The sequence below is a fragment of the Haplochromis burtoni genome, unplaced genomic scaffold (genome assembly GCF_018398535.1).
Source record: "Haplochromis burtoni strain Fernald_Lab_line unplaced genomic scaffold, NCSU_Asbu1 Contig_523, whole genome shotgun sequence".
Taxonomy (NCBI): Eukaryota; Metazoa; Chordata; class Actinopteri; order Cichliformes; family Cichlidae; genus Haplochromis; species Haplochromis burtoni.
The window spans coordinates 55823-127911 of record NW_024582884.1 but is presented as its reverse complement, the minus strand read 5'-3'; the positions used below and the strand labels follow the sequence as shown (position 1 = coordinate 127911).

Here is a 72089-nt window from a genome sequence, read left to right as displayed (position 1 = left end):
TTTATCACGCTGTGTGGCTACAAAGTCGGCCTCTCCCCAGTTTCCTCCTTACACCTTACACATATTATAGCTGAAATTATTTTCCTCTCTTTATTAATAAATCATGTTCTTTTAAAACACATTCTGCAGAGAAAAGCCAATGCTAATATTGGAAAGGCTGGCACAAGCAAGCATTCAGTATTCTTTCTGATAAATTACTTCTTCAGCAGAAGAAAAAAGATCATATCTCTACTAACCGCCCCCAGCAGATACATATGTGCAGATGTCATAAAATTTTTTCATTCACCATTTTTCGCACTCTTGTGTGGCAGCACTTAAAATTTGTGTCTTCAAGGGTGTAAAGAGTAGTACACCGCAGGAATCTTTGGTTTCTAAATGCATAAGATGTATTCTATTCATGTTTCAGCCCTCTTTGTCACAGTTTGTTGGATCTGCATTAAAGCTCTGATGCACTATATTCAAGGAAGGGCACAAATTGCCTCAAAAGTGAATCAATCTTTTTTTTTTTTTTCCTTCAGCTGAGCTATCACAATGTAAACACATTTTACTGCTGCTTAACTACAGGACAAACATGTTGTGCTCTCCACCGCATACAGGCACACTATTTGAAGATATGGGGTAAAAATGGAAGATGGGAAGTTATTCAAACTCCTCAGTGTTTAGCAGCTTCCAAATAACCTAATTTTCAAAAAGTTGGGCCACTGTTTAAATATAAATTGAGTGAAGTAAATGTGAAGGTACCAGTTATACAGAACAACTTTCCAACTTTTCTGGAAAATAACTGGAAAAGATGAGAAATGTCTAATTCAACACTGATAATAATGTTTTATGTAAAGCAATAAGTGGCTGCTGTTTTAAAGCTGGGCCCAAAAGTGCCTCCAACAGATAACACAGTGGAGAGCTGACTGGAAAGGTGGGGAAAGAGAGCGGGGGAAGACATGTAGCAAAGGGTCGAGGATTGAAATCAAGGTCAGGCCACTGCATTTGGTCTTTGTGGCCTATGGTCGCCGGCTCATGCTGTGAGCTAAACTGGCGCCCAGTCCTCACACACTTCTACCATAGACAGTACAAACGATGTAGTACCAAGTTCTGGGTTTGAAAACTGCCTTAAACCTGCATTTTTTCAGGCCAATAGAGGGTGACTCCTCTGCTTTCCAAAAACAGCCCCCAAAATAAAACTTCAAATTGTATAAAAATCAGAAAACATTCTTGAGCTCTTTTCCTCTTTAAATATTTTCCTGATGACTTTATGCACTCAGTTATTTCAGGTCAGACTGAATAAAACATGAAGTTCATTTAGTAAATTACAGTCATTAGAAGTGTCAGAAGCAGAAGCAGTAAAAGGCTCATTGCCCCGAGGTGCAGGACCGAGTGCTACAGGAGATCTCTTCAGCCTGTGGCTATTAAGACTACTTAACTCCTCCCCATCCTGTAGGGGGGACATTTATAAACAGTTTGAAACTCATCATGTGCTCAACAGTACTTTACACTGTTTAGACAGTTTCATCTGTTCTTTACTGGATAGGTGGATTACACAATTATCTCATTTTTTCTGCTTTTTGCCATCTCTTACCTCCATCTGCTGCTAACAGCATCAATATTATGAAAAGTCTGTCACTTTCTGCCCATTTACACCACTAGCCAAGCATTTATGATACGGCACATTTTTACATTTCCACTTTTTCTTTAATCTGCCTCTTGTTTTTAATCGTCCTTTCTATTTATATTTTACAGCTTTTATTTAAAAAGGCACAAAAATTGTCCTCAGGATGAGTAAAGTTCTTATCACATTTCTTCTTATTAGCAATGTAGGGTTATCCAGAGTAGCAACTTGTCACAAGTCATTAGCCAATAAGAGCGCATTTTCACATGCAGATGCATCCTTAGTTTTAAAAACTCGTCTCACAAACAAGATGGCGACAGTGAAAATGCTCAGCTTGAAGCGTCACATCGCAGTGGATACGGCCATCTTTCAATATTTAAATGCCAAACTTTATGAGGCAGAAATAGGTGGGTTTATAGCATGGTACAAAAATACATAAATAAAAATAACGGCCTTTATATGACAACAGTAAACTATACAGGGGTTAGCTTGAAATTAAAAGGCTTAAAGATTACAGTACTAGGAGGCCTGAAAGCTTTGCGGAGCAGGGAGGCTGCCCACAGTTGTATTCGTGGCATCTTTTGGAGCATTTTTAACCAACTATCAGACAGATAATGTTGCCTATTTTCTAGTCCAAAACGTCTGTGCTCTGTGTTTGTTGAGCAAAATTTCAATTAACAGGTGTCCGTGCCATTGCTGTGCACACATACGGTTTATGGATGCTCACGCTCAAGACGCATGGGCCAACAGACCGGTCAGCAACCATCTAGCAACTACTGGTCGAGAGGCAACAATCATTACTCCTTGAGTGGTTGGCAAGTGGTTGCAACAAAACGAATTGCTAGGCATAGAGACCAGTCAGTGATCCCCTGGCTTCGGTTGCTAGCAGGTCGCCATAGTCGCCAGTAGTTTACAGGCAAGACGCTGACTTGTCTGTAAACACTAATCATATACTTGCATCACTTAGCCGCAGTTAAACTTGGAGAAAGTGCCACGCAAACTGGAAACGGAAAACATTTGCCTGCAAAGTAAAGCTTGTGCCTTGGTTGACGATATGACACAACTCATAAGTTTCCAGTCCGCAGACAAGCTTCATCTTCATTACATGCAATTCACAAACTATTGGATGATATGTCACTGCTGCTACAACCATCCTTTATACAGACTCTATGAACAAAACAGAATGGCAGATTATGAAAACAGATTACTAGTGACTATGTTATTAAAACATAATCTCCATGTTCTATCAGTCCTGGGGAAAGGATAGCAGCTGTTAAGGAAGGTTTTCTGATGTCACTAGTACAGTTTTATGTGTTAGATGTTGCGAATACACATTAGGAAGATAAGCACTCTTAGGTAGAAGGTTGCAAAATACATTATTTTGACTAGCATCTGGTATCCCCTGAAAGCTGGGGATATATATTGCTGCCTGTTGTAGAATAACAATATGCAGATGAGTTCTAGATGTAATCGCTTAAGCCAACAGCAGCAATGTTTGCGCTTTCTGCTCATGGGCAAAAGGGTGAACGTAATGCATAGTAGAAAAAAAATCCCTCCAAAAGCAGCACTTTGGGGAAAACAAGCACTCAGACCTATAGATTCCTTGGGAAATGCATCACAGCCTGCTTGTTGAGACCAGTGTGAAGGATGACTCATCTGATCACAGGAGTTTTTTTGCCTCCTGCTCAGCAGAACAGTGTCTGTATTCTTTGCACTACTTCTCCTGCAAAGAGCCAACCCCCATGTTCCCCTGACCTTATGTTCCACTCTGCGCGTTTCTTGACACACTCCTCTTCATCTTGATTTAAGTGTAGGCTTACACCTGCAGTCAGCTGAATCTGAGCTGCCTATATTCCTGTGTTTTTCAATCTAACATCACCGATAAAGGGACACTTCTCCTCCTGTATAGTTTTGGTTTAGTACTCTGAGGGTGTGGGCTCGTCGTGGTACCGTCTCTCCTCTCCCACTGTCCATCTACCCGATCATGCCCTGAGACTGGTTTCATTTGGGTCCTCACTAAAACTCATCAAATGTGTCGTAGATCCTAATTATCCACTTTCTGGTAATTTGTCCCTCCAAGCTTGCTGCACCCTCACTACTGCACAGCCAAACCCTGGAGACAACAATAACTGAAACTACTATTTTGATAACAGGGCTTTAGGGTACCTCTTGCTGTGTGCTTTATGGATGCCCAGCGGTGATGGTGGGTCAAAGCAAGGTCAGCAGCTAGAATGCAAAGTCGAATCAAAAACAATGGCTGAAAACAAGGAAATCATCAGCTCTCCTTTTGGGGATTTTCTTGAATCTTCCTGTGGTGCAGTGTCTTTGAGTGCCACATGGTAATCTCTTTTCTTATTTGGATTAAAGACTTATTAGTGACAGCTCTTACGTTTCGTCCTCGATGTACTTGAGCAGAGTGAGGGCCTTCCTGTGGAGCAGCAGCAGAAACTGGGCCAGATAGGTGCTCCGCAGGGACAGGCCTGGCTTCAGCATGAACACCTGGGTACGAGACAGGATGTCAATTAGTAGTCGGATCCGCGGCTCTGCTGGAAGAAGAGCAGAATAATACACTCCTCCCTTCCTTTGTGCTAACCTTGAGAAACAATCATGCTGTTGCTACCGTCTTGGGGGGAGATTCCTAACAACAGCAACAGCTCTAAGATGGCTCTCAGGTGAACAAATGATGGGGTGTGACCACTCCGCTTTCAAATATTTGCCGTAAAGCCAGGCACACATCTGATCTGGATTTTCTCACCAGCTATGACAGTGACTCGACCACTTTTAACTTGACAATAATACACACAGCAGTAAAATTACAACTGTGCTCTGGTGGTTGCATGCAGCCATCTGTGAGTGAAGCTATGGCATAATTGCAAAAATATCTTCTAATTGGTGATTACACAACAACCCTCTAAAAACCAGCAACTCAGTGATTAGAAAACAAGTATTAATTAATAGCATACACCGTAAATCTGCTTCAGCATCGCTTTTGCTAATTATAAGTTTGAGTCAATGACTGTTCTGTTCTGTTTTCATGCTCATGAACTGAAATGCTTGAACATTTCTATGACTCAAATCTAATTAAAACTGAACCCAATTTTTTCTGTGTTAATTGTTTATTTAAAAAAACAAAAAAAAAACCCCCAAACAAACAAAAAAAACTGTGTGTAATGTTAAATACACTGATATTTTAAGTAGATGCCATGTACAAATCTCCTACATAACAGCTGGAGAGTGAAAGCTGAATTTTCATCTCTGAGTCAGAGCTGACTGTGAGTCAAAATCAGATGACACATACCTGCAAAAACATGTGATTTATTTAAGCAATTACAGGAAAGATTTTGCAGACTGGCTCATATAACAATCAGTCACAAATGAGTTCATCTTAGGAAAGATAAAGCACGGAGCAATGTATACGGTCACCGAAAATCATTTCATACCACAGGAGCCTTTTCTTATTTGATCATTATTTCTATTTTATTTTAAATGACAGCAAAGAGAGGACTGCTTTTCTGCATTTAATTATGACATTACTAATGGGGCTACTATATCAATATGTCACGAAGACAGACATCTTTAATATCTTCATCTTAAAGCAGTTTATATATAATGAGAGATGATTTTTTTGGTTAGATTCTTACCTCAATTATAAATGACTTGACCAAAGCGTCTTTATGCATGACGTCTTGAAATATATTCCTAAGAAAAAGAGCACAGAGGTTATCGCATTAGTGCTTTTCATTTTAGAGGTTTTTAAGTATAGTGTAAGGAAGCTTCAACTTAAATGTTACATGCTTGTTTTCACACAAGCCCTGAACATTTATAGTTGTCACCAAAAGGAGCATGTAAGAATGCAAATCTGTGACGCAATGGTAGTGGGAATTAAACTGTCTTTATATTACAGAGCTGGCAGGTTCAGGCTTATATGATGCCTAACTGAGTACGTCTGTAAAAACACAACATATATGAGTATCACTTACAGGTCAGGTGTAAAGGTTTCGTCAGTGTGAATGACTGTATCTGGAGGAATGTCATCCTCGCTATCCGTCTTCCAGAGCGCGCTTAGCTCAGAACGCATGTAGCGCCGCTGGTTGTATGTGTGTTCATGGCACGGCGGCATCTGTTTCACTGTGTTGATGTCCACGTCGATGTGTGTGGTCGGGTAGGGCGAGTAGAGTACCTGGCGGAAGGGCAGAACAAAGCTGCCGGTCGAGTCCTAAGAGCGGAAAAAAGGTGAAAGAGTTGCTCCTGTTTGCACCTGTGAGCACAAAAGCTAAACTCGGTGCTTGCAAAAAATTTTATATTAGAAATTCTGATGCACATAAAAGTAAAATGCAAAACATTGGTAAAGAACAATCATATCCATAGATACAACATGCAGATCAGCTTTAATACATAATTTAACTTTTAGAAACACAGAAGCTTTAGTCGTTTTTCTCTCGGTCAGCTTCAGTAATGTATAAGATGCAGATTTTGCATTTGCTCTACAATATACATTAGCAACCCTCCATGACTTTATGACTATGATGGTTTTTGTATTTTTTTAAACTTTCTGTACATTAAAAAATGAGCACAAAACGGCTTTAAAATGTGTCTGGACGCCTTTAACTTTAATCTTTTCCATGGACTATCATAAAAGCAGATCTATTATACTCATTTCCAAGTCCTTATTTTTATTTTTAGACTTGAATAAGCTCTGCACAATTCACATTTCAAAATAATCCTCATTAATCTTATGCTAAGACTTTCTGCAGTCCCTCAGTTCATCCTCTGTCAGAAACAAACCATCGTAGCGCTTCTTTAATCGTCTTCCTTCTTTTAAAGCCAGCTTTTTCTGATTGACACAAAACAACAAATTGAAACAGCAGGTAGGTGGTACACCTGATATACCTGAGATGACCATATTTGGAATGGTCACTGACGTATAGATCCAAGAGCAGAGAAAAAGTCTAAAAAAATGAATGTTTAGAGTCTAAAACTTTAATTTTATAGCTTACAGAGAAGCTGAACCATTTCAATTATAAATGAAATATTTAAGTAAAGGCTTCTTTTTGAATATGTTCTTTCATAACCTAAAATTGTGTCTGTCACAATTATGACCAAATATGTAGCTTCTCCATGTTTTGCTTTGCATGGTCACACTGGTTGTATGTTTCAAAGCAGATGAATCTCATGCAGTGTAAAGGGAAAGTCTTATTGAATTACGTCCCTGATATGAAAAAGAAATTAGGTCAGAGCAACAAACAAGGGCGACATCAAATCAGCAGACAAAACAAAACAATAGCCAGATCCTAATTCTAACCACAGTGTACTGTATAATGAGAAAGAGCTGGTGGCTACCTTGAGCAGACCCTGAACAAACAGGCCAGTGTCATACTTGAAGGAGTCGTCGGCCCTGCAGAGGCGAGAGCACTTCCTCTCAGCCGGAGTGAGAAAGAGGCAGAGAGTCCGCACAATCTGTAAAAGACGGTCAGATTTATCAACCCACAGTCTGACTTTCTAACTAATGAGGCCTGAAGATAACCGGGTCTGATTATTTACTGAAGAATTTATGCAACAAAAGCTTTATCTTTATTTAATTGGTGTTCAGTTTGGGCCTCGAGACAAGAAACCTACAAATTAATGCATTGTGTGCTTTTGATATTCACTGGGAAAAACTGGAGCTGCTATATTTGTGCACCACTAATCTTTCTTTAAATCACATACCTGGAGATTTAAAGTGGTTTTTCAAACACACTGTATGGAGAAAGTTTTCATACTTTAAGTTTTTCACACTTTGTTTCACTTTTGAATCAATTCACTTTAAAAAAGACTCTTCTTGCCAGAATTGTTCAAGCTCACCTAGGTTGGATGATGAGTGCACAGCCATTTTCAGCACTCCCAAGAGATGCTTTTATGCTGCAGGTCAGTTTTGAAATGTAAACCTCTGCTACAGCCTGAGGGGAACTCTGGATCAGGTTTCTCTGAATTTGTCTGCCTGTGTCTTTCCTCTATCCCAACTATTCTCAACGTCCATATTTATAGAGAAACCATCCACACAATAAGACGCTCCTACCACATTTGACAATAATAATGAGGTGACGCTCAGCATCTGCACAGTTTAGTCGTCATTTCATTAAACTAGATGATTTTGTTTCTTATGGTCTCAGAATCAAGTAGTAGCTGAGCGCTACCTTCATAATGGTTTTCATTTAGTAAAGCTCTCTCTTCTCAACAAAGCACAGCCAGATCTCAGTTACAGAGATCATTAGTTTCTCGGTTACCTTCTGTTCTTTATAGTCGAGTTTGGCTCAGTGGCCAGATTTGAGAAGACTGTCATGGTCACAAACCTCTACCAATGAATAACAAAAGAATGATAGAAGCGAAAGCGCACTCGGTTCCTTTTAATATTGCAGAAACAGCCTTGTACCCCCTGAAATCTCTAAGTTGATACAATGCTTTCTCACACATCATCTTGACCTCTCTAGATAACTGCGAGCCTCCCTACTTGACTCCAATTGAGCTGTAAAAGCATCTCAAGGACGACTGATAGATTTTAGGCGTCACACCGCAATAACAGTTTTTGAAGTGTTTTGCAGAGACTGACGAGGGGAAAAAATAAAACGCAGGCTCATTTTCAGATGAGTATGAAACACAGGAAGATGAGGAAAACTTGAAAGAGTCTGAAAAGAGCAGACTTGAAGCAGTAACCCGACTGAAAATCAAAATACTGATGCGAAACTAAAAGAAGTGCAAGAGGGGCTCATTAACAAACAAACATAACAACAAGCTTCAAAACATTTAAAATTATGTAGATGCTGCGACTGTGTGGAGCCACTAATCCAGCACATTTACCTTGTTTATTTTCTCCGGGTTGCTTCCAACCACGATTGAACAGCCACACGTCTGCAGATGAGAGCTGATGGCCCTGAAACAGAGAGACAACATCATGCAGATTAGCACCAATTAGCTTCATTAGAATTCTTCTGATTAGAAACGAAAAGTTTTTAGGAATAACAACTGAGACAAAGGAACGGCATCCCTCCCCGCTAAAAATATGAGGCCTTAAACCTTTTGACTCATCGACTTCGGCTCACATTCCAGCCTTTTTGAATTGACTTGTTTGATTGCTCATAAAAAAGGATTACTTCTAAACCTGAGATTATTTCAAGTAATACACAGTGAGTGTGTTCTTTCTTAAAGCCTGAGCTATAAATATCAGATCCCAGCAAATAAGTTCCACTTTCCAGATGCTCGTGTCGTCGTCACAGGATACTGAGCTAATCCTGTTCAACTCTGAGCAATTTGGCGCTTCATTGCTAGAATGGACTTTGTAGACTCTCGACACTAAAGAGCGATTAAGCTTTTCGTCCTTTCTCAGGAGATAACTTCAGCTAAGTGAAGAGCCATTACTCATCATTTGAAGGTTGATGGGTGTTAAATGGGCATTGTTCATCATCTGTCTCCATTTGCCTGTACCGGATTGCTTACTTGTGTAGGAAATCCTCGTGGCAGCTGTCCCCGATGTCATCATCATTTAGCACCGTGTCTTTTATCTGCTCAGCAGGAGCGAAACAAATGAGTCATTTTAAAAATTGGCCTACAACAAAGACAAAAGTGCTGACGGGCATATCTGCAAGGCATTGTAATGAAAGTGGAGGGTTAAAAAAAAAAAAGACAGTGAAAGATTCTGGGGAGCTTCTTTGTACTTTTGCATTTGCATATTAAAAGGGAGCAAATGTGTTGAATCACACTGGGTGGTAATCTAGGCAGGGAGAGAACCTTGTTTAGTTAAACCTCTTGGAAAAAGAAGTCATTTGAACAAGAAAAACCACAGAAAGACAAACACTTTCCTCATGTTTTGTCAATAAATTTCACTTGCTGGAATTCAAGCTCCTTTCAGTTACTGGCAACATGATATAGGATAAAATACTACTGGCTCTGCCTTGATTTTGTTATTTAAATGTAATTTAATGATGCCAACAATGCCAACCAGTTTTTCTAATGCAAAATGAATGACATCTTTCACTGTCTCTTAGTTACTGTGCAGTTGGTATTAATAGACTGAAAAATTGTTACTTACATCTATATCTTCTTGTACACTATGTGTCTTCATAGAGGTCAGCAGCTCCATGATTGGGACAATTTCTAAGCTCAGCACTGAGATGATATTGTAACCCTAAAATTAACAGAAAAAAAAGGAGAGAAATGAACAAGAAGTATCCAACCTACATAGAAAGACACACAAGGTTAAAAATCTGACCAGATTTTGACTGCTTTTAGCACTTTATCAGTGCATTCAGTATTCCAGGAAACCTCAAAGCTCTAAAAACAGCAAGTGCATCAGCCAAAAGAAAGGTCCAACCAACTGAATGTTTACTCCAGTGATGCATTTTAAAGCCGTTTTTTTTCCTCTCCCAGTTACTGGTGTGTTAAATCATTCTATCCAACGCTATTATTACTTGTTCACTAGCTTCCCCTGTAGGATCCCTCAGACCTAATTAACTAAGCAACCCCTCTGTGTTTGGAGGATACAATTTTATTATTCTGGCAATGTTACTGAAATCCCAAATGGGTACAACAAATGTGACAGATAAGTTAATACTCCTTTAAATGTAATAATTAAAGCTGAAAGGCAGGTTTTATGCGTATAAAGAATAATAATTTGCCTATTCTTCAGTGCACACTAAGGCCAAATGCCTGTAAGTCAAGGCTACCTTCTGCATCCAAATGCGTCCCTTGCGGATAACGTGCTTCAGCCTCTCCACACAGATGGTGTGCAGGGGGAGGTAGAAGGACAGCTCTGTTTGAGGCAGAATAATGGACAAGGCACATGTGTTCTTGTCCCCCTTGAGCTCGCCATCAAAGATGAGAGACACGATGATGACGCCCTTTTCTGCCAGCACAAAGAACTTCACGTCCACGGCACCGCACTCTGCGCTACGCAGAATCTCTCCATTGAGTGTGTGATTAGCCAAAAATGTTACTTCTCCATCGCTGAGGAACATCAACTGGTCACCCTTTGGTACCCAGATGTGGCGCACCCGTGGTCCCAGAATATTGTCCCAGTAGGCAAAGGTGGCAGCCAGGAGCGGGCATTCTCCCTCTACCGCTACTTCAGACTTTGCCACAGCAGGTGATTGAGGTGGACAGCCGGAAGACATTGGGACAGGTCTTCAAGGATCACTTATAATTAACCTGAAACATAGAAACCCCTTTGTTTATGTTACAAGTACAGGACAAAAAAAAAGTGTGAGTGGAAATGAAACTGATTTGTTTGCACTTCACAGACCAGCCCCAAAGCAACTTCTGCTTCTCTGACCAATGTCGAAAGTAAAAAGATGTTTTCTACAGGCATTCATGAAAACAGTAAAAAGAAGGGGTCATTTCATATTCAGATTTCTGGCAGACTACACACACGTTACAAGCTCACTCAAAAAAAGCCTCTGAGACTTCCTGGTCTTCTGTGAAGTTCGGATTGTACAGCTTGCACTTGGATTTAATTTCAGAGAAAACATTCGTTCTCATCATTTCCATCCCCCACTGATTACAGGTCAGGTGAAATATAGCCAACTTATCCCACCAAATAAAGAATTATATTGATTACAGGCACGCCGAATTTACAAGAAATGTCAGCTTATTCGAGGCTTGAGGTTATTACTTTGCCAGATAGTTGTACATTTCAACAGCATAAAAGCTTTTAAAACAGAGTTTGGCGTCTAATAGTTACAGCAATTTAAAAAGAACGTAAACAACCTTATACTTCAGACGCACATATTGTAATCTCCACGTAAATTTTGACTGGAAGTTAATATGTGTAACTTTAAGAATAAGAGCGTAAGAAACGAAATGCAGGTAGTGTTTATTCGATTATAGGCTAACTAAAGCTAACCCGCTAACTAGCGTGAGCCAACGACATCAATACAACTTACTTTTTCGGTGTTTTGGATGTTGAAAACGCCACACCACAGCGGTTCCAGAAGATAGAGGTTCAGTGTTAATGAAAAGTCATTGCATTTTTGCCTGTTGGTGCCATAGCTTACATTAACTACGATTAGCCAGTTGCAGCTTGGCTGCAATTTTGTTATGATCGTTAGCACACTTCCTACTACGTCAGGCTTACGTCATTGGTAGGGGTAAACGACGACCTCTAGCGACCGGTACATGGCAGTGTACAGCGAGTCAATGATGTCATTTTTATTCCAGGCTGCTACCTTCAGAAAATGAGTTATTTTAATTCATTTACATGGAGCCTGGTCATACAAATGGATGTAGCTGCGGGCCCCACACATTGTGTTTGCCTTTTAATTTCATCCTCCAAGGCTAATGCTGACTATAAATAATGGTTACTGACTCCTTCTTTTCTCCCTTTCATTATACATGTGTGAACTGCACAATATCTTCTAGCTGCAGAACCCCACAAGCTGAACTGGCGATGTTAACATTGCTGTATTATTTATTTTAAACATCCTCATTCTTTGTTTGCTTTCAGAGCAGGCTAAAAAATCTGAGGTTCTCTTCTTCAAACAACCAGAGACCAGTTTTCCAGTTAACCCCTCCCTATCACAGGAATCTGTTTGAATGCTGTACAACCAAGATACCTTCACACTTAATCCTTGTCTGTAAGCACACAAATTTACAATATTATTCCAAATGGTCTTTGCACGACTCTAATGGGACAACTGATGCTGGCTCTAAATGGCTCTTAGGATACTGAATTGCTCCTGAAAACAGTCAGCACTAATTACAATTCCAACTAAGGATTAAAATGCTATGGCCGTATCACCATCTAACCATATGCATTCCTCTATCTTACTTGGGCTAGTAATAGTTTTCATACTCTGTGTCCACCTCAGTCAGACTATTTTCAGTTGCTTGTGTGGCCTCTTGTTTTCTGTTGCAATTCAGGAGTGCAAATCTCAGAGGGTACACTAGTAATAGGCAAACTACAAATAGTAAGCAGCTGTCTTCATCCAAGCCTAATCCTATAATAAACCTCCCTTACATTATACTGTAGTGTCCCAATGCACAGTGAAAACCCGAAAGTAAACAGTCTGATAAATTTTAAGTCACAACAGATCGATAGAGGAGTGGATCACAAGTGTTTTACCTCATAACCATTGGCCTCTCTAATTGCTCTAGTTTGTCTATCGAGCTTTTCTGCACTGGCTTGCACCTTTCAAAGTCAAGCTGTTCCCTGTCCTGAAGGGAATAGCTTGACAGGGAATAGTTTAGTCATTATAGTCCAATAATTGTGAGGTTACAGTGAAAAGAAGAAGAGTTTAGGTTGTAACATCAAACATGAAAATCCTTGCTGCAATCCAAACACCCCTCTCTAAACATCTGAACAGTGTTAAGCTCAATTAACACTGTTCATTTTTTAAACGTCTTAGAAGTCAGTGGAACTACACAGATCAATTGTCTTCAAGCTGTCATTTTCCTTGTTCTTTCTGACTAAAACGAATACCTTGTGGTCACAAAACAAGGCTATTACAGCAGCATTTGGAGAAAGCAGCTACAGTTTTTGGCCATTTTGGTGTCCTATTATTTTCCACTACATAGAATTTTAATAAACATTAGGTAAAACTAAAAACACACTTTATTTTATTGCTGATGAAAGTCAACAGAATTGTTTGCAGCCATGTTTCTGTTACAATTTATCTGATTTTGCCAGAGTTAAGACCCACCGTCGTGACTGTATTACCCTCTAGCTGGAATAAATTTGTATAGCATATACGCAAACTGGCCCTAATAATATTGAATATTATTTCAGTGAAGTCAGTTTCTTTCTGTTGTGGCCCGCCACAGCATTTCTCTCTGTGTGCAGTAAGCCTATCGCTGAGAGTCCCTTTTTCTATGGAGCTCAACAACAGCGGACTTGGACAATGTGTGGACAGTCAGCCAAGCAGTCAGCTTAAAAAAAAAGAAGAAAAAAGTTGGCTCCAGCTGAAGTTTTCAAGGTCACTGACCATCAACAGCCTTTCCAAATTGTGTCCCCCCTGGCTGCTCTACTGATGAGATTTCAGTCTGTGAAAAGCATTGCAGCAACAGCTCCTGTCTAAGTCTGAGCAACAGTCCCCTCTTTTCATTTTTCACAGACAAAATTCTCAATGATTATTAGCTGTACATGTGTAGTTTTCATTTTAATATTGATACAAAATCTTTTTTTGTCCATAAATGAAACTAGTGTTATCAGAACATCTTCTATTGTGATGATGAACCTGTGAGGTTAAGAGCCGCCTTCATTTTTGACCCTAATTATGCCTAATTAAAAGGATGCTAATGCACTGTACTTCAGCACCGTGCTTTACATAGAAGAGCCTCAGGATCTTCTCCCTTCATGTTATAATTCTTTTAATCTTCAAACTATGTGAAGGTTCTTGGGGAAATGTTTGGCTTTTTATGTCTCCCACAAAAGCCTTTCTTATTACCACTTGCCAGCCACCTTCTGTGATGATGGTACATATTAGATTTAGCTTTTTATGTGTTTTCTGATTGTAGCCCTTGCAGTGATGCAAACAGGCACTCTAACTACCCAAAAATATTACTTTGCTACTTGCAGGTTTTCTTACACCAGGATCAAGGTTTGGAAAATTGTGTTTGTCGCCCACATTGCTCCTCTAGGAGGTGTTACATCCCAGCTGCTTCAGATTCAGCATTGATTTCACATTTGATCCTCATTACACTAAGTGTGCAGATGTAAGACAATAACTCTCTGCCTACGATATTTTGTAAAGAAACTAGATTACCATTAATGTTAAAATTTGTCCTTCTGTCTAAGCATTGATCTGGTTATATGTCAGCTGAGTTTTAAAGGAAAACCTTCAATAGAGTTAGAAAATTAATTGGTTTCCTGAGCAGAATTAGCTGAGAAGATTTAATACCAATCTATTACACTTGTAACAGACATTAGCATAGCATTGGATCGCTGAAATATGCCGAACCTGCCCAATAGTTTAAAAAAACATGTTACTTTTGGTGTTAACTTTGTAAAAAGAGAAAGAGATGTAAAAATTACACATTTAATTATTATCTGATCAGATGACTGATGTTTTCCAGAGAAATTAAAACATTCAGTTATTTATGTGAAGGCTAATGCTAACAAAAATGAGACTAAAGCTGATTTTTGGCAAAATTTTTTATATATCCATAAAATAAAAAGCATATAGCCTGCACTTCTAATAGTGTATTATTACTATAATTAAATAAGGTTAGGATACTTTGTATCAATATTTTGAGTATAAATTCAGAAGAATCACATGGTAATGGTTGGGAAATCGCAGGCTGTATACCGTGCTGCCTTACATCAATTTTTTTCCACATATCCAGGAGATATAAATATTATCCTGCAGTTAATACTGTATCCACAGCACTCTATTGTTTCCAGTTGTATACCTACTGAACAGCCACTTGGTTAGGTCTCATGCAAGGGCTTAACCAATCTTATATGTCTATGAAAACAGCATTTTACCATCTTCCTCAGTTTTCCTGCTTTTGCAAGAACTAGCGCTTTGTCAGTGTAGACTGTGTTGTCTTTTGACAGTAGAAAGGCTTTATTTGAAGTTTTACACGCCTCCTCTTTCATCTTAGCTCATCACTCAACTTGGCGAGCAGACTTTTTAGGCAGTAGCGCTGTCGTCTTCAGCTGTCATTTGATCCGTATGTGCCCTAATGAGTAAGAGGCAAATGCGTCTGTGATGCCTTTCCCCTCCATCACACCTCAGTTTAACGAGTGTGAAAAAAAAAAATCACCAGTCAATTATCTAAATGTGTCATAATAAACTCACAACATGGACCACTCTATTTCACAGTTTCACACATTATTAGCAGCAAAGTTGTTTATCCAACCGTTCAAAATGCTCTGACCCTTGTGCTGATGATAGTGTGAGCATCCCACATTTGACCGGGCATTTATTTAAAGATAAAGCGCCACTACATTAATCATTATGAACATAAAGGCAGGTGAAAAAAATGAAGGCAAAACAAACAAGTAAGGTCACTGAAAACCAGTTGAGAGCTACACACCATTTTTCAAATCATATTCCCTCCGTTTGTGTTTCAGCGATGGTGGTGGAAAGCAAAGTCTCTCTAAAATGCTGGCCCAAAATCTCCAATTCAACTCAGTTAAAATGTGATCACTGTAAAGGCTGTAGGATGTGAATCACATTGTTTTTGTACTATAGAACTACTCACTGGCACCTCGCACGCTGTGAATGGGGGCATTGTCATCCTGGACGAGATCACTCCCATCAGGAAAGAAATCTGATAAATGTGATAATGTGATTTGCACTGATGCTTCCCGCCAGGTTCAGACTGCACATTGTCCTGATCTCAAAGACATAGGGCACTGGCTTTGGATTGGGACCAAAAATGGATGTCATGCACAACAGTCGGTCATTTGATATCATAAAGAGTGTAATGGATGAAAATCACTTCATTCTGACAGCAAGACTAGCGTTTTAGATTTTTTCCCCAAGTTTTTGCAGTGGTTGGATCCCTTTTGTGAGGTGACCCAGTAACTGTGTACAACTGTAGACATGACTATGTATGAATTTAAAATGAGGGACAGTAGACAGACAGTATATATGTGATAGAGACCTCTTCAGTTGCCAGAGTACTCTAGAACCAAGTCTCATCTTAGTAGCCCTCTTGAAATGCCTCCTAGTACGTTTTAAAGGAGTTACATTTTATTTTGCATTTGCATCAATATAAAACAGACACTTTTTTAAGGTACATGTGTTCAAATATCACATCAGTCAATTTATGTGGCAGCAATTTAATGCATGTAGATATGGTCAAAGTATCCTGTTGAAGTTCGAAATGGTGAAAAAAGGTGATTTAAGTGACTTTAAATGTGGCATGGTTATTGGTGCAAAATAGGCTATGGCTGGTCTGAGTATCTGAGAAACTGTTGATCTACTGGGATTTGCAACCTCTGGGGTTTACTGAGAATGAAATATCCATTGAGCAGCCGTTGTCTCGAGGGGAAAGCCTTGTTGATGGCAGAGGTCTGAGGAGAATGGCCAGTGTTTTTTGAACTGATAGAAGTGCAACAGTCACTCAAATAACCACCTTACAACCAAGGTTTCCCAAAGAGCATCTTGGAACACACAGCACATCAAGCCTTGAAGCAGATGAGCTACTGCAGCAGAAGACCACAGCGGGAGCCACTGCTGTCAGCTAAGAACAGGAAACCGAAGCTACAGTTCACACACGCTTACTAAAATTTGACGGCAAAAGATTGTAAAAATGTTGCCAGCTGTTATGAGTCATGATTTCTGGTGCATCATTCAGATGATATGGTCAGAAATTGTGCAAACAAAATAAAAGCTCTGATCCATCCTGCTTTGTGTCAATAGTTGAGGCTATCCCCGCCCATCCCTTTATGAACACAGTGTGCCCATGTTCTCACGGTCGCTTTCAGCAGGATAATGAATCATATTAAAAAAATCATTAAAAACCAGACCAGTTTCTTGAGCATGACAGAAAGTTCAGATGGTGTCCACAATCACCAGATCTCAAACAGAACACCACTGAGATGTCTTTTTAACTGCAGCCTCCTTTAAAAAGGTCTTGTGAAAACACTAAATAGAGCATTATATTTTCACTCTCATTTTAAATGTAAACAAATGACATCTACTTACTGTCAAGTGAGCCTTAAGGTAAAAGTGTTCATTTTCTAGCCTTGATGGAGGTAATCTAGTCTCTTAATGGCGTCTCAGTAAGTCACTGTTAGGCACAATAAATACCTCATTAATTGAGGACTTACCATAACTGAGGAATGATCAGTTCTAAAGCTCTGAGGTTATGGGGGTCTGTGGTTGTGTCTGTGTATCTGTGGTTCACTTCATTAGTGTCACTGTTTTTGCTCAGGGAGACGTGATTGAGAGTAGTGACAGCACAGCATCTCTTTTCATTTGACATTAGACAGACAGATGGGCTCCTGTTGCTGTCCGGGCTGGCAGCCTGATGCCGACCGCCAGCATCCATCAGGATCGGTTTAACATCAGCCCTTTCCTCGCTAACCTATATGGCCATGAGAAATGGGCCAAAACTGCCCTCAGAGCAGCCTCTGGGGCCTCCATGAATCCCAGCTTTCCTAATTCTGAAACCCAGCTCTTCTATCTTTCCCTGAGATGTACTGGGTTAAAAAAAAATATGGAAAAAAAATATGTACATATTTAGTGAATTTAGTGTTGTGCACAGTGACATATATCTGATCAGATAACATGAAACACTGACACGAACAGACATTGCAACTATGGGCAGAAGAAGAAAAATAACAGGGATGAATCACACGGGTTTGACCACGAGGATCTGTTATATTTATTAAAGGGTGACCCTGTCAATTCATATTACTTTTCAATTTTTTAAAAAAAAGAGCAAAGTATGGACAGGCTGCTGGGCTATAATAAGCACAATCTCTTTGTATGGTTTCAATGCAGGCTCCAGGTTTGAAACAAGACAACAACAACGATCTGTGTTGCGATTCAAAAGAGGGAACTTCAAAGAGACTCATTTTCTCTTGCCCAGCTGCACTGTGGCTCGCTGCCACAGGCCAATCGTTATAATGAGTCTGAAAAAAAAGAAGCATTCTGGAATAGACAGCTAGGCAGACTCGCACTGCAAGCTACTGTACAGTGTCTCAAACTGATCATCAGATGCTATGATTAACAAAACACAGGGGCTTTAAATACTGCCAGTAATAACCACATTAATAATAGGCTGCAAAATGTCACGTGAACATCAAATTTTTAACAGCTAAAGAAAATGAGCTTGTTTAGACAATGTTTGCAAGTAAAATCTTTTCTGTTCTTTCTTGGTATAACAAGATGTTTGATTTATGAGAAATTAACATAGTGTGAAGATAAGAAAAAGCTCCAATGGTGTCTCTTTGGGAAGATTCGCAGCCGTTTATGAGAAACAAAATGACGATGATGTGTTGTAGCTGGAGAGGAAAGGGTGTAGCAATAAATGTGGAATATTATCAAGGAAAATCATTTCAAGAGTCTGGGAAGCTTCACGGGACTGGACTAAGGCTAGAGTCAGTGCATCAAGAGCCACCATGCAAAGACGTCTACACAAAAGATGCTACAGCTGTTACATTCCTAATATTGAGGCACTGCTGAGCCAGAGAGAACATCGCAAGTCCAAAGTTCTTTTCCAGATTAAAAGCAAATTTTGCATTTTATTAGGAACTCAAGGTCCTGGAGTGTGGAGAGGCACAGAGTCCAAGGTGTTTGAAGTACAGGGTGAAGATTCTGCAGTCTGCAGTGATTTGGGATGCCGTGTCATCTGCTGGTGTTACTGGTGCATCAGTGTTTTATCACGTACATCACAGCGTCTACCAGGAGATTTTAGAGCACTTTATGCTCCCATCTGCTGAAAGCTTGCCAACAATACTACCAAATAGTTTGACCAACTAATAATGTTACTAGGCTTGATTGGCCAGCCAACCCGCTTGATCTGGACCCCGCAGGGAATTAGGTATTCTCAAGAGGAAGATCAGAACCTCCCAACCCCAAAATACAGATGAGATGAAGGCCACTATCAAATCAATAACCCCCCAGCACTGCTGCAAGATGCCTCCATGGCTGATGCGGTAACTCATGATGAGGGAACCTCAACCAAGCACCGACTGTATAAATAAACATACTTTTCAGAGGTTACAGATTTCTGTGTAATCCCTTTTTTGGTAATAATTTGAGACTCTTAATTTGTACTTTCATCAATTATAAGTTATTAGAATCAAAATTAAACAAAAAAGCTTGAGTTATTTGACTAATGTGTAATGCACATACATTTTAAAAAAATTTACTATTTGGATTAAATAACCAACATAACTTTTTTTTTTTTTAAATGCAGTCGTAAACAGAGGCAGATCTACTGGTGGTATGGGGTTGCACATGCCACCCTAAATTAATCTCTTGCCTCCCCCATCATGACACACAGCTCTCCCCTACTTTTTTTCCTTCTTTTTCTGCCTGTCCCGTTTGGATCTTTAGCCATCAGAACTGTTGTCTGAAGGCTAAGAAAGATGCCTAGTGGATTTACTTTACCAAGTGGATCATCATGGAGTTGCCATATCGGCCCATTTATCGACCTTTATTATAATTATGTATTTCTTTTCTTTTCTGTTGTTACAGACGGGACAGACATGACTGGGGAATAGGACAGGGAGAAAGAAAGAATGAAAGAAAGAGAGGGAGAGAAAGAAAAATAGAGGGGAGAAGAGACGGTGAGAAAGGGTGGAAGAGGAAAAAAAAAACCCAAAACAAAACCCTGGATCACCTGTATGGAGATAAGAAAACAAAACAGAAGAGAAAACAAACAAAAAAGAGCAACAATAAATACAACACCATCACAATAAACTAGCTCCCCAAACATACTCTATATTCCAGGTCCAAGTACCCTCGTCCCCAGAGGGGCAAACCGATGTAACCCTTCTCTCCGGGGTGAAGGCAAGCAGACTGTCCCCTTATCTGCAGTAGCGCTCCCCTACTTTTAACTTTTATAGGTTAAAAGCATCAGCAGTACTGTCTCTGTATTTACTTGGTATTGGCTCACTACCAACATTTACAGTATTGCACCCACTACAAGGGAAGGCAAGAAACAAAAGCAGGAAGTAAAATCTCAATAAGGCTCATTGGAAAACTAACTTTCAGAGTAAAACAGGAAGTCACCAAATGACAAATTAAGATGGTCCAGACAATGAACACAGAAAGCTCATGTATTATAGTATGAAAATAGAGAATAGAGAGACAGCTGAAATCTTTAAATAGACAAATATTGAAAGCAGCTGAACTGCCAGTTAAAAATTAAGTGTAAAAAACAAGAACACTGCTTCTACTAATAATAAAGTAAATGTTAGTATGAATCAAGTATTGGTATTACTGGAAAAACGGAAAAAACGCTGAAGTGATCATGTTATGCTAAATTCAAACAAAAATGAAAAGCACTAGCATATTTACCTAAAATTCAAATGATGAAAGACGATAAAATGTCGACAAAGTCTGGATAATAAATCTGAGCTCAAGGCTTCTGTTAATGTGAAAGCCTTTAAAGAAAATTTGTTCCACTTCAGGTGAATAAAAGTGAATTTCACCAAAAGTTTGCTGAAGTGTAAACATTGAAAGTTGTTGGAAGTGCAATTTATATAAAAAGTTATGGAGAGGTTTGACAGGCATTCATTTCTGACATCATCTTGCTATGATAAGCTTGATTTCACTCGTGATATTCTGCCAGAACTTCCAAAACATTGAATGAGATCAATACAAAGGCCAGCACCAGAAAAGTATTTAGAAGAACCAAATCAATAAGTGTTTCTCTAAATGGCAACTTCTGAGATGAATTACACTTTAAGACGTGTCGGGCAAATTCAGGGGGTTAAAATTAAAAGCCTTGAACAGCTTGTGTACCTCTTTGATTTTAAATGCATCACTTCAGGTTTGATTGATTTGCTTCAAAATGTATTCACAGATATTTACTGCGGGGGGAAAGATTTTTATGAATCTTATCTTTGCTGCACTTTTGTCTGGCATAAAGGCAGCTCCCTCTTCTCCATGTTTGTGCTGGGATTTCATGCCTCGCATGTGCTCATTAAGCTTTATTTGTCATGCCGCGAGCTGTGAGCCCTTTAAACACCTGCCCCTTGCTCTACCATTTTGCTGTGATCACACAATTTGTGATTGGGCAGGCTCAGTTACAAACATGCATTTGCGTAGGAGTTGACCGACTGCTGCTTACATGCTTATTCTGTCTCACTGGGTGGTGGGATGATGCATGATGTGAAGGGCATGTATGTGCCTCTTAAAGCAGATTTTGAAGCTCTCTTCTCTGACCGTTAATCTCCAACCCAGCAGCAGCAATAGGAAACTGGAAATGAACCTTCTTCCTGTGGCTAGTTCCTTTAGGGTTTGCCACAGTGGATCATCTGCCTCCATCTCAAATCAAATCAAATCAAATCACTTTTATTGTCACATCACATGTGCAGGTACATTGGTACAGCACATGTGAGTGAAATTCTTGTGTGCGAGCTTCACAAGCAACAGAGTTGTGCAAAATACAAGAATGTAAACAAGCAAAATACAAGAATGGCTACATCTGAAACTAATAAATATATTAAATATTAATAGTATATGCATTTCTGGATGTGTATACTAAATATTTTTCTACGGTGTGTGTGTGTGTGTGTGTGTGTGTGTGTGTGTGTGTGTGTACACATATTTTACAAATTAAATAGAGTAAACAATAAATAAAATATATAAAAATATACAGAGTTGAGACATGTGCAAAACAGTGGCATTACTGTACAGTATGGAGTGCATAATGTTAAAGTTCCAGTAGTGAAGCTGAGGTGTCTATGACGTGTTCAGCAGTCTGATGGCCTGGTGGAAAAAGCTGTCTCTCAGTCTGCTGGTACGGGACCGGATGCTGCAGAACCTCCTTCCTGATGGAAGTAGTCTGAACAGTTTATGGCTGGGGTGACTGGAGTCCTTGATGATCCTCCCCGCTTTCCTCAGGCACGCTTCCTGTAGATGTCTTGGAGGGAGGGAAGCTCACCTCCAATTATCCGTTCAGAGCACCGCACTACTCGCTGGAGAGCTTTGCAGTTGTAGGCGGTGCTGTTGCCATACCAGGTGGTGATGCATCCAGTGAGGATGCTCTCAATGGCACAGTGATAGAAGGTCCTGAGGATGCGGGGGCTCATGCCGAATCTTTTCAGTCTCCTGAGAAAGAAGAGGCGCTGCTGCGCCTTCTTCACTGTTTTGTTTGTGTGTACTGACCACGTAAGATCCTCAGCCAGATGTACACCAAGGAACCGGAAGCTGCTCACTCTCTCCACAGCAGCGCCGTTGATGGTGATGGGGGTGTGTACTTCTCTGCACCTCCGGAAGTCCACTATCAACTCCTTTGTCTTTGCGACGTTGAGGGTGAGATGGTTGTCTTGACACCATCTCATCCTGTTCTTCTGCATGTCCTCCTTGATTACATCCATGAACCTCCTCTGTGGTCTTCCTCTTTTCCTTCAGTTGGCAGCCATTGAGCACTCTGTCTCCAAACGGATAAACCTGAGCTGTCCATCTGAAATATTCCTTTCTAATCTTATTAAAACTGGCCATGAATGATTGCAAATTTATAGTACCAAAAATTTAATGGGAAATATTTTGTGTTCTTCAGTACTTTAACCAACTTTCTCTCTTTCATGTTGCTTTTAATATAGCTTCCTGTGACACCCAGAGCTCAGTAACAAAGCACTGTTTCCCAGTTCAACACGTCTATACTTGAAAATCTATCTTAGCTGCACCCTTCCTGAATATACTGCTTCTCCTTGCACCCTTTCAAGGGTGTTTGTCCCATGCAGATTTTCTGGGGTCAAGACCAAAGTTTCCCCAATGGCTTTGAACTTGTTCCCAATTCCCTCTAAGTGGCAGTGGCACTTGGAGTTGCTTTTCTCAGAAAGAATACCTCAGCAGTAGAGCATAAACAGAACTGACAACAATAGCAGCATTCGACTGTTGTGTATAATGCACTAGGTAGACACAGAATTGCGTATCTTTTGGATAATTATACATCCCCTACTTCACTTTCAATTTGTGTCCAATCCCAACACAAAAAGAGTTGCTTCCTTTTTATATGTTTGTTTGCCATTTTCTTTAAAGTTTAGCTTTCAGGTAGAACAGACAAAGTTTTTGGTTCGATCCCCAGGTGCTCCAGACGAAGTCTCCCTGTGCAAGATAAGAAGTGCCCTTGATGTGTCACCAGTGTGTGATCATAAATGTGCTGTGGCAACAAAAATGCCCTTCACCACTTCATCATCAGTTATTTGTTATTAAATCTGTAATCTAAGGCATTCATCAACTTCTTTTTTAGAGCCAGGAGCCACCCATATTTGGATGAGGGTGGAGTATGAAGCCAGCCCCCGTGATTAGTAAAGTCCCTTCCCCGACTGCTTGGGTCACACTGACACTTGGTAAAGTAGCACACAAGGCAGATTGTTTGGACATCTGAGTGCATGACAAGCCGCATTATTTGTTAGATCATTGCATTAAACATACTTTACCACCACAAACGCAGTTGAGAGCTTCACTTCTGTGGCCTGGATTAGCAAAGGTGAAGCTTAGCAATAGCAAATCAGCTATTGAGGCATTTCTGCTGTCAAGTTGGGGTGAATGAGGATAGAACCTACATCAGATTCTGGTCACAAAAGGCTAGGAGAGTGGTTAATAACTACCAAGAACTGGGGGAAAAATAGTAGCCTTGGTAAAAATGGGTCACAAAAAGTGTGCAACACCAAAAATCTTGCAGTTGTTTTGGTCATGATAGCAGATAGCCAGAGGCACCTGTGGTTTGCATGCAATCACAGCAATCTACTAGCAAGAAAGGAATCGCAAAAATGGTTTTAGTGCAGCACCCTGTGCCAAGCTTGCTTGGTCACACAGGTGCGTGAAAAGCAGGGTGGAGACCTCAAACATGCTCCGCCTCTCAAAAATAAAAACACACCCACCCACCAAGACACACACATACATATTTGGAGATGACACCACAGTGGTGGGGCTCATTTCCAAGGGAGACGAGTCTATGTACAGAGACGAGGTGGAGCAGCTGACGTCATGGTGTAAGGCCAATAACCTCCTCCTCAACACTTCAAAAACCAAAGAACTCATAATAGACTTCAGAAGGAAAAAGGCAGAGATCCAACCACTATTCATAAATGGGGACTGTGTAGAAAGGGTGGCAAGCTTCCGCTTCCTGGGAGTCAATATAGAGGAGAACCTTTTCTGGAGTGTGAACACCTCCGAGCTGCTGAAAAAGGCCCAACAGAGACTGTACTTCCTGAGAATTCTCAGGAGGAATAACATCACACAGAAACTGCTGGTGTCCTTCTACAGAGCCACCATTGAGAGTGTTCTAACTTACTGCATATGTATTTGGTACACTAGCTGCACAGGGGCTCAGAGGAAAGCACTCCAAGGGATCATTAACACCGCCCAAAAGATCACTGGCTGCCCTCTCCCCACACTGGAAGTTCTACACAATGCCCACTGTTTTAAAAAGGCCCAAAACATCATAAAAGACACCTCACATCCTGGCCACTCCCTGTTCGAACTGTTGCCCTCAGGCAGACGGTACAGGGCAATCAGAGCAAGGACTAATAGACTCAAACACAGCTGTTATCCAACTGCAATAACACATCTGAATACTACAAAAAAATGTCCATCACGCCACTCTTGTGTTAATCTATGCACGGCCTGAAGCATGTGTGTGGGAATGTATGTGAATGTTTTACTGTTACATCTTATTAGTATTTTAAGTATTCTATCTATTTTATTTATTGAATTTTATTGTTTTATTTATATTTTGATATTGCTAGGGATGATGCAATGATCGGGGACCATTCTTCATTTCGTTGTTTTCGTGACAATGACAATAAAGTTTCTGATTCTGATTCTGATTCTGATACACAAACCAATACAGAGGGGAGGAAAGAAAGAGACTCTGAGCAGCCGAACAACTACCAACTGGTTAGGAAATACAGATTTTTCCTCAAACCAATTCAATTCAATTCAGTTTAAACTGCCAGGTAAAGTAAACCCTACAGTAATAAAGCCAAAACGCCAATGGTCACATGACCTCATATGAGCAAGCACTTGGCTACAGTGGGAAGAAAAAATCCCTTCTAAAAGGAAGAATCCTCCGGCAGAATATCTCTGTCTCTATCTATACAGATTTATTCAGTTTATTTCATTACGCAATAAATCTCAGACTAATTTGAATCACAACCTCTTTAATCCTACTTGTGTTTATACAAGTGCTTTAGCTCTCAAACCGATTCGTGCGTTATGTGTTTTTAATTTTTATTTTGTTATTTTTTAGGGTTTTGTTCATCCCCTGTTGCTTCTATCACCATTGTGCCTGCAGACACTAGTGTCAGCTCTGCTCTTCTTCAGATTTAAATTCCTCCAGACATCCTTCCTATACACTGCTCAGACATTAAGGGACTCCCAGTAGATTCCAAACAACTGCGTTTTTTTGGAAGCAAGCCAAGCGGAGACAGCCGTCTGGGTTTCCTGTGCGTCTTTTATCCCGGATCAAACAATCAGACATGAAACATGCGGGAGCGGTATCTCTTCTGGTTATTGCTCCCTTTCTGGGAAAAAGCTGAACACACTATAATGATTATTCAGACTGTTTCTGCAGACATGCTTGAAGTGACAGTCCGACTCATCTTGCAGCACCTGCTGAGGCAGAGTTGTATATATTTAGGAGCAGGTGATCCTTGTTACCCCGATGCACTGCAGCTTTTTGGCTTATCATTTCATTTAGCAAGCGGGCAATTTTCAAATAGTTACTGCAGCTGTCATATTGTCCATAAATTCCCTGACAGAAAGGAAGCATATTGGACTAACTATCATTGGAGCGTGTGCAGTGTGGTAATGAGCCAAGAGCTGTTTGTGCTGCAAGCTTCCTGTTTTCTCAACTCTGCGGACAAAGAAGTACATATATTTGAGTTTAACTTCAGGTGGGTGAGGGTTTATAACATGTTAGCATTTATAAGCAGAAATCTCTGTCGTCCAATCTATTGATAATTGCATTTACCCCCTCAGGTCCCCTGTCATTCATTCAGTCTAATTAGCTCTCCTGAACCTCTAAGCATGGCTGTGACCTCTTCATCCTGAAGAGGCTGACTTCTGCCTCATCATTTTGACTGCTGGCTGACAACTAGCGCCGACCAGTGTGGATCCTTCCTGGGCAAATACGTGCCCCCGATGTTTGTTGCAGTTTAAAGAGATATATCTCAGAAAAATTTATGACTTATCAGATCTATTGTTAGTATACCAGGAAAAGTCCAGTAACCTGCATGTAGTCCAGATATTTGTGCTCAAACAGACCTGCAATACAAGTGAGTGATGTAAAACTAGCTGCCACTGGCCAGCCCTCCAGAATGCACCCAATTAATTGGTGACTCATTGACAAGCACGCTGCTATGGAAAGACAATTGTGTCTAGTGATTTCAGTTGAACAATGGGCCTATTTAAAGCTGACTGGAAGGCTTGTTGTAAAGGAGAATTAATGTTTGAATTAATCAGCACCTAGCTTTGCTTTTCTTCCTCTGTGATTTAGTGTCAGCGGGAAGAAGCAGGGCACAGAGTCATAACTCACAAATTAATCATTTATAATCATTCGTTTCACTTTCTGGCAAACTGCAGTTAAAAAAAAAAAAGTGAACATGCGCTGACAAGATTTGTAAATGGCATGTTTTTGGACCATCCTTTATCTTTTAAAGTAAAGTTATGGCTTAGGCTTTACTGCAATACTGCAGTATAAGCCAGCTCGAGCACTCACAGTAGTTGTAACCTGCAGTGTTCACACAGGTTACAAGTGAAGCCCAGAGGACATCTCTAATGTGACTGTAATCCTCCATGGTCTCAGCGCAAATCTCACTGTATGCCTACAGGCACCCAGTGGTGACTTTTATATACACATGTAACATCCTGCAGGGCAGGTGTCCCATTCATAAGCGCCCCTGCCTACTTTTAAACAACTCAGGGGAGAAAGTCTTTTAAATGACGTCACACTGAACATTTCCTACCCCCCAGAGCTTTGGGCGACGTATCAATTTAGTCCACTCCCTGGAGGGTTGACTACTGACGCAATGTGATGTGCTTCTCTTCTGTTATTGCTCTCATCTTTCACAGTGCACCTCTCGCTGACACTTGCCACAAGCTGTGTTTTAATGGGGCAATTCCACCGAGATGAGATGAGTGGTGCTCGACTCTGACCAGAGCGGGGTTAAACGAGAGTAGGCCGGTGCTAAGCGTGATTTCACCATCACTGCAGTTTGAGCGAAAATGCCCTCATCTCAAGCATGAAGCATAATTACATTTTCACAAAAAACGGTGGCACTTGTATCACACACTTGTTTTTAATTTGAGTTTTGAAAAAAATCTAATCATGGAATAAAAAAAAGAATGCAATAATTATTGTGGCTGAGGTTAAAAAGATTGATCATTTTAAGGAAATGTGAGAAAGTGCGCTGGAAACAGACTCGTTAAATAAATCACAATGTGCATGTTCTCGTCACAAATTACAGGAAACAACGTAAAAACCACGTCCATCGCGTATTCTGTTCTTCACGATTTAACTTGATGTCATTTCCTCTAGAATATTTTAACATGTTTATCTCCATGAACAGAAATAATTTAAATGACATTTACTTTTCATGACTTTTTTTGATAAGCGGTGTAAAACGGCAAATTAGTTTGTGCTCTGACATCATGTTAGCAACTGAGAAACTCCAAGCAATAGACGTGTAAAAACATCGGTATTATGGGGATTTACTGGGATAGTTTTTAATAGCTAGCAACTGGCCAGTTGCGATGTTGATCCAGGCCCAACATGATCCAATTACAATGATATAGGAACAACACCACACTGAGACCTCAGCGGAGAGATATATGTGCTCCAGCAGATCCTGGGTCTTTCCGAGTTCTACCTGCCTCCTCCTGGTAGAAAATTCCTGCCTCACATCACACCGGAGGATCCAGGAGGTATCATACTCAGATGCCTGAACCACCTCAAGAGCCTGCTTTTGATGGTGAGGAGCAGTGACTCTACTCTGAACCCCTCTCGAATGCCTAGTCTCACTAGGGTAAGGATGATGTTATACGCCCATTGCAAGCTTGAAGTAGTCTTTAGGTTTTAGCTATTTTGTAACCAACAAGTTGCAACCGTGAGAGTGTGCAGTAAACCAGATTTCTTAATCAGATCCACCACTCACTTGTAAAGTCAGATTTCAAAATACCAGCATGGTATTTGTCAAAATCATCAAGACAGAGCTTTAAAACATGACTTCATGTACCAGTGCGTGTTGCCATGGCAGCCACATCCATTTTTATATACAGTCTTTGTGTGTAATGTGGTCTAGGACTACAACCTTTGACGAAATAGTATCTGCAAAACAGAAATTCATTAAGATAAACTAAAATTATGGTGAATTACAGGTCATACACAATCAAGCAGCTGCAGTAGTAAACTCTGAGGCGTATTAAGGTAAGCAAATCTTATGAAATTAAGATTAGTTTGTTAGAATATGAATGTGTTATTTGTTCTTTAAAAGGTCACAGAAACAGCATGTGAATGTTTTCATCCTCTTATCAGATAATATTCACTTCCTTCTGCTATCCTCCTCCTCAGAGATACATGGACACCTCAAATTAAAACGTAGCCAACTCATTCAAAGATGCCAAGCTACAGCTTTAGGAGCTTGTAAACACAATTATAAATCTAGGGCTCCATCTGTTTTACGTAGCTAAGTTTTACTCAGTTAAATGAACAATTTCTTCTGGTCTGAACATCCTGAAAAGTATCAGTTTTCCAACTGTTTCCAACTCTTTTTTCTTTGCTGTGTTAGTTGGATTCTTTCAGCTACAGGGCTTAGCTTCTATTACATGAGTTCAACGCTAGTCCCATCAAAACTATAACGTTATACTTTTACATTTTGTCTCAGAGGGTCTTCTGGGGTCCGACGTGGCACGAACTTGCCATCTCTGCGGACCGACTCGATTAGCGACTGACCTTTCATTATCGTCTGTACATCATCAGCGAGCTTCGAGGCACTGGGGAGAGCTGGTGCACCAAACTCCAGATTTCTTATTGATCTGCGTTACTGTGAAGCATGCATCAAAACGGCACAGGAGGAACTGACTGGAGGAACCAGACAGTGAAAGGTAGCAGGGATAATGATTGGTTACGCAACCGAGGCAGGGACAATTTAAAAAATAAATAAGTAAAAAAAAAGAAAATCTGTATCCTGTCAAGTTTGGTTACAAGTTAAAACTGAATGAAAACAAAATATACTTTTTCAGAGTGTGGAAGCAATTCTCCCCAGAGTTATGGCTCATTAAGTCAGCCCAAGCCATTCACAGCTACATAAGCAACAAAGATAAAGTTTGGAAAGTTTAAATTAAACATTTTTCAAGTGCCTGACAATCTGCTTCCATATCTGCTTCTCAACTACTAAAATACAAAACAAAAAAAGCTATGAGTGAGGGACAAATAGTTTTATTTCAAGTACTGGCTAACAGGTCAGAGATTGTACAATAATTTGGATCGTCCACTCTTGAAAACCTCTATTTCATTCATTCTTTTGGTACAGCTGCAGGTGGTGACACACTCTTTATAAAGAGCCTTTATGATGTGCGAAGTAATTCATTTAAGAGTGCATGGCTCTGCGTGTGAAAACCTCTACTTGAGTGGCACCAAACACTCTGTAAGTGTTTTAATCCACTTAAAATGCTGGCATCGTACATTTACTGCAGAAAATGATGGCCCTGGTTTTAATCAGAGGTGTAAAACGGAGCTAATAACACTGTGTTTCTTTGACTGATCACTAAGCAAGAGAATCTTTTACAATATAAATTACACCGTTAACAGCTCGTAATGAGCTCAGATCATTAAAGAACTGATTTGGAAATCCTCTACTGAGCAGAAGAAAAGAGGGAAGGAGTAACAGATTTATTGCATTTTCGTGGCATTGTTTACAGCAATCGTTCAGTGAAAGGAAAACTCCAATGGAAACAATGAAAGCCTGTTGGAGCGACTTTGATCCTGCCTTCATAAGGACTCAGCGCAGCCTGAATATTCTGTGTGAGCTTTCACACACAGAGCTTTCTATTGGAGCAGCATAACTGGCATTACTTTGTACATTTTGCCCATTTGTCAGTGTGAGGATGTGTACATGTCAGCTGTTGTTATCAACAAAGCAGCGATATGACCTTATGTATGTTATTGCCTTACCTTAGAGTCAGGTCATGTAATGTGGCGTGTTCCCAGAATTTACAGGCTTTTTTAGGATACATACACGCTACAGCTCAAAGTGTCCCAGTTCTGATGTTTTTCTTTCATGTGGCCCAGTTTTAATGTTTTCTGATCAGTGTAAGCAGCAAAATAACTGCATGGAGTCGCAGTTTTCCAGCTCCAGTCTGGACCACACAGAGGTGTGCTGCACAACCAGATCAGCTTGAATATGAAAACATGGTCATGTGTAGGGGTTTCTTCAGATTCACTCTGCAGCAGAACACGTCCAAGGTGAACTATGTGAGAAAGAAATTTAATAGCAGAGTTGAATTTTCTTTTCTTTTTTTGGAAGCCTTTTATTTAGTATATTTGTTTAAAATATTTTGGGGTCACAGAAATATTACTTTGTTAGCACTGTAGCTAGCTGGTGATTGATGATAAGGACTAGTGATTTACATTTAGTCAACAACCAGCAATCTGAGAAAGATTGCTACAGTAAATTGCCCTATAGCAGGACTTCAGACCTCCTCTTAATTCAGTAAAATCTCTCTTTTAAAATCACTGAGACGACATTTTTAGTAGAGAAATTTATAACAAACAATCCAACATCAACTAGTGTTGAAGGTAAATACAAGGCTTCCAGCTGGTAAAGCAGAAAGGCTAGCTGGATCTCACCATGCAGAAAACAGCAGGGACAGATGCAACAAAAACTGCATGGGATATAAAACACCAAATACCTATCAGAGCATGTTCTACTTGTAACAGGACACTAAATATTTTCTATCTGAACTGATCTAAAAGTCAGAAATTTGAGTTTAACAACCTGTGAACATTCATAGATATGGGCATAAATATATATTATTTACATGTAAGTGTTAACAGTTTATTTTTTATTTTTTTTTAAAAGGAGCACAAATGATATCCCCAATGGCAGCAGCCCAAAAAACTCAAGCTGTGAATTAAAGTGTGAGAACTTCTTAAAGTGTGATTTGAAGATACATCCTCACCCTTTGACAGGGATCTCCAGGTTAAAGAGATTAATTAGATAAGTAATGCACTTAATGTAAATGGGCTGTATTTATATTTCTTAGTTTGACATCATGCTGTAATGTTTACTGAGGGTACGGTATGGTCAGGTATGGTACAGAGCCTCAGCTAAAAGCTATGAATTCTGGGATAGGTTGGGCCACGAAGGATACACCTGACCTATCCTTCAAATCCACGGTAATCGATTTGGAGCAGCCTTCGAATTGGGACGCTTGGCTGTGACATAATCGTCCTCCGAAGGATGTGGCCTATGAATTGGGACATACTTATCACCTCAAATAAATATTAGCATCATCATGTGACTGTTAGCATACAGATTTTCATAGTTAACATTTTCATCACGTCTTGGTTTTGCTAGATTTCGTCATTAACCAAAGATCTTAACCCTCTCAGGCTCAAATTAAACTTTTTGTTGCTAATGCACAACCAAGTCCTGCAGTGGTACTTCTGAGTAAAAAAAACTCATAAAATATGTACAGGGAGTGCAGAATTATTAGGCAAATGAGTATTTTGTCCACATCATCCTCTTCATGCATGTTGTCTTACTCCAAGCTGTATAGGCTCGAAAGCCTACTACCAATTAAGCATATTAGGTGATGTGCATCTCTGTAATGAGAAGGGGTGTGGTCTAATGACATCAACACCCTATATCAGGTGTGCATAATTATTAGGCAACGTCCTTTCCTTTGGCAAAATGGGTCAAAAGAAGGACTTGACAGGCTCAGAAAAGTCAAAAATAGTGAGATATCTTGCAGAGGGATGCAGCAGTCTCAAAATTGCAAAGCTTCTGAAGCGTGATCATCGAACAATCAAGCGTTTCATTCAAAATAGTCAACAGGGTCGCAAGAAGCGTGTGGAAAAACCAAGGCGCAAAATAACTGCCCATGAACTGAGAAAAGTCAAGCGTGCAGCTGCCAAGATGCCACTTGCCACCAGTTTGGCCATATTTCAGAGCTGCAACATCACTGGAGTGCCCAAAAGCACAAGGTGTGCAATACTCAGAGACATGGCCAAGGTAAGAAAGGCTGAAAGACGACCACCACTGAACAAGACACACAAGCTGAAACGTCAAGACTGGGCCAAGAAATATCTCAAGACTGGTTTTTCTAAGGTTTTATGGACTGATGAAATGAGAGTGAGTCTTGATGGGCCAGATGGATGGGCCCGTGGCTGGATTGGTAAAGGGCAGAGAGCTCCAGTCCGACTCAGACGCCAGCAAGGTGGAGGTGGAGTACTGGTTTGGGCTGGTATCATCAAAGATGAGCTTGTGGGGCCTTTTCGGGTTGAGGATGGAGTCAAGCTCAACTCCCAGTCCTACTGCCAGTTTCTGGAAGACACCTTCTTCAAGCAGTGGTACAGGAAGAAGTCTGCATCCTTCAAGAAAAACATGATTTTCATGCAGGACAATGCTCCATCACACGCGTCCAAGTACTCCACAGCGTGGCTGGCAAGAAAGGGTATAAAAGAAGAAAAACTAATGACATGGCCTCCTTGTTCACCTGATCTGAACCCCATTGAGAACCTGTGGTCCATCATCAAATGTGAGATTTACAAGGAGGGAAAACAGTACACCTCTCTGAACAGTGTCTGGGAGGCTGTGGTTGCTGCTGCACGCAATGTTGATGGTGAACAGATCAAAACACTGACAGAATCCATGGATGGCAGGCTTTTGAGTGTCCTTGCAAAGAAAGGTGGCTATATTGGTCGCTGATTTGTTTTTGTTTTGTTTTTGAATGTCAGAAATGTATATTTGTGAATGTGGAGATGTTATATTGGTTTCACTGGTAAAAATAAATAATTGAAATGGGTATATATTTGTTTTTTGTTAAGTTGCCTAATAATTATGCACAGTAATAGTCACCTGCACACACAGATATCCCCCTAAAATAGCTAAAACTAAAAACAAACTAAAAACTACTTCCAAAAACATTCAGCTTTGATATTAATGAGTTTTTTGGGTTCATTGAGAACATGGTTGTTGTTCAATAATAAAATTATTCCTCAAAAATACAACTTGCCTAATAATTCTGCACTCCCTGTATGTGGGGTAATCAGGTTGTTAGTTTTTAACTGTTGCAAATTGGCAACGCCTGCCTTGAGAGGGTTAAAAGTTAAAATGTTAGGGAATTTAATGTGATTGTCAAAAAAGGAACATAAACACCAAACTTCATGACAATCCATCCAACTGTTTCATTTTAATTTTATTGTCAATGATTTGGTGTTTGAGGATCTGCAAAACCATAGGGATCCCTGGGGCTATGGATACTTAACTATCAAAACCCAAGTGGTTTACCAACTGCAGCTAGCTTGACTACAGATGTGAAAAATAGCACTGAACCATAGCATATTAAAGCGGCATGTTTTAACTTTGAAAAACCGCCACCATGCTGAGCACTGTGCGGTATTCCTGATGTTAGAGTGCAATTAATTGAGCCAAAATAGCTCATAAATGTGCATGTTTGACACCATGACATATCAGCCACACTGTTCCTATAATATTAAACTAATAAAATAAGTAAAAATCACATTAATTAAGTCATATAAAACCATGCCTACTTATGAAGAAGTGATATTATAGACAGCAACTCCAGATTTAGGGGTATGATTAAGATTTATTTCCTTTTGAAAATATACCCATAAATTTGTCATATGAAAACAATTATACAACCTTGAACATTTTATCACAACAGGATCACACAAGTTAACACCCACATCCCTGCATTACAAAGAATTGCCCTTAATTGAGTCACTTTTTTTTTGTTTTCTCGAAACATTTAGAACAATTTCAACAACAACGGAAACCCCCCCTTAAACAGTACAAGATCCACTACAACTTTAAAATTTCCATCTATTAAATACCCAGGACCTTTTGGTAGCCCCTGGGAAGCATCCCGACACGCTAGCTTGAAGTGATGCGCTCAAAGAAAAATGCGAGAGGAAGGGGAATTCAACCCATAAATGTGCGAAGCTCAACTGTGTCTTGTCCCAAAGAGGGCACTGGCCAGTAAATCTTTGCCATTGTGTCTAGCTTTTATATCATATCAGGGGATTTGTCTGGCAGAAAAATCTCCAATGATTTATTATGTTATAAAATGGGTTTAACATGCCATTTCTATGGCTAGAAGCCTTTCCAGAGCAATAACAGAATTGTCCACTGCTGTTTGTCAGGAAAAGCGTCTTGTTTTGCTGGGAAGTGAGCTCCAAGGGAAAGACAAAGCTCTGGCCTCACATTATAACTACATTTCTGTAAGTTTAGAAAAAACTATCCAGTGTTGAAGTCATTCCAAGGAGGACAATGACCCCTTTTCATAATGTAGCTATGCAGCATCTCTTTTGAATATATTAATTGTCATTTTGCATACAAACATATATAATCCTCTGTTTTACTCAACGTTGGTGTCGTTACAATGACCGAACGAGAAGAAAAAGGCCTGGAAAAATGCTTTGGACCCCATCATTCGCTTTAATTGTTCCACCCAACAAGAAAGGCAATGCGTGCACATGCACAAAGAAACACACGAATGCAACATGCGCACACAGATGCACGCGCACATACAAGCACGCACGCACACATGAACACAACGCACACCTTTCACACTGCAGCTAAGATGGGTATTAGACAATTTAGTCCTGACATGTTGCAGCGATGATAGCTCTACTGCCACGCAAAGACGTCCCCTGTCAGTCCCGGCGGCTCCCTCCTTCACCTTGATGTCACGGTGAGTCGACAACATCATTACTCATCACATCACCACTGAATCACATGCCTAGTGCGACACTATATCACTCCCATATTGATATGTTGGTTATAGTATTATATTCAGTGTACTGTATGAGAACATTATTTCATATAAACACGTCCACGGTTTCATATATCACTTTTATGGTCACATGTCCACTTTGTCACAACGTCACCGTCATATCGACACCCACTATAAATGTACATGACTTTCATTTGTCACAAATCCACTGTGTCATAGAAAAAACTTTTTTTTCCCCTAACTGATATGTGTGCACTGTGCCGTTAACACCGTTATGGTGTGTGCCAGTCTGCGTTGTTTTCAGATCATTTTCATGTTGACCCTTCGTGGGCCACTTGTTTCCGTCGCCTCTGCTGAAGCCCCGTTGGATTTGCGAGGGACATACTCCATATCAAAGTTGCTCTTATGGCGTCCTTTCCCTCTGCTCCAGGCAAACAGAAACAGGAAGCAGAAGATGACCACACCTAGGAAGGACAGGCAGCCCATGGCTGTAGATATAATGATAGTCTTAATGTCTAATGTGTCTGTCATGTTGTACAGTGCAGTCCCATTCCCCGATGTGCTGTTGGAGTCTGTCAGATTATTTGTGCTCCTGTTGCTATATTGAGATCTATCCCCAATGCTCAGACTCTTCACAGCTAAAGAGGCCGAAAGGCTAGCATTGCCAGCTGGGTTACTGGCGATACACCTATACACCCCGTGGTCATGCAGCTCTGCTGTCTTGATCTCAAGGGTACCATCTGGTCGGACCTCCACCCTACCACGGCTTTTGGCTGTGATATAGCGTCTGTGAGGTGTAATCCAGACCACAGACGGCTGTGGCGCTCCCTCTGCCATGCAGCTCAGACGGGCCGGCTGGCCTTCGTCAGCCATCAGCAGCTGTGTGGTGTTGGGTCCAATCCGTGGCTTGGTGCAGGTCATGTACTTGGACACCAGAGGCTCCTTGAGGTCCTGGAGAGTTTGCCCAATGAGGTTCTGAGGTGCGCTGCACTTAGGCTGGACATCCAAAATCTGCAGAGAAGGGGGCTTGTGGCTGTTGAGCAGCCAAAGCAATCTGCAGTCGCACACTAACGGGTTTCCACCCAAACAAAGCCTCTTCAAGCTGTCTAGAGAGGCGAACACTCCCTTCTCCAGAGAGTCCAGTCGGTTCTCTGACACATCCAGTAGTTGTAAAGATTTGAGGCCCGCAAAAGCAAAGGGCTCTATAGAAACCAGCTGAGCCCCTTGGAGGCGGAGCTCCAGCAAGTGTGAGAGTTGGCCCAGATCTCCCTGGTGGATGTGCTGGATGCGGCAGTAGGACAGGTTGAGATGCGTGAGGTAGGGTAGGTTGTGCAGTGCTGTGCCTGGGAAGGCAGTCAGGTTAGTGTTGGTTATGAACAATGTTGTGAGGTTGAGGCCATGCAGCGAGAGGGGAGGCAGTGTGTCCAGCCAGGGCCAGAAATCAATTTCTAAATGGCGGAGACGAGATAACCTCTTAAAAGAGAAAGGCTTAAGAAAACTAATGCTCAGGTAGCGCATGCGCAGCTCGACCAGGCTGTGTAGATGTGCCAGAGCGTCACTAGGTACGACCGTCAAATTGGAACGTTCCAGTGTCAGGCTTTGAAGTCCGAGTAATCCAGTAAAGGCCCGCTGAGAGATGAAAACCAGCTCGTTATCGCCCACCTCCAGTGATGTCAACCTACGCAGATCTTGAAAGGCATGATCCAGAAGAACCACCAGTCTGTTGTGGCTGAGATCAAGGCGGGTGAGGTTGGTCAGGCCCGACAGAACACCGACAGGAACCAGTTGGAGAAGGTTACTGCGGAAGTTGAGCGAGCGGAGAGCAAGCTGAGAACGAAATGAACCAGGCTCGACTGCACTGATGAGGTTGTCGCTGAGATCCAGGTCTTCTAGTTGCTGGAATGAAGAGAAGTTGTCCGGCGTGATGATGCGCAGCTTGTTCTTACTGAGGTCTAGGACACGTGTCTCAATGGGGATGCCTTCAGGGATGGTGAGGAGGCGCTTGCGGTGGCAACTGACCGATTTGCTTGGAGCAGAGCAATCACATCGGGCGGGGCAGCTCAGAACCGAGCTGGCCAGGAGAAGCAGCAAGGCCCCGCCCAGAAAGAGGTGGCAGTGGTGCGATGCTGGGTGTCGCATGTCTCTTTTACCCACGATGCCCTCTTTCATGGCACAGCTTCTTGTGCATACAGAGCACCATCACGAACAAGCTCTGCAAGACATGAACAAGAAATGTGTTAAATTACACTTACACTCAGGCTGCACCCCCTCCTCCGCCTTCGTGCATTTTTCAACCTTTTACAACCTTTTACACTTTATGTCTACTTAAGCTGCCAACTCTGTTCTCCTTTAATGAACTGTCCCTTTTCCTGGCGAGGTGGATATGAGGGAATTAAACTCCCAGCAGGGCGAGACACAGCAAGAAATAGAAATATCAGCCCCAGAAAAATGTGAACGTTCATCACTGTGTTAGCACAAAAGGTTGCAGGCTAACTGGAGATGTTTTACGAGGATGGAAGATGTTTCAGCCCAATGGCGAGAAATGTCCCTCGTTAGAGTCCACTGAGGCTGAATGCCCATGTGGATTTGTTGTTGCTGCATGTGTGTGAGTTGGTTTTGCAGCGTGCGTGTCTGAGGGTTAGGAAGGGGAACATGTGGCAGGTGCTCAAACTAAAATCCAGACTAAACAGAAAATGAAATGACAGCGTGTGCTTGCTGCTATAATTAAATCTACAGAGTTTTGCCAGCACATGTAACCCCAACACAATGAATGGAAGTATATATTATATATAACTCTTTATTTAGCGATCGACATATTGAGTCAACTCACTTATTGTTAAATATTGCACTGAACACAGTGTGTTTCTATAATTTTCACTAAGATGTTGTGACAAATGGCAGTTTCACATGCTTTCTCTTCTTTCTTTTCTGTGCTTATTATTTTTTCGTTATGATGTATGCATTTGTATTGCACTTTGTACTGCATAAATAACCCAGCAATACTTATTGTATTTCGAAAAATACATTTTTATTTTTGCAGCACAGTAGACTAACACCTCTGCAGCCACTGTGCATGTTTCGCCGTGCACGTGATTTATTCTCAGCTCGCGATTATACAAAAGGTGTTTACCGTGGCCACATTTGCTGCTTTGCATAACAGTGCATGCAACTGTTTCCAGTTAAATCATTTTGAGTTAATTCAAACCAAATTCTTTCAATTATGTTTAAGGAGACAAATGCAAACGTGGCCACTTGCACAAGTTTTTTTCCCACACGGGTGAGGTGATTACACACTAATAATTTTCAGAGGCTGCTTTAGTGAATTTAAATACGCATTTTTATTCATTTGCCCTGCGAAATGTGGCTCTTAATTTCCATTCCTGCAAAGGCAGGGTTGGAAAGGAAGCATAGATAACAGCAGGGTAATGAGGAGACGGATGCAGAGTTCAACAGTAAAATGTTATCTCTAAGAGCCGAATCTCTCCATGGCTCGGAAAGACACAGACTTTGACAGAAAAAACCACCAGTGAGCAGCCACAGGTTGTTGAATTGACAGATGGCTATGTAGACAGAGAGGCTGACCATAATTGCCTCATTACCAGTAGTATTTGCATTCTGCTCATGGCTATCTTTGCCAATTAGGTGTGCAAAACGTAAGGCACATCTGTGAGTGGTGGAAATTTGAATGCTCTGTGATAAAGGCAAGGAAAAATGGGAGAAATATGAAAGGCGCCTTTAGAAAAGCTTTTCCACTGCTTGCAGAGCTCGCAAAGCAAAATCCTGCCAAGGTAAGCAGATGATGAGCACACAGACAGACACGTACCTTACTTTGATAGTGAAGTGAGTGACGTTCAGAAAATAGCTGAGATGAGGCAGAAGGAGCCATGCACACTCACTCATCCGCTTTCTTACAGCACTCACCCCACCGCTCAGCTCATCAGCCGCACCGCTCGCATCTCCATATCTCTGCCTTTCTTTCCCCTTTTCTTTCTATTGCTGTTTTATCTCCGTATCCTCCTGTTCACACATCTTCCACCTAACTCCTTTTCTCTCCGCGGTCCTGCCTGGCAAAAGCCCCAGTCCGTTCATCAGTCCCTGCAGGCTGGGTTTTTATCGATCGCGGCGCAGACACATCAGATGCCAGGAATGTAGCCTTTAACAAAGAGCAGGCCGTTGCCACAGCAACTACAAAACCTTACTCCCATCCGCTCTGTGTTGTCTGCCAATCAAATTAATGAAAAAAGGAAGGAATAGAGTAAGGGCGGGGGGTGATGTTTTTCCATATTCATTTAGTTTTCATATTGAGACAACAAACTATTTGAATGTATGGGTAGAAATTCAGGTCCGCTGGTGGAGCCAAGCTCACTTTAAGGTGTTTCCAAGCTGTCATTCCGAGCGCCTCGCTATTTGTCGGCCTGTCTTGTTGCCCATCCATCTGGTGCTCTGGTAACTATCTATGTCTCTCTACCTTATTATCCTTCCACATGCCTGCTTCTTTCTTTGTGTATTTATCAGTCTGCCCTTACCCGCCAGCTTCTCTTCCTCCCTGCTTCTCTGTTTAATAATTACAGTCCACTTGTCTTTTGCTGCAGTGGGGAACTGGCCTGGTGATGTGCTGATGAGTCGTGTGTCAGGCGGTCCTGCCACGGCTCTGCTCTGAGAGTTAGCCTACAAACGGAAACGGCACCATCTCGTCAGTTATTAAAGCTTGTATCAGGAGTAAACTAGCTGTTGTTTTACGCTTTCATTTCTCCACAGTTAGAAAAGGTTTTAAAAAATGAAGCAGAGGAAAATTTTATGCATTTTAAAGCAGAGATTGTGGAAAAAAAACTGTACAGTTGCTATATTGCTTCATGAATCAAAATCTGTCCAGGTTCCCATGCGGGCACTGGTGCAATAAAGGTGATTCCCACAAGACTCCAAATCATGTCCTTGGATTAAAATACTATTTCAACATTTGTGCAAGCGCATAACCTTGAAAACTGATGTAGCTTTGATTCTTCTAAAGACCAGCAGTCTGTTTGATGTCCCCACACACACCCAACACCACTCTGCCGCTCACCGTTCTAGTTTATCTCCACAGAATAGCTGAATGGATAACTGATAAGAATGATCACACTTTCTAATAACCATCATCGCAAAAGGGTAAATAGTAGTAAACAAAAGTTAAATTAAACTTTCATCATTTTTAACTTTTAACTTGGTTAAAAGTTGTTTTTTAAACCAACCATAAACTTTGTTTGGCTATTGAAAAAGTTGTGACTGATGTTTAAAAGTATGTGTGAGTAGATGGGGGTAGTGATGGTTCCTCTCTTAGCTCAGGGCACTCTCACAAAAGAGTTTCACATCCTGGTAAACAAAGGTTTAAAAAAAAAATCACAGGACTGTGGTCATTATCAGTCTCACTCATTATTCATTGTTTGGTTATGTCTGGCAAAGTGTGTGAATCTCTGAAGTGCCTGCAGATGGATGAGGATGTACTTAGTGATCAGAAAATACTTTGATAAAATGTGGAAGTCTTTAAATACAAAATCCATTTAGTGATCTGACTATTGACCATTGCATTAAAAATTCATACTCTGAACTCTGAAACATTGCCATTCCACACACACCGACTTCTGCGTTACATATAGCATATATTCAGCTGCTTGTGAATGCAATTATCCAATCAGTCAACTGCATGGCAGCAAGAAAGCAACAGTAACTCAAATAACCATGTTACAACCAAGATTTGCAGAAGAGCATCTGTGAACACACAACATGTCCAACCTTGACGCAGATGGGCCACTGTAGCGGAAGACCACACTGGAAGCTGGAAACTCAGACCGCAATTTATATGAGGTTATTAAAACAGGACAACACAAAACTTAAAAAGACTGGTCTGCCGAGTTTGGATTTTTACTGCAACATTTGAATGGGAGGGTCAGAATTTGGCATAAATGGCATGAAAATGTGTATCCAGCTGCCCTGTATCGAAGGTTCAAGCTGGGATTTTTTCTTGGCACATTTTCGGCCGCTTAGTACCAAATAAGTCTCATTTAACAGCAGAGCCTCCCTGAATAATTTTGCTAACTATGTGCATCCCACAAACCTCAGTGTACCAGTCCTTTCAGCAGGATAATGCGGCTAACAGATCTGCAGCAACTGTGCGGTACTACTACGTCAATAGGGACCAAAATCTGTAATGTTTCCAGCACCTTGTTCATGAAACTGTGTCGCAAAGAATTAAGGAAGCTCTAATGACTGTATGGGGTCCAAACTGCTCCTAGCAAGCTGTAACTAATGAAGTGGTCTGTGAGCATATAGTCCCTACTGCGTACACAAACACAAGAAAACAAATTACCAGTGGATTTGTTTCTTATCACCTTTGACACTGTAACTGTTTTTAAGTGAAACTGCAAGAGAGCATTCACTGGTTAATTGCATTATCCACCTCCAGATCACATTCGAAGCCCTCTATGTCACAGAAGCTTCTTCTATCAGAGTAACTCCACAGCCACTCAGATCACCACACCAATTTCTAGTGGGACTTCAACTGTGATATAGCACTGCTTCTGCAGACTCCTTTAACCATTAAAAACATCGATGGTTTTTTAGACATATTGTAAAATGCTAAATTAAGTTTGCTTACTTACTTACCCAAGACACACAGATAAAGTTCTTAGAAAAATACAGCAAATCCTGTAACTGTACCCCACATCTTTTTAACATTGTGGCATAATTAATCAAAATAAGCGAGGCCTTTGCTGAAACAATGGTGTTTTCTGCCGCAACAACTTTGTTCTATACTGAGTAGCACCTGGTGCGAATTAACCAGAGATTAACTAGCTTGTTGTGATGAAGGCTCTGTGTTCCCAGCAAAAAGCTTTTCAGACTTCCAGGCGATGACAGGTGGTGGAGGGCGTGAAAAGCAGATGGGAAAGAAAACCCATTTCCAACATGTTAAAGAGTCAGAGGAATAAAAGAAGAAACGAAAAAATACAAACAAGACTGAAAGGAACACATTTGTACTCGGTTGCCAGTTATTAAACATCTAACAGCACATTTAAAAACGTGAGCTCATGACCTTTTAAAACAGCACCAATATCTTTATATTAACAGTGAAGAATATTTATGTATAATATAAAACAGGTCTTTAGTAGAGCCCACAGATGATTATTACTTCTTCCCATTGCCCTAAGCCAGTGTCTCAGGGAGGAGGGAACGAAAGATATTGATACTGATGCAAAAGATGATCATGTTTAGAATTTGCAGGTGTTGGAGTGTTGAAATTTCTGTCTGGAGGCATCATTCAAAAGAGCAGTAGCCTGCTAACAACAGTGTAAACTGGACACGCTGGTTGTTTAACTACGCAGGTGGATTTATACGGTCGATACTGCTGAATAAAAGTTCAGTGTTTCATTATCTTTGTTAAAGCTTTTTCAAGCAATTATAAAAAACACCCAGCTTGTGTGAAAAGTTTTTCTTGTTCCTTTATGGGCTTAATAAACACACACACACACACACACACACACACACACACACACACATGGAAGAATTTAGCCAGGTTACTGAAGAGTCAGATATATATATCAACCTGGATTTGTGCAGACCAATACATAGAATGAACTGTTGGTATTTAATTTTTATCGGCTGGATAAATATGTTAGTGGATTTGTTGCATTGACTCTAAACTCTGCATTTTCCCAAATACAGCCAGTTACAACTTGGTCCCGATAGATAAGAAACACTATGGAGAAAAACTGGAGAGGTTGGGTCTCTTGGCTGACTTGGGTGAGCTTGAGGAGGAGGTGCTCGAGGAGAGGGCGGTCTGGGTGTGTCTGCGTTCACTGCTGTGTCTGTGATCTGAACTCAGATAATGGTTAGATGGATGGATGGAGGTGCAAAGTGAACTCTAAGCTCGCCACAGTGAAGAGTGCAGGATGTGATAGACAAATGTAACACCGAGCCTGCGTTTTTTCAGAAGGAAAAGAGAAAAAGGAGTATTTTCCAACTCATAACTTTTAAGCTACACGAACTTAATACTATGGACGAATTGAACGGAAAGCACGTTCGCTTTAAAGTACACGCAGATGTTAATCTGAATATTTAAACTGTGAAAACATTTAATGAAAATTCAGCAACTCAAAAAATTCTACCATTACCAAATTTTGAAATCCAATAATCCTGATGGAAAACGACAGCAACAAATTCCTAATTATACATTTGAGAGTAAAAAATAGTGTTATAACAATGAGTCACTAAACATGATGACACAGAACTTATTCTACGGATGCTCAGCTGTAACTGTGCTAAATGTGATTTATTTCAAAGAGAAAAAATAAACAATGGAACGCTCATTGGACTCACAGCTGTACCTGACCGCCTCCTCACTGAATGGGCTACTGAGACAGCCACATCACGGTGCAGAAGCCTCCAGCATGTAAAGGGTTAAAGGGATGATTATTATCCTCTGTTATAATCATAATGAGACCAGAACTATAATATGAAAGCATTTACTGCGTCGAAGTAATCTGCACATCACTGACATATGACTCAACACTGCGAGTGGCCTATTTAAATCTGTGGCTCTGACAAGCCTGACCCAGGCTGACATACAGTGGCACACATACAGTACCATAGATGCAGCTTCTCACTTTGAGCTTTACAATATTTTTAGAAAGAGTTGGAGCCAACTCTGTCACGTTCAAGATGCAAAATATACAAAAGCCCATAGAATTCTGGGTAAATTGTAATAGTAAGGCGGGTCATTGAGAAGGGCAGCCTACAGGGTTGAACGTTTTGGGATTTGGTTCTGAATTGGATTAGAGTCACAGTGAAACTGTAGAAAATCTGACAGCCGAAAAGGAGCTGTAGGGTGATGCATGAGTCACTGTGAGATGGAGAGAGAAAGAAAGAAGAGGGTAAAAAAGAGAGAGATGGGAGAGAAGAACATAAAGCAGAAATGCATGAAGAAGTGAAGGAAAGCCACGCTTACAAGATTAGATAAAAACCCTTGTTTTCCTGAGCTGACCGTGACTTCTAACGTACTTTTTACTGCGTGAAGCTGGGGAAACTGATTGCAGCTCTTCCACGAGATCTCAGTAATACTCAGGCAATGTTCAGCACACATGTTGATTTTAATCTGTGGGCTCATCTGTCAAGATGAGCACCATTAAATCCCTGTTCATTATCGCACCACTTACCAAATCTGCGGCCTTTGACAGGAGCAGAGCAAACGCAATTTACACTGGGAGGGACTTAATTGGACCGTACCAAAACATTTTATTTTATACAATATCTGTGGCTGCAAAACTATCTGTGGATTAATAATGCATTTTATTGACACAGCGTGTCCATCACGTTTCTTTTTGCCCTCAGGTGTGCAATAAATCAATGTGTTGTGCTGCAGTTTTGTGAAAAGCACCATTTGCAGGACTGCAACTTTGAGGTAATGATGTTTGCACAGTTAAGCCAGTATGTGTGGCTAGAGGTAGCTATATAACATTAAAGGCATGTGTTGTCTTTGTGGTTACGGTGCATAATAATCGCCACTATAAATCCTCTCTCCTCCTCCCACCGGCTTGCAAACGTGAGTCTGTTGTTGAATTCATTTACATGGCTGCAATTATTTTGCAGCCAGCTCCTTGGAAATAAGCCATTATCATTTTCTTCCCACTACAACCCCTGCAAAGGACTTTAATGCAGATTTTACTCTTGCTTTTGCATTATAAAAAGCTTGCATTTCTTTCAAGTTTTCATTTGTCACTTTAGATCACCAGTCATAAAAACTGTGCGCTTCTATTCATCCTTTTGCTTTCTCGCTTAAATAATAAAATGTTCTGCTTTGCTCATTTCCAGATGTATGAGTGGCATGAATAATGGAATTATTTCACATGGGAGAGTTCACATGTAGGCGATTATTATCAGCGGGAACATACTCTGCATGATAATTGACCCGAGAGGACATGTCATCGAACCAGTCATCGTTTTTGTGCATATCTGATGCACAAACAAATGTGCGTGCAAATGGTGATGATGATTCAACAAGCAACTATGCTGTGACACAGTGAATTAACAAAATATTAGGACTGCATATTCTACTAATGCCGTTAGACAAAGAAAGAAACTGGGGAGCTAGAGGACAGCTGAGATTTAGCAAAAGCAGCAGAAAGGCATTACTGATGCTTTCTGCCTTCGGTGCAGCCGGAGCTCGATTTAATGATAATTCGCTGTGTATTCACCACAAATACTAACAAGCCAAATTCATTTTCTATTCTGGGAATTGTGTCACTCTGCACACCCACTGACCACCCTGCAGAGTGCAAAATGTCAGCAGAGCTTTCAGGGTGCTGTTAGGATTCGGAAGTTGAACCGTGTTCTTCTCGGCTAATTAGAGCCTGTGCATCCAAACTCTGCCAATTAAACAGCTTCTTTCTGCACCACTGGCCACGTTTCCTCTGAAGCTGTGGCTTGTTGAGCCATCACCAGCGTATCCTGTCTTCCACCATGTGGCTTGTTGTGCGTCTGCTGTGCTGCAGGCTCACGAGGGATGTTGCTTTACCCCACAGTCTCTGGATTTAGAACTGTCCAGTTAATACTTAGTGAGTGTTTGCTCATACTGATAGACAGAGGGAGGGAGTGTGCAGAGCCTTTGCACAACAGCTTTTAGAAGTGCAACTAAATGCAAACAGTAATGTGCTGTAACACAGCGTCCATGCTGTGGACATGAATAATGTGAGCATTGTGTTCCTCCACCGGCTGACGTGCCATCTATGACACACAAAAACCCTGTTTGTAAAATGTTAGTCAAAACTGAATTCTCGTTACGTGCAAATTTGATTAAATTCTGACAAATACTGAAGGAAGAGCTGTGGTTTTTATAAACTGTGGATGGGCAACGGATTCCCATACTGCCTCTTTATATAATATTCTTTAGATTACATATCATAGAGCACAGCAACTTTCAGATATGCTTCTTCTTGAAAATATATCAAATTTACATTTCAGTCTAATCCTTGGAAAGTCACTTTTGTGTAAAAGTGTATGTAGCATTGTATGAATGTTGCTTTTGTCTTATTAAGATCATTTAGGAGTCCTTTTGATTTTCAGCATTTACATGAAATAATTAAATTCAGTGATTTAGTTGCCATCATCCTGTGTTTTAATTTTTTTGGCATTATGCTAAAAAAAAAAAAAGGAAATAAGGAAAAGGTTTGTGCTACCTATTCATCATGAAAGACAGACAATGTTAGCAACTATCCGATAAAGCCTAGTCATAAAGGTCCAAAGGCTTTTTGCAGTATTTTTGCTGTATGTTTAAAAGCTTTCGCTGTCATTGGTTATATATGAAGGAGATGGATGTAGTCACTGTGACCTCACCTATTGCTAATTAAAATCCACTTGTGAAGCCTGGATTTTAGCACTTTTGCTACCTTCATTTTGATATTTTGAAACCAAATGTCACAAATGAGGTTACTTGTCATTCATAAGGTAGTAGTAAGGGATCTTAACTCTAAATGGGACAGTAATTTACAATTCAATTTTATTATTTTATTATTTTTCAGTTGGTTGCACTGCCCCCAAGTGGCCAATAAATTATCTCACAGATTTCTGTTATTATTTGTTCTGGCAGAAGAATAATCTGCATGAAATAGAAATGAAATTTATGACTGAGAGGAACAGTGATCACTAGCCAAGGCTTCAGGGACACAAGCCTAGAAACAACATCCAGCAGACATCCATCAATATGGAACAATGTATATGTCTAACTCAACGGTGGTCGCCAGCTAAGTGAAATTGGTCGCAAAGTTGCTGCATCAAAAACCTCCTTGCTTTGATTGCAAGTGGTTGCCAAGGGGATTGCAACTGGTCTCTAGGCCGGTCGGACTGAGGCTGAAGGCTTCCATTGCAAAATATACTTAAAAATTGATCACTGAGCAATCAGGCAGCTGCGGTTCAGGAGGTAGAGAGGTCGGTACAAATGGAAATGTTGGTGTCTTCTCTAGTATGCATGTCAAAGTATCCTTAGGCAAGATATTGAACCCCGAGTTGGACCCAATGCATCCACTGGAGTTTAGAAGAAAAGCACTTAGATGCACAAAAAGATGCTTGTGTAAATGCCTAAAGAGGATTTGAAGTAGAAGAGCGCTACATAAGTAGCAGACCATTTGCATAATGTCCCGAATAATAACTTTTCAGACTCTTGTCATATCTAAGTAAAACTATAACACAACAATCTGGTATAACAGACGCGTCTGACAGAAAGCAGTTCCATTCTGCTTTTGAAAACAGTTCATTTTCAGCCTTCTAATGTACAGTCAAACATGTCAGATACATGGAAGAGCTTTACTTGATAAATGAGCGAGCCCTTAAGCTTGCTCTTTTAAATATGAGTCATTCACAAGTAGTTTTTTCTACTGATTCTCAAAGATTTCTCTCATATGCTAAAAGATCAAATAGTCCATTAAGGTCCTTCCTGAAATAATGAAATAGTTAAGGAGGCAATCTATTAGCTGCTTTCCAAGTGATTCGGTTTAAAATCTCCTTTTTCAAATGTGTCGCACAGACACTCAATTCTGTAGCTAATAGTACTGTAACATCAATATTCATACTGGTCTGTGCGTTAGTCTCTAGCCATTTTATATTCTACCTCCGTCGCAGAAGGACAGTAATCATACTGTGAGAAGTGATTGCTTCAAATATCTCATTGCTTCATTTCAATGACTGCTTAGGTTTCCAACAAAATAATGATCTGATTTTCCACGCCGTGTCCACCGGCATTATTGTCTCCTGCCTATCCTGGCAAGAGTTTTGTAGAGTAGTAGATTTTTCTCACCCTCTCGCTCTCTTTCCTTGTTGCTTATAAATCCGAGTGTTACTTGAAGGACACTCACCATATTAGGTTTCTGTCTAATTTTAGTCTTGGGAGGTAGAACTCATCCATTTTTCATGGTAGACGTATACCACTGCTGGTTCATAGGGGCCTTCCTTATTCACAGAAACAAGATTTGTCTTAACATATTACACCAGAATGTTTTTGCTCTCTATTCTAATCATCTTATCTCCTGCAAACAAGTCCTGTGTAATGTGTTTCACGACTATATTACTGATAGGTTTTGGCACATTTGCATGGAGGCTTATTGCTGCTGGGGTAGAGGTTCGGATTTTCTTCTGTTAAACTTGTGCGCAATCCCAGCAACCATATTTAAAAAGAATCACATATAGTTCCAGGTTTTACTCAACCAGAGAAAATCTACAATCCTTTTCATTCCAGATGACACTAAACCACTACGTCAGAGAGGTGCTGCTACTTTAAAAGGTCAAGTTTTACCTTACACATATCGCTTACCTCTAAAAATAACGAGGGAAAAAGAGCCCATCGTTGTTAGATGGTCTCTTGTTGTCAACATCTTTATGTTTGCCACAAAACTCATGGGAGGCATTTGTACTGTCCTAGTAGGGGCCTGTTGCAATTATATGGTGCCCGTATCGATCCCAAGTATTGATTCAAGTCGGTCGCTGAATTTAAGATTCAACAGATGCTTCTTTGGATTTCAGAGGAAATGAGAACAATGGAAAGTTCTTTCATTTGAAAACAGCAAGGCATCTCTTTAATAAGGCATTTTTATTTACCTTAAGAAGTAAGCTGCACCTTGTCTCTGTTGTGTTCACTAAAGCTTTCCAAACTGAAGGCTGAATGCTAATGAAGCAGCCCATTTAAATTCAGCTCATCCTTCATTGTTCACTGTGGAATTGGTAAAGTGTCGGTTTATAAAAGTAATTCTTACCATGTTTCACAGTTTCAAGAATATTTGCTGAATATCTGAAAATAAAATCTTTGAATGAAGTTGAACTATTAGCTCAGCCATCCTGTGTCTAATAATGCACACATGAATCTGCATGCACTCCCTCATAAGGCTCACTTTAAATTAAATATGCAAGATTATTTAACAGTATATGCAGCCAGGGACTACACCGCCAAGGTCTCCATCAAGGCCACAAGTCAGCTGATCAAGTACTGTGGGATCTTCATACAGCGATTGCAGTAATGAGGATGTTGCACAGGTTTGTTGTGGAGAAAAGAGCTGAGGAGCTGTCGTTTCACTGGTCGATACACATTCCCACCTTATCTGTGGCCACGAGCAGTGGGCAGTGACGAGTAAGATCACGGATAAAAGTGGCAGGAATGAGCGTCCTCTGAAGGGTGACTGGGCTCTCCCTTACAGATAGGATGAGGTGTTTGTCCATTCAGGGTGGGTTCAGAGTGAGATGTCTCTTGGACACCTCCTAGGTGACTTTTTTCAGGCATGTCCCCACAGGGGAAGACCCCTGGGAAGACCCAGGACACACTGGAGATATTATGTCTCACGGTGTCTGGGGAACACCTCTGTTTCCCCCAGGTGCATGGGGAGAGGGGGGTCTGAGGGTCTCTGCTTCAGCGGCTGTAGCCATGAACCCACGATGGATGGATGGATGGATGGATGGCCTTTCTATTTCAAATCTCAAATTTTAGCCAGAAAAGATAAAACCCCCAAATCCTGGGAGGCTTTCAAAAGGCTAAGAGCTTCTTATTTATTATTTTTACACAACAGCTGAATCAATTTTCTAACATACCTCTTAGAGAAAAAGCTAATTTGCCAAAGTCGGCATGCTCCTTTGATTTGGTCTGTCCCCACCTGCATGCACTACACTTAAAAACCTTCTTACTTTTTTTTTAGGCTGGTCTCAAAGATTAATTCACTCACAGATTCAGTCTTTAGTCTTTGCGAATAAAGATCGGCAGCTGACAAAGATATAGTTGCATTAGACTGCTAAAAAAAATATGATTAACTGTTGCATTTTTTTTTAAAGGGCAGGTTTTTCAGATACAAAGATGTGGGGATAACGGAAAGTTTTCCTTTCCAGTAAGCACAGTCCCTCTAAGTGACTGCATACCCAATTTTCTTTAGTATATCTTAAGGAAGACATAATTTCAGCTAATAGCATCTGTATTTACACTTGGTATCTGAAGCCAAAGCAAGACATTCCTGCCAGCTGTATAATTAATATAGCTTTAAAAAAAAGCCTCATTTTCATTTCACTGCCAGAGGGTTTGTGATTATAATTTGCTCTCATCCCTCTTTTTTTTGTCTTGGAACTTACACTCCCCTCCTTCCCTGGAATGTCTCCTCCACTTACAAACTATGTCAGCATGGGACCTGGTATTTTCTCTGTGTTCAGCTCCTCATATCTAGGAAGTAATTTTGCCTGTTAGCAATTATTAATAACACAAATCAGATGAAAGCCCGAATGCTGAAAAGCTAGTTTATCCGACAGATGTTTGAACTCATGCGGACGTTTAGTGCCAAGCTGCAGCATGTTCTCACTGGCTTCGGATCAGTTTGTATTTAGGCTGTGAGTGTTAGAGAGGAACACGCCGCAGCAGCATCCTTTTCATTAACTGCTGTTTACACGGCAAAAGGTGAAATGTGGATTTTTGGTGATCACATGTTCACAGTATTTGTTATGCTATTAGCCTAAATGTGAATCAGTTACTCTGGAAAAGCTGCTCTCGCAGGATTTTGATCCCAGCGATGCTTCAGATGATTTCTTTTCACCTGAGGAACAGGCTGTCTGTCAGGACGTTAATACGCTTCTGGCTCGGATCCAAACGATACTTAGACAAAATACACAGAGCAGCAGTAAATATTGGCTGTGTTGATATCAGTGAGTACCGGAAGCATGAACTTGCTCCCAGACCTTACGATCATTTTCCTAGAGAGCCGTTTAGTTAGCGTCATCTCTTTTTACATCAGACCCTCTGTGAGGGATTAGGCAGTCCTCACTGGCATTGAATAACATGGGAGGATTAGCACTTTTGCCTGTCACCAAATCAGTCTGACGGATTAGCAATCTCCACTGCCACTCTAGAGAATTCACTCCTGCTCTAAACGTATTCAAGTCAGTGTGACAGCCAAGGTGACATTGGAGTGAAAGGGAAAGAGTCATTTTCATCAAACCCTCTGACAGAGTGTGGCACTGCGCTGTGCATGGACAATTTTAGCCTTCACGGGCATTTAGTGGGAATGGGTAATTGGTAGCATGGGCGTTAGCAGTCAGGTGAGCTAGCAGATCTTTGACTGAGTAAACTGGTTTCTTTTTTCAAAGTTCTCCAAACTCTGGTACCTTTTTGTGGTCATTTCATGGCATAGCTTCCAACTGCTTTTTGTAGATCACATGGTTGTGCTGGTGTCATCTGAGTATGACCTTGACCTCGGAGTGGGGTAGTTTGAACCTGTAAAGCAGTCTAGAAAAGAGTCAGCGCCTCAAAGTCTGAGGCCGTTGTTTTCACAGTGGTTTTCACCTGCTGAATGAGAGTCACTGCTCCAAGTGAATAAGTTTAAGTATCTAAGGATCTCTGGTTTCACGAGTGACGCAGAGGTGGAACATGAAATGGGCGTAATCTGAGCGTTGAACTGGACCGTTGTGGTGCAGAGAAGGCAGAGCCTGAGGACAAAGCTTTGGTTTAACCAGTTGATTTTCATTCCAACCCACACCTATGGCCACATGTTCTGGGTAATAACCAGAAGAATGAGACCAAACAGTTGAGTTTCCTTTGTAGGATGGCCAGAGATGCTTGTTTGGACATTTGGTGGGGACTGGGGCAGCTGAAGTGCTTCAGGCATCCAATTAAAATGCCTCTTTGACATCTTCTTCAGGTCCTGGGAGGCAACCTGGGGCAGAGCGTGAACTTGCTGTAGATGTCATATATATCTAATCTGACCTGCAAATGTGTCAGGACCACTCAGGAGTAACTGGAAAGTGGGGCGGGGGATAACTCCATCTGGAACTTCTTGCTCAGCCAAGAAGAAGAAAAGGTATGGCTGGACCAACAGATGGCTATATAGATGTGCATTTAAAATTTTAGAAAATAGAGACAAACACCAAACGACATCTTTTTTGTGCCAACAGTGACATCTTTTAAATTGGATTTATCCCACCAACAGAACAAAATGCAGATATTCATTTGAACTTGACACGACTGACTAATTATCTAATAATTACAGCCCTATTAGAAATCTGCATGGATTTCTCATTAATTCAGGCTCCTCATGATTGCAGTTCTACAGTTAACACTGGCTAGCAGTAGCACAAGAAGATTACCTGCTTTCAGTCTCTCCTTTAGGTGAAACCGTTCCTGCTGTGCACTATTTGTGGATTTTTACCACAACAGTGACAGAAGCCCAAGGCTGCCTGTGACAGAAAGAGAAGCTCTTCTCCTGTGATTTGTTTACAGCGGATCTGCAGACTTAATGTAAGAGCATCAAATTATTGTTTGTGTGAGCTCACTGGATGCTTTCACACAATATTACACCTGCCGCATAATTGGCTGCCTGCAAACATAGCTAGAGACTGGGAAATGTGAACTCCTTGGGGAATGGAGCAGGTTTGGGCCACATAAATGTTCGCTAGCACACATTCACATGCATGAATATTCCAAAAACACTGCACAAAGTCTCATATCCACTTGAAAGACTTGTTACTAAGCGGGAAGGGAAATTTTCCACTGCTATGCAGTGGCTAGACTTCATACTGACTTGAAGGCAGAGAGTGTTTGGATAGAGCTTCTATTTTATGTTTAAACAGTGTTTCATTCATGTACTCATTTAAACGACTGGTATTCCAAAAAGCACTTGGGAAGTTAGTAAAAAAAAGACCATACAGCTGAGATAGATGCAGAGAAAATCTTTTAGCTTGAAGCCACACATTTCTGTCCCTCGGTGGACTCTGGGTGTTTGCATGAGCTCAGCAGTCTCAGCATTAGCAGTCTTACAAATTGCACCATTCAGAAAAAGCAAGTATATGCCAGAAAATCAATATAAAAAGCTGCAGACAAAGTGGCCTCTATAGCAAAGCCCATGTTTTACACAGGATGGAGGACTACAGGTGGCACACATCCCTTAGCACCTTATCTATTTTCTATCAATGGAACTAAAAGAAACAGAATAAATAGTCACAGCTGCTCAAACTAACTCAGACACAACTCAGTGTCTACCTTTTAATTTTCTAGGCCTGAATTTAGATCACACAGTAGGTTGTTTTAGACAAAAAGATGAAGGGATAACAGGTTTGGACAGTATGTTATGAAGTTTGTCATTGTGCAACAACTAGGACTGTAAGTGCCTGCTAGTTATACACATAGACTGCAAATAAAATATAAACACAAAATATAAACAAGGTCTGCAAAGTGAAGCCAGTGCAGGGACGCCTAAAATCTGCATTGTATCTAATCAACAGAAGGGGGCGACTACTGAAAAGATTTCTATTGGAAAACAACCCTTCGGTTCTCTTGATCTCTGACCTCAGCAAACATTTTTCTAATACGTTTTCATGTTTTACTAAATGTAGCCTGATGCTTATTTTTTAAATTATGTTTTTAATTAGAGTCAAAAAGGACAATCAAGCAGGTTATGCTAAAGAGCAGACCTACACTCAACCTGCTAGTTGAAACCATGTGGGTGTGCAGTGTTCCTTGGATTCTTAGTGCAGAAATAAAGAATTTGACCATAAAACATCTCTTAAATCCAAAGGAACAAATCATGAGTCTACAAAACACTCAAAGACCCAGAAACATGAAAACAACTACACTTATCAGTGACCGTGGCCATGTTTCTGTCAGAGAGTCTCTTTCAGTGTCTGTGTACAGCTTTCAGTTGTAAGTCAAGAAAAGACACAATGTCTTATAGCTTTATTAAGTAGAGCCAAATAGACTAGACTTTTATTATGAGCCAAAATGTTTTTGAGTGCACTTTACAAGTAAACTTATGACCACGTAGACTTCTCAAGGAGGCAGATCACCGAAGCAAAATAAAATCCCCAAACTCAGACAAAGTCTTCCTCATGCCAAAATTTGGTTTGACCTTTTATAATAAGACCAAAATATAAAATATGCAGTACTATAACTCAGGTTTAAGTAACAAAAGTTCATCAAAAAAATATTGGAAATATTTGGGTATCGGGTGGCATAACTGTTAGCCATCGGTACTGGATACATTTAAACACTTCTGTGTTTATTTCTCTAAAACACCCCAAGACAAAAATCAGACTGTCCTTGGCCTTATATGAGAAGTCAACAGAACTGAGTATTGATTACTTTGTGTCAAAAGTACTAAAGAGAAGTAGTTTTGCAAATTATTATCCAAGAATGGCAAATCAGTGCAGAAATGTTGAGTGCACTTAGCACATGCAACCAGAGTGCACCCTGATAGTTCTCTTCTGCTTCAGTGATCCATTAAGGCTGATAAGTGGCCGGAAACATTAAAGCGACTTTTGTCATTCACAGAAACAGTATTTTTACGTTTTAGAGAGCAATCAGGAGCAAACAGCTTGATTCATTTTCTCTCGCCTTCTGTAGATCAACAGGTCATGTGTTACATGGTTGGTTTGGCAAGAGCTAGCATGCAGATGAGAATGAGGCAGCCTCACGCAAAGACCTTCTATTTTTAGAAGGAGAAATGATACTAACCTTTCTTCCATATGAAGGGAAATTTAGCTTCATTTGATATTCCTGTTAAAGACAACTGAAGGGCTTTTCTATCTCATAGACAAGTCACCTGCTTAAACCATGAAATACAAAGCAGCAACTGGTGCAACTAAAAAGGAAATTAAAATACTTTGTTACAAAAGAATTCCCTTAATGTGCTTTACAACAGATTAATGAGATACTGTACAACTCTGCATATGTCTCAGAGCGCCTGCTTACTGTTCTCTTGTGAGATCTGCGACTTGAGGAAAATGTAACGGAAGCACCAGAACTTCTTAAGTAAAATATTCCAGCAATTATCCTCCCTTTAATGACTCCCATAGTGAATTACTGAAAAAACTGTGCCTCCAAAGAATGGAGAGATGGATCTGCTACCTACAACATCTGAAATTTCTTGGAGTTTTGATCTTGGAATCAGCATATTGATGATGAACAGATGGATGGTGGACGAATGGATGGATTCAGGGTCACAGGGAGGGCGGGGCCTATCCTAATTGTCACAAGGTGAAAGGTTTAGTGCACCGTGGACAGGTTGTCAGTCAATAACAGGCCAAATAGAGAGAGAGAAAGCCATTCATGTTAATATACTGTGAAATCCCTCATTAACATGACATGTGTATCTGTGGGTGATACTCCAAAGACGAGCAGGGAGACATACATGCAACATTCTTGCTTTAGGGTGACAGCGCTAACTGGTGCACCCCTCTGTTGTACAGCACATGTCCAGGGCGACATGCATACAGTGCGACCGCTAACTGCACCCAAGCATGAAACTCCAATGCATCCTCAATGTCAACTGTGACTGTGAAAATGCTGTGTTGAGTAATTAATAAATCAGCGAGGCATATGAAAGGACAGTATTTCAATGCTTTCTAAAGGAAACCCCCATGAAGAACACTGTGCCCTGCAACAGCACGAAACAAAGAGACAGTGAGAGAGGAGAGCTGAGATGCTAACGCAAACTGAGGCATATTTTGGGCTTGGATCGTTAAGCTCAGTGTGTATGCAGGCCAGTGGGGAGTGGTGATAATTGTACTCAGGCACGGTACAGGGCAACTACTGTGAATGCTATTTGGGTTACCACCAGTGAACGCAAATTATCTTTAAATTGCAATAAAATGTATTTTTGATGATTAAAAAGACTTGTAATGAAATCATATAAAGAAAAAACGGTCTAAAGTGTGAAGCACAGCAAACAAAGAGATATTTTGGGGAAGATACAAGGTAAAAGGAAATAATAATGAGTAATAAGGTAGCTACATTTGTATGGGCAATGAGTTTCAGGGAACACATGGTTTAAGCAATAATAATGAGTTAAAGAGAAGCTGACAGCTTTATAAGGCTGAAATGAAAACGTGCCATTACTTGTGCTTCGATTCAAAACTCTCAGCTCCACAGTGGCGAGAAATGAGTGTCATTTCATTCCAGCTGGTAGAGCATTTACTCATTATGTCAACAATATGACACCATATACAGTTTTTCTCTGAACACCTGGATTTTATGTGGGATTTATTCATTTTATTTAGGTGTTACAAAACCGAGGGGTTCACAGTGTTATTTTACAGAAAGGCAGGTAAGTCACAGTATTTAGCAAAACATAACTTTTATGGTTTCCTGAAATTTGGGCTGTCTCTGTGAGATTGTTAAGTCTGTCCACTGTGTGAAATAAGGGACAGTCTTCTGCTGCAGTGGATCCATTTCCAGCACTGCTATGCTAATTGGTAAATGATAAATGGCCTGTATTTATATAGTGCTTTACTAGTCCCTAAGGACCCCAAAGCGCTTTACATATCCAGTCATCCACCCATTCACACACACATTGGTGATGGCAAGCTACATTGTAGCCACAGCCACCCTGGGGCGCACTGACAGAGGCGAGGCTGCCGGACACTGGCGCCACCGGGCCCTCTGACCACCACCAGTAGGCAACGGGTGAAGTGTCTTGCCCAAGGACCAACGACCGAGACTGTCCAAGCCGGGGCTCGAACCGGCGACCTTCCGATTACAAGGCGAACTCCCAACTCTTGAGCCACGATCGCCCCATAATTAACCCCCAAAGCAGCTGACAAACACGGCGAGAAGGGAAGCTTACACATTTTGCGAGATTAGGAAATTGCAACAAACTCGGGATGTTCTCTCATCAAATTGTCACTGTCCCAACAGCAGCTCCGTCTTCGCTCAGCTGCTCCAAAGTGTAACATTCAGACACCTCCGGAATATTTGTTCTGCCGAAAACCCGTCTTTCAGCAGACACCCTGTGTTCTTCCTCAATTACACGGTAAAATGCTTAGATTTATTCCGGTGTGTTTGCCAGCTGGATTGCAAGACTCTTACAGCATTACAGCAAATGCACTTATTTTGGCAAACATGCAGAAACAACAAATTACTAAAAATTAGCAGAGCTTGCTCTGAGGCTGCACACAGCAAGGTATTTATACATAAACTCAGCCATGTTATCCCTTCAAATCTCAGTGTGGTGTTGCAGAATCTGGTGTGCAAGGCTAGGATGGCTGTGTTTACAGCCAATTTGCCCTAACATGGAATATTTTTATAATTTCTAATTAGATATTATGTCATAACTAAATCTTAAAATGTTGTTGATTTGATAACAAAAAATATTCAGAAGTAGTTTAGTGATGGTAAAGTGAATGCAAAGTTGCGTAAGACTTTAAAATCATAAATTTACAAAAGGCATTTTGTAGCTGAAATCATTAAAAGTAAAATTTCTTGCAGTTGTGGTATTTATTTGCAACGACGTCATAATTAAATTTGCCTTCATTGCAATTGAAACAGTAACTAAAAAAAACCTCACATTGTGACAACACTTTCCCCAAAATCTGAAAACTTCTGATCTCATTCTGATGTAAAACAGGCTCCGAATTTTTAAGAGAGGGCAGTTCAAACTTTCTCGCTATCACTCACTGTCTCACACCATGGCTTGGCTACCCTTTCATATTTTTTGCTGAGGTTTTGAGATGTCTGCTGCTGAGATTTCTGCCACCACGGCGGTACAACGGAGGCGAACGGAATTCGAATGAAATTACTTGCGCTGCTCCTTTGTCATCCTCATCTCTGCCTGTCTTCCACTGTAAATAAGTTTTCTGCTCAGTTGGATGAAGTGAAAATTATTGATGAAAAGTTATCTGTGGTTGTCACTGGCATCTTTGATGTATTCGGGCCCACATCAGTAACAAGAACTGCTTCAGCAACAAAAGTTTCTGAGACGCACTCCTCCCCGTATGAGCACAAATATTACAGGTGAGGAAACTCAATGAAAAAATAAAACAAATCTACTGCTAAATAAAGGTTGACACGTGAACTCCAGACAATGTCGGGAGAAGAAAGACAGGAAAACTACACGAAGTCTGCAGAGCGTTCACACTACTGAAAATACTTTTTTAGGTGAGGATGCTGCCTGGGCAGAACGTGCAGCAGGCACCACTCAGAGAGACCACAAGCTAGCTGTGAATATATTTGCCTATTTGCACATCAGTGAATCACACAGACTTTCAGTTCAGTGCTGCAGTGCACGTGTGAACATAGCTACACTACACTGTAAAAAAGTGCATGATGCAGCTACAGAGATGTCACCCATTTTGGAGGCTCTTGGTGTGCATTTATTTTTAAAGGAGGTGATAAGTGAGGTAAACATGCTCACATGGTAGCAGCTGTCAGTCACAAATAGCTAGAATGTGCTTGCTGTTATCACTAAATTTACTCTAAATGGGAGCATAATTTACAAAATGAACATTGTGCTGTATTAAATAAAAGTAAAAATTAGTTTTTGAGATCATAAATTCATTGTGAAAATGTCTACTGAGTTCATAAATCAAATGATTAATAGGGCAATTTTTTCATAGACTTGCATACAATGTGATGAGTTGAGAAGGGGAAGGCCTCCTGCTGGAGATTGGAAAGATTGCAGAGCCAAAGGCCTTTTCTATATTTTAAATACAGCCCATACTTCTAAAGCAAAAAATCACCAAGCCAAACTTATAATTATCCCAATTGACAGGCAGCTCTGCACATCTCTGCGTTAGATGCAGAGAAGGACACAGTTATTGCAGACATGTGGTGCCAATGCTGTCATCCTGAAAAGCCACTGAAGCTGCGGCTTTGGCCGTCAACCAGCCAAACAGCCCCCACGGCAAGGAGTGTGCTCTCAGACAGAGGATCAGCCAGAGCGTTGGTGTCCACGCAACAGGACAGCTGAGAGGCCACGGGCTCCACAACTGGTGCTACACTGTGAATATAATGGCCTCTCTGTTCTTTCAAGTGCTTTATAATGACAAGCGGGTGAGTGCATTAAGACTGAAGCTCTGTGGGCCAATCGTATTGACAGGGTCGTTACTACAGTATAGCAGGTGCTCCCCAGGAGCACCGATCTGTTCTCTACCACCGAACAAACAACCTCTCTGTATCAGCACTTACTGTTTTTTATTTGTGCTATTACCGAGCGCTCAAGCAAAGCCATCTCGCGTCCTGTCACAGAGGTGGATAAAGCCATGTTGACCATCTGAGACCGGAGCAATATTTGTTCTGAAATGTGCAACAGCAGGCGGTCTCGTTCCCTCTATCACACATGACAGGCAATCAGCAGCTGTTTTTATTACCGAGGATATGATGTCAGGAAATCAGTTTGATTTGTGTTTGCCTATCACCTGGTGTCATTTATTACGCTCGGGAAGCATAATGTGAATAGTGTCTTTTTATACCAGACTTTTATTTTGCTATTCATTGAACTCTTTCATAAAGAAATCCACTGTGTAGATGCTGCGTTATTCTTACTTCACAGGGTGATGTTTCATTTATTTTCCCGGCTGCTGCAAAAGCATCAGAAAATGCAACATGAAAGCAAAAAGATTCAGCATTTGCTTTGCACATCGTTCATAGCTGCATTTGTGTTCTGAATCCTGAATTCAGGGCAGTTTATCTTTGCATTAAAGAGTCAAACTTCTGATTTGAATCAAGCTCCCCCTCACCTACCACTGCTCTAACGTTCATTCTCCCCACCTGGTTTGCTTAATTTCATGCTGTAGAGTTTGACAACCTGAAATGACATTGCCGCGCTGCTCCCTTTGCCATCACTTCCCCTCTGTTGTCCATTTCAGTGAAGTCTTTAGAACCCATCTCTGCTCATTTCAGCTGCATTTTGTTTTGCTTTCAAAGACTCCTCTGGGCTTTATACTCTATCACCTGCACAATGTTCTATCTATTTTGCCCTAATGCATTTCTATCATTTTTACTGTACATGTGACTAAAGTGAATTTGCAGTAACAGAGATGGAGGGAGGCAGTGGGGGAGAAGGGGCGGGGGAGCTAATGATAGAATATGGGCCAGATGCAGGAAGAACTCCTGGAGATGCAGGGTTACGGACCTCACTGTTGAGAATGAAAAGAGATGAGGGTGGGAGGGCTCGCAGGCAGTCTGATATTCTCATATCGAATCTGGCTGTGGGCTTATGTCACACTTAATTCCTCGTCTCTCCTGTTGGTCCCTGCTGGAATAAGTCAATTCAAAAAGCTGTGAAATGATCTAATCAGTTTGAATCCTGTCATCATGAAAATCTAGAGTGTTTAAAAAGTGTTATAAAGTAATTCAATTCATTTTTAACCCAGTTGTATTTATACGCATAAGGTATAGCTGTTCGAGAACATAAATATCTCATCAGCCAATCACATGGTTGCAATGCAAAACATTTAAGCATAAAAACATCTGTGTTAGTTGATGACCTGCTGAAGTTCAAACTGAACATCAGAATGTGACACAAAGGTGATTTAAGTGACTTTGAATGTGGTGTGGCAGTTGATGCTAAATGGGCTCGTCTGGGTAGCTCAGAAATCTACTGGGATTTTCCCAAAGAACCATCTCTAGGGTTTACAGAGAATGGTCTGAGAGGAGAAGAGAAAACATCCAGTGAGCGGCACTTCTTAGTGAGAAAATACTTTCTTGATGCCAGCCGCCAGAGAAAAATGGCCACATTGCTGACCATTAAGCAAATGTAACTCATTGGAAACCAAGGTTTGCAGGAGAGCATCTCTAAATGTCAAACCTTGAAGTAGATGGGCTGCAGCAGCAGAAGACAACCACAGCGGTTGCCACTTCCGTCAGCCAAGAACAGGAAATTGAGCTCACCAAAATTCAACATTAGAAGACTGGAAAACCATTACCTGGTCTGATGAGTCTCAATGTCCCCTGCAACACTCAGATGGTGTAACCAACATGAAAGTGTGGATCCACCGTGTCTTGCATCAACAGTTCAGGCTGATGGGTTCAGTGTAATGGAATAAAAATATTTTCTTTGGGCCCATTAGCACCAACTGGGTATCATTTAAATACCACAGCCTACCTGAGTATTATTGCATCCCTTTACGACCACACAGTACCCATTTTCTGATGGCTGCTGATGGCTGGATAATGTGCACAAAGCTCAAATCTGGTTTCCTGCATCAGATCTCAATCAAACAGAGCACAGGCTGTGGTGGAACTGGAGATTCACATCATGCACATGCAAAGCTGCAGCAACTGCAACGTTATCATGTCAATGCCAAAGTCTCTGAGGACTGTTTTCAGCATCTTCTCGAATTTCTCACACAAAGAATTAAGCTACTTCTGAAGGCAGCCCAATACTAGCAAGTTGTGCCTAATAAAGTGTCTGCTGTTGTATATAGAGCCAGTTCACACCGGTAATAAATCTTTATTTGGTGTGGAGATTGTGCAGACTGGCTAACAAATTAATTATATTGTATATAACATGGGCACATCCATTAAAATGTAGCTGTTTAACATGACCCAGTGGTTTGAAGCTTAGGAGCTAATGCTAACAGCAGCTTGTAAACTCAGCTAGCATGATTCACTGTGATTAAACGGCATGCTTTATTGTTGGGAATGTTGGGATTAACTTGGTTCTGAGAAAAGCCTCATGTGTATTGTTAGTGTAGTCCAGAATTTTGGCACTTGAATTTTTATTGAATTTAAAGTTACTTTAAAAATTAAAAGGGTTTACTGAGTACCTACTAACCTACAAGCAGCTAACAAGTTTAGAGAATTAAAAACTTTGGATGGTGCAACATAAAGTTGAGGCTGTTTCTACCCACGAGAAACACTGAATACTGAAACTTCTCATAAGTTCTCATTAGCTAAGCTCGGAAAAATTCACAGATGCAGGAAAATATCACTCTTTGCACTAAAGTGTAAATGAACGCACCACTTTATAAAAAGCTGCTTCTACAAACTGTGCTCATAAACAATATAGAATACATATCGTGGACGTGTCTAATGTCAGCCTCCCTCTGTGTTTGTGACAGTGCCAGAGGAAGGTTGCCCACACTAACCTGAAGAACTCTTTGTGGTTTCCCCCCCAATTTTACTGGCATCTCTTGCAAGAGTGTCCTCCAGAGACCTGCCTGTTGCAATGTTTTCTCATTTCTCAATGGAAAGGATGTGCACCATTATTTGCTCCTGACATTGCTGAGAGCTGAGCGCATTTATATATAGCAGCAAGAATGGCAGATACTTCTAAACATTTTGACTTTTAGCACCTCAAAGGTGTTTTCATTCAATTGTCACAACAATCTGCAATGCTACAATATGTGTAAAGTATACACTGACTTGCATTAAGGCAATAAAAGATTATACATTAAGTTTGCAGGATGGAACTACAGTGAGATCATTGTTGGCATGAATGGAAGAACAGCTATCGATTATTGGTTCCTGTTGTCTGGTTTAAACTATGTAAGCATTCCTGAAAATGTTTCACTGTAGAAAAGGAGGAACTTGAATTTTACCCATCACTAGTTTGCGCATGGAAATTACTTGAAAGCTTCACAGTTGATATTAAATTAACCCCTTACAACATTCAGAATGCAGTATGTCACAAAACTTTGTAGCATCTTCTAGCTCACCATGGCAACATTTTTGTATATACCTATTTAGGTTGTGCCTATATGAGTTTGCATATATACAGGTCTTGTTTAATAAGTGAACAATCTCTTGGAAGAATGTGGGCTGTCAAATCACAACAACATATTTTACACACCACGTATTCTGAGTAATTTCATAAATAATACAGTTATACAGTCCCAATTACTACAGTAGTGAAAAGGTTACTAAGATGCTATAAATTACACTCACCTGACACTTCATTAGGTACATATTGTTAGTACTGGGTTGGGCCCTCTTTTCTCTTCCAGAGCTGCTTAAATTCTTCGTATCATAAAATCAAGAAGGTGTTGGAAACATTCCTCAGAGATTTTGGTTTTTGGCTGCTGCAGATGTATCAGCGGCACGTTCATGATGCAAATCCCACCAAAATCCCAAAGACTAGGATATGGAAACTGTGAGTGTGGACTGCTTAGTACAGTGAACTCTATGTCGTGTTAAAGAAACCACCTTGAAATGATCCTAACTCAGTGACGTGTTCTGTTATTCCCCTGCAAGATGGCAGACATGAGCAACAATAATAATCAGGTAGGCTGTGGCATTTAAATGATGCTTAGTTGGTCCTAAGAGGCCCAATTTGTGCCAAAAAACTATCCCACACACCTTTACAACATTTTTTCTTTTTCTGGGCCATCCTGTGTGAACCCCAGAGGTGGTTATGGAGTTTCCAACATCCTCCTAGCAACTCTTCTGGTCACTTTGACCAATTCTACATATGTAAAAGCATTGAGTTGGTGCCAGTTTACTCGTGTATTCAGTTGGATATTTGAGTTTCAAAGCAGTTTAACAAAGTAGGTAAATCTAATGGTTTTTTTTTATCTAAACAGAAGAAACCGGCTGTATGCCAAAACTACCCCAAAGCTAATATCGCTATGAACAAATGAACACATAATGATGAAGTGTAAGAGGATAAAAAACTACAGACAATCAAATTTCTTCATGAATAATATATTAGTCTTTAAAATGCCACACAGCACAGCTCAATGATGGTTTTTTTTGCCTGCACTTCCTATACTAATGGCAACCCATGCACACACAGAACACCCACTACAAGCTGGACCCATGTCCAACTGTGTGTGTTTGTGTGTATACAGCGTAGGTTGACACCAATAGTGTATATTGATTTTCTGATAAATGGCCCCGATGCTGCAGGCTTTCATTAAGAATCAGCTTCTACTGTTGTCTACACTAACAGATATGATGCGGTTTGATTGATCACATACTTTAAAGCTGATCAATACTACACTGGTTGTCTGTGGGAGGGTCATAACCTTAATGGACCTAAATTACACGAAGATGATGTTTTTATGATCCCTTTATTTATTAGGACTGAGGATTACTGACTATTGTGGATCATCCCAATTATTATTACGGTTATTATGATCATGCCAGTGGTTATTCTTATTACTTTTGCTTTCTGTGCTAAATTCTAATACTAAAATTAATTCATCTTTACCTTCGTTTCTCGAGGAAAGTCACGAATCCCCTCATTTCCCTTTCATATTCACACATTAATTTTTGATATTGAATACCTGCAGAAAGTAATAGCTGTTGGCAGCTTTGAGACATATTAGACTTCAGCACAGAGGAACTCGTGTGGTTGCAGCCCTTGTGTGTATTTATGTGCAAGAGGAGGTGCAAAAAAAGCCCATGCAGGAGGAGGTGCAATATACACCTGAGCAAAAAATAGGCTCTTTGAGTGTTGCAGCATAATACTGCTCCTGCGAATTAACCACGCATCACTGTTACATTTTAATCGTGCACTGGAGATGGGGAACCTTGAGTTTGTTGAAACTGACGCCTACAGAAACCAGCATCTGCAATGCTAATCACACTCCAGCAAAAGGGCCCCACACACTGGCCTCGTCTTGCCTGTCAAACAAAAAATTCGTCTCCAATAACAACCGAGCACTCTGGAGCTCGCTGCATCGCTAATGTGTTGCTTAATATGAAAAGAGTCCTCACTGTCCTCTTGCTTTGGACACATCTATATTCAGAAGAGGAGTGGGAAGTCATGGCTCTTGTCATTATTCGCTGATTTATCTGGGACTCCTTGGATTAGACAACTATTTTATACACCGTTTAATAAAGTTAGTTCTTCTCAAAGTACTTTAAGATCGAGTGTGATTATTTCTGATATGGAGCCATTTAGCACAGGGTAGTTAAAAAAAAAAGTAAACTAATTTGTGTTTTATCGCATCTCTCTGACTAAACATTTGGAGGCTTTTATCTGGTTTCCACTTGTTATAGCCATTTCCTTTTTTTCTTAAGAAAAGTTACATAAAATTCTCATATTCTACACCTTTGCGTCTGCAGTATGCGTGCTAGGCACCCTTTTAAAATATACTGTATTATTAATGATATGAACATAAATGCCACGTTGCTTTATCCTTTCTAGATTTCTAACCTTGCCACTGGAGCTAAACGTTAGTGCTTAAACTCTAATTTAAGAATATATTTTGCTATGAAGATATTAATAGAAAACAGCAAGAAGACTTATTTAACTTGACATATCTTCTTCCTTTTCCAGTCAGATTAAATGAGAGGAGAGTCTTCCTCCCTGACTGTGAAACACAGTGAACATGAAACAAACTCCAACATTATAGAGCAACCTGCACAAAAGGACCTAAGTTAATTATATTACTCAAATAAAAAGAATTATTTATTGAAGTCCATGAAACTTCTTCTATAAGCATTCTGTATATGACAATTCAGAAGCTGAAACATTTGCTTTTTATTGTAGTGTTACTGGGAAACCTTATTGACCTTATTACATGTAAAACCCTGGAAATTTAAAGTCTTAATATAATTCATGTGTGTGTTAGTTGGAGGCTCTGACATCTGGGATTGAAAAGTGGCAACTGAACAATATTTAATCAATTATTAATGGTGTAGATAAAACTGATTCACATGGTAATTATTAAGTAATTAAAGTTTCTGTCTGCAAATCTGTCTTGCATTAATAATGTTGCCTTTCAGCAGCCATCTGTTGTTTTATGTTGTCATAACGGGTTATTTCAGAACGATCAGTTTAACGTGCACTAATATCCTGAGAATGTGTTTGACACCTATGGGGTGTATTGATTTTCTGACAAACTGTACACATACTGCAGGCTCTCATTAAGAATCACCGTGATTAACTACACAATTACTTTAAAATTCCTCAATAGTAACCCGGTTGGCTGTGGAAAGGTTGAAACCTGAGCACGTCGCAGTAACAGATCACCTGATAGCTGGATAATAACAATGAATATAATTTTTAATGGGTTTTTTTTATCACTGTGGATTATCTCTAAAAGAGCACATCAATGGGAAGGGCAAAGACGTTTTTGCTAATGGAAATGATTTTACTCTCATTCAGCTCAGTCTCTGAGTTATTGTTACTTTGGGAAGTACAATAAATGGGCTCTCGGTGAAAATGACATTTAAACTTCCACGTGGATGATATTTAATTCAGATTCAAGATGAAACAAAAAAAAAAAAATCTCCTGCTTCTCCACGATGAGAGATTTTGAGAACAAAACACATTAGACCTTCAACTGACCAAGTGACCTCTTATGATGCCAGTTATACATTCATGTGCACTGTTATTATATTTCTAATCATAAAAATTCCTCCTATAATGAATCAAATTGTCTACTTTTCTTTTAGCAACCAGATTAGACAGACAGGCCCTGCCATTAGGGATATTTGTATATTTTTGTAGTGCACTTATCCAAAAACTGGTACTGATCTGTGTGCAGATGAACAGTTGGTGGCTTTTGGAGGCAGGTGCGATACATCCCCTTCTAAATCAGCCAAGTATGGCGTAAAGATCTGGTGTAACAGTGATGCCAAAACTCATTTTCTGCAAAAATTATTTTTAAACTATAATCGAAACCATAACTGATTAGATAAAAGTATTTTTAGTATAAATGTCATTGGAAACCGCAGACAGGTCCATAACTAAATGGTCAGTGACGCAATTTTTGTCATTTTTCCACAGTCGATTTTAAACGATATAACCAAGATGTGATTAAAGTGAAGACTTTCACCCTTAAGTGGTTTAATTAAGTATTGCAATAAATGCGGAGGAATGACAGAAGCACCAAAGTAATGGGCCAGACTAAGATAATGTTAAATATATGGATTTAATAATTGGATGAAAATCATTTGTAGCTAATGACTGCCTGAAGTCTAAAACCTGTGGACATTACTAACTTCTGTAATCCCCTCTTTTAAATACTCTGGCAGGCCTTTACTGCACCCACCTTCACTTCCTGCTTATTTGTGGTTCAGTCACCGTAAAGCCACTGTATGGGGCTGAGGTCAGGTCACTGACGTGGTCATTGAAGAATATTCACTTTCTTTGCCTCTTGGGCTGATTTTTCTTTGGCATGCTTTCAGATGTTATCCATTTGCACTGAGCATAGAGTACCTTCTACTTTTATCAGCAGTCACATCATCAGTAAAAATTAGTGACCCTGTCAGCCTTGCAGGCTAACACAACATTCACGCAATCTTGAATAAGCAAATGCTTCAGCCAATACCTTTTGATTAGCCTTGTCTCATGCTTTCTTGCTTTGTGGTAGATTTTTGTTCTGTATTCATTGAGATATTTGAATGCTAATCAATAAAATCAAATCAATCAAACATCATGTTTGAACGATGATGCGATATGCTTGGAATGATGAGCTGCTTCTTTCCATCTCCACACTTTTTAATTCCCATCATTCTGGTACAAATTAATCTCGGTTTAACCTGTAAAAATAATTTTATTCAAAACTGTGATGCGTCAGTCAGCAAGTTGGCATATAGACTGGAGCAGTCAGGGATTAAACCTGCAATTAATAGATCACATGCTCTGCCTCCTCAGCTACAGCCACACCAAGCTCTCAGGCTTTTTAGTGAGCTGGTCAATTCATTCCTTATCCCGAAAAGTTGATTCATCTGGTCGCAGCGTTTTCATTGCATTTCGTCCCTCATCCAAGTGACTGCAGGTCATTTGCACAATGACTGAAACTAGCACCACTGGCAAACAAAGGGCTGTGAGGTCAGTTTCTTTATCATTTATATTGCAAATTGTCATAACAATTGATCAACACTCACTGATCAAAGACCATTGATCAGTGGCCAGTGGAATAGCTGCAATCACAGGAGTGTTTGGAATTTCTTTTCCTGGATGACTGAGCATGCATCAAGACAAATTCATTCCCTACTTTTAAAACAGCCACTGAATGTTTTTTGCTTTCTCACTGATGGGCTTATTTTATTTCTTTTGCCTAATTATGGCCTCGGTCACTTGCATGAAGTTGCTACCAAATGCGAGTAATACATTTAAAATCATAATAAGCTTAATTTATGACGGCATAAGGAGACTGGCCTCACATGGCCATGAAACTGCTTCTCAATCAACTGTTAATTTTGAGCTTTAATGGAATCTGGTCAAATAAAATTTACTTGATTGGTTCATTGGTATATATTCACTTTTAAACATCTCTCTTTATAAATATTTTATACATTTCCTTGTATTTCTCTCAAAATTATTGCTTCATGTTTATGATGCCAAAGAATATTTTTTCGCCTGTACTTAGACTAAGACAGACGTTTTGGTAATAAATGGTGAGATGCATTTTTAATTATTATCATTTAAATCTGGAGGATCAAGAAAAATGGGCTGACTTTTGCATGCTTAAGGATGGAGGGAAATCAGCCACATCATATCTGTAGGTGTAACTTTGTGATTGCACTGTAATCTATTTTAGTTTCTAATGTTATATTTTATTTTGTTTTTTCTTCTGTCCTTGGTTTGCATGTGCGCTTCTTTTTCTTTTTTTGCCTTTTAGAAATCCCTTTTATGTTTTATTTATGTCTTTTATGTCTTGCCTTGCCTTAGATCTTGTTTCTCTTATTTCCTGTTAGATCACAAACAATAACAGAAAAAAATCCTTGTCACACTTGTTGCAGCAGCATGTAATCAATCCCTATATTCTTCCATTTGGTTTAAGTTGGATTTCTAATGTAATCCAACTAATGCCAATAAAGGGAATCAGTACATGTAAGACGGAGCTTAACAGTCAGTGCATAAAACCCAAACACTGGCATTGCTTTTCTCCATTATTGGCACCATCTGAGGGAAATAAAGGTGCCAAGAATCAGCCAGGCGGTTTGTGTGCAGCTACGCGGGTGGGATGTTAACTCATTAGTTTGCGCACCCACAATGAGGGACAAAAACAGGGGGGAGGGGGCTGAGCTTGATTGGTAAGGCTGTGGAGGTCAAGAATACAGTCATGGTAAGTATGACCAGCTGTACATTGAGGCAGCGTGAAGGTTGATTGGGAGTTAAGTCAGGAGAAAACGGTGGTGGCGCGGTGATTTCCTCAGATGAGTTTTGTGCACTTGGTTATTACCCAGAAATCCTCCCGTGTGACACAAGACACAGACACGGCAAGCCTTGAAATTTCCTTGCAAGGGAACAGAGTTAGAGATGCGAGAAAGGGAAAGGGAAAAGGAAGACTGCCAGGGTTGGAGAAAATAAACAATAGAAGGTTGATAGGGTGGTAGGGGAGGACAGAGGGGCGGAGGCCATCCCCCCATTAGCTTATCTCATTCCCCCCCCCCCCAACCCTTAACAAGGGATAGTTTTCTCCTCGTCTCTCATCTTTCTCTCTCCCTCTCTCTATCTCCCGGGACCAAACACACCCCTGACAGGTTGCCATGGAAACGTCTCACACACACAAACGCCCACACACTCACCCACACTCTCTCTCTCTCTCTCTCTCTCTCAGAGACACACGCTCACCATCACTCTCTCTCGATCTTGCAGCGGTAACGCCTGTATCCCCTCTCCAACCCCTCCATTAGCATTCCTCTTGCTTGGATACAGCAGGGGCGGCACTGGCCGAAAGCCCTGAGGTACACCAGAGTCCTCCGTGCACCTAAATTCATTTGTTACAAGAAAACTTCTAAAAACCATACTTTGGTGAGCACACTGAACAAATGCATACATGCTGTGGCCTTGGATTTTGGAACGCAAAAGTATTGTTCCCTTTTTAAAAAAAAAAATGTAATTAAAAAAAGGCTTACAAATGCATTTCTGGTTATTTCCCCTGAACTATGCTCTCTATTATGAAGATAACAATGGCCAGATTCAATTTGCACACAATTACTGTAGCCATGCCATCCTCAATTAATGCCCACGGAAGTCAGAGAAGAGCCAGTAGCTGGAGAGTCCCTTGGCTGAGCATAACTCATTTATAATTCAGTCTTATTTTTCGTACTTAAGGTCAGAACAGGAGCGTGTAAAGTGAGGGGTTTTTTGCAAACACTCATCCGCATGAAGGGATATCTACACTATATCTCATCCCCGCAGGCTTTTAGGGATCCTGGTCCACTCTGAGGGGGGTACAAAAAAAGAACTGTGTTCCTCAGTGCGTTCCTCTGCTGCAGGGCCACACTGACTCACAGCAGAACACCAGCTTCATACAGAGCTTGTGTCATCCCCCGCCGTGCAGCACAGGAGGGTTTTTATCTCTCCACCTTGTCAAGTGTGTTGGTGTCATCATGTCAGACGGTGTATAGATGCGATCTCTTTGCTGCAACAATCTCAAGTGGGGGGGGAAAGAAGTCACATCCACAGGCGTCACCATTCATGCAGGCGGTGGATTGTCTTTTTAAATTTATTTATGTATATATATTTTTTATATTTTATATTGAGTTTTCAGTCATACGGTATGATACATAAAGTGTGATCACAATGCAGCATCCTTTCTTCCCTCAACACCTACATCCCTCCCAAAACAGAGGCAGAGCTTTTATCTCCATTCACCACCACAGACCTCATGGGGACCTCATCAGCTCTCCTGTTCGCATTTATTTATTTACTTATTTGAATAACTTGCATCCTTCCCCCCTGAAAATATTCTCACACCTCCTGCCCGGAGAGGGACTACGCCTATAGTCTGCTGATGAAACCAAGTGTCAATATCTTTTCTTTTCCCCCCCTTTTTTTTCGCGAGTTATCGCCCAGTTAATGAGTGAGTTGGGAAGGATTTTGTTCATGTTCGTCACGGATTGAAGTGAAATATGAATTTGAGCTTAAAAAAATATAAATATATATGTATCTATCTCTCTCTATATATATCAGTGTTACAACAATTTAATGGTCGATGAAGTATCACGAGTCTTACCTTTTACCTGCTCCGCCACATGCCAAAATCCACCTTCACGTTTTACATCACTGAGTGGGAGTCCGAGGCGCGCACACTCTTAACACAGACTTGCACAGACTGTGAATGCAATCCTCTCTCTGAGTTGGTCTCCTTCCACTCTGGCTTCCATGGAAAAACTACCTTAAAATAGCAGACTTTTTTTCGTTTTTTTTTAATGTGGTTTCCTCTCCGGTTATCACGCAGCTCAGTGTTTCTGAAGTCGGCTCCAGGTTTAACGAAGCATCGGCACCGCGCTGGTATCACGGCGCGCGGAGAGAGAGAGCGAGAGAGATGCGTCAAGCCAGCAGTGTGTACAGAGTGGCATTAAATGTTGGCCTTCAGAGTAAAAGCCTGAAAAATGCTCTCTGATGTACAGTTGTGCCAAACAGCTGTCATTTAGTTTGGCTGAATCGTGAATATATTTATAGGTCAGCAATCTGAAGCAGTTTAGTCTCGACTTAGATCATTATTGATCTGGATCATTAAAACGTACAGGACAGTTTATTAGATACACCTTTTCAGCCTTTTCAGTCTTTGAAAATACTGAAATTTTTTGTGATGTGGTTTCAACAAGGTGCCAGAAACATTTTGGTTCATATTGATGACATTGCAGAGTTTTGGTAGGTTTGTCTTTGCATATACATTATGTAAATCTCCCATTCCATTACATCCCAAAGATGCTCATTTGACATTTTCTATATTTCATGTTCAAGGAACCAGTTTGGGATGATTTGAGCTTTGTGACGTGGAGAGATATACTGCTTGAATGAACTGTCATAAGATGGGGACGTGTATTCATAGAGGGATGCAACAAAACTCCAAAGGGCCAAAGACGTGTTCTTCAGAGGTGCTCGTCTGTACGACTTGGTTGTCATGAATGATAATTTTACTTACTCATCCCTTCCTGTCAGCTTGGGCAAGTCACGTATATCATCTTTATTTCTCAGTCTGATACACACTTTGAATTTCAACAGCTCGATTTGACCATGTCTATATGACTAAATCTATTTAGTTTCTGCCACTGAGAACATAATCAGCTGTACCTAATAAAGTGGCCAGTGAACGTACATATTCAATGTACAAAAGACAGATTTTATTACAACGTCCTTCCACAGAAGCAGCTTTTATTTGAACCTGTGGTGGTTTTAATCTTGTTCATCTAAAGCCAATTTGCAGTCTTGGTTCAGCTGTTATTAAAATGGATCTCGTTTACAGTTGACTTAGTAGCATTGTGATGGCGGGAAGCATTGCATTAGTGCTAAGTG

The 72089-nt window shown here is 40.6% G+C and overlaps 2 protein-coding genes across 5 annotated transcripts in view; both read right to left on the bottom strand.

Moving 5' to 3' along the window:
* Window positions 1-11715, bottom strand: part of c9orf72 (C9orf72-SMCR8 complex subunit) — a 13938-nt gene extending 2223 nt beyond the window's left edge. Inside the window, exons 1-9 of the mRNA XM_005947537.2 lie at window positions 11515-11715; window positions 10300-10780; window positions 9666-9761; window positions 9074-9138; window positions 8438-8510; window positions 6944-7060; window positions 5584-5819; window positions 5245-5302; window positions 3993-4102 (exon numbers count right to left, since the gene is read on the bottom strand). Of these exons, the coding sequence (XP_005947599.1) occupies window positions 3993-4102; window positions 5245-5302; window positions 5584-5819; window positions 6944-7060; window positions 8438-8510; window positions 9074-9138; window positions 9666-9761; window positions 10300-10746 (1202 nt within the window). The 5' untranslated portion in view covers window positions 10747-10780; window positions 11515-11715. The remainder of the gene's footprint in view (window positions 1-3992; window positions 4103-5244; window positions 5303-5583; window positions 5820-6943; window positions 7061-8437; window positions 8511-9073; window positions 9139-9665; window positions 9762-10299; window positions 10781-11514) is intronic.
* Window positions 11716-33504: 21789 nt separating this feature from the next.
* On the bottom strand, window positions 33505-71129 carry lingo2b (leucine rich repeat and Ig domain containing 2b). 4 transcript variants are annotated; one of them, XM_005947534.3, is made up of 2 exons: window positions 70804-71129; window positions 33505-37402 (listed from the first exon to the last, which is right to left on the bottom strand). In XM_005947534.3, the coding sequence occupies exon 2, from the start codon at window positions 37357-37359 to the stop codon at window positions 35491-35493; it is 1869 nt and encodes a 622-aa protein (XP_005947596.1). In that variant the 5' UTR covers window positions 37360-37402; window positions 70804-71129; the 3' UTR covers window positions 33505-35490. The 4 variants fall into 4 exon arrangements, with proteins under 4 accessions (XP_005947596.1, XP_005947597.1, XP_014184768.1 ...); XM_005947535.3 differs by lacking the exon at window positions 70804-71129 and adding an exon at window positions 39112-42664; XM_014329282.2 differs by lacking the exon at window positions 70804-71129 and adding an exon at window positions 39014-39125.
* Window positions 71130-72089: the final 960 nt, after the last annotated feature.

Coding starts and splice junctions, on each gene's coding strand:
- lingo2b (XM_005947534.3), bottom strand. CDS start 37,359: ATGAAAGAGGGCATCGTGGGTAAAAGAGACATGCGACACCCAGCATCG.